The following is a 72,089-nucleotide window of genomic DNA, read 5'->3' on the forward strand; positions in this document are numbered from 1 at the left end:
GGAAAGAAACCAATGTATAGTTAGAGAATGACCACAAGAAAGACCCAACGGTGAAAACTTAACAAGGAAAGGCTCCACCGGGGAAAAGAAAGCATCAAAGGGGAAAACAACCCAACTCCACTAGGGGAGGAATATTACCTAACTATCAGCCAAGTGATAGCTTAACGATGGTAATAAGCTTGAATAGAATGATTACCAACTACTAGCCAAGTGGTAACTTAACAAAGGCAACCGATCAAAGGTAAGAGGAAATATTACCTACTATCATCCAAGTGATAGCATAACAAAGGTAATAAACTCAAACATAATGATTATCAACTACCAGCCAAGTGGTAACTTAACAAAGGCAATCAATCAAAGGTAAGAGGAACTATTACCTACTATCAGCCAAGTGATAACTTAATAAAGGTAATAAACTCAAACAAAATGATTACCAACTACCAGCCAAGTGGTAACTTAACAAAGGAAATCAATCAAAGCTAAGAGGAACTATTACCTACTATCAACCAAGTGATAACTCAACAAAGGTAATAAACTCAAAGGATGATTACCAACTACCAGCTAAGTGATAGCTTAACAAAGGTAACCAATCAAAGGGGGACCAAAGTTCAACCCAGGAATGAACTAGAGAGAAGAGGTCAAAGAGGACTTCATCCATTGAGGAAATAAACTCAATTAAGGATTAATTCCATCCAAACAATGAACTGGAAAGGGAAACAGAAGCAAAATCTTCCATGAGGATCAGACTCAGTGGGGAATTAGAAAGGATAAACTCTTTCTACTTAAGGTCGACACTCTATTGGAGAGATGACGCACACACTATGTGGGAGAAAAGTTCCAGAGAGCGGGGGGAGCACCGGGAAATGAAAAATGCACAAATAAACATCATGATGATATACACATGTGTATGATCATGCTGACAAAACAAGCACAAAGGATGTGAGACTAATAACACAATACAAACAGATACTCGACTAATCTCAACAAGATGGAGATGCTGGCAGAGATTCGTTGGGGATTCTATCACTCTTGCAATCTGATGTTGGGGAGACTGTTATACATGTAACAAAAGAAAATCTGACTTAGGGAAGTCATTGAATTCCATTCTTCAGGATCTTACAATCCTTGAGATTGCTATTAACGTTCCTCTTTTGTATTCACAAGTCGAGGAAAATACATATCTTTTTTTGGAAAAATTTCAAAAATATGATTGTTTAAATTATTTTTTGTTTAAAAAATTATCATAAAAAATAAATGAAATTTCGTAAACTGAAACAAATATAAGAAAAGCGAACAGATGGGCAAAAGGCTAAAATTTTATTGATAGAATGGTAGTCTACAAATGGCGTGACTCCAGGATCATTACGAAGTTGAAAAATGATAAGTACCTAGTGTAGCACCTCAAATTTTCCCTCCTCATTCATGCATTCATTTTTAGGTCATTTAACATTTCATATTGCATTTCATCATGGCAATCAGAGTTAGCTCCAAGAGTTTATCTTCCAAGAAGCTTGGATATCATCCAAGTCACTTGGTTTCATTTTCAGAGGTTTTTCTGTAAAGGATCAAGCTTAATGGGCTCAGTATAGTTCAAAACTTAACTGTGAAGTCAAAAGTCAACTGTTGGTCAACTGAGGGTCAAATGGCTAGGGGATGACTTGAGATACTTCCAACATGTTCAAATGAGGTCTATTCATCATTCAAAACGTTCATCCAAAAGAAACTTCCTGAATTGTCATGCTCGCTAGGCGAGCAATCTTTCGCTAGGCGAAACCCACGCTTCCTCCTTCGCTCCAACGAACCTTGACGATGTTGCTACTGGAATTGCTCGCTACCTGCTCGCTGGACGCTCGCCTAGCGAGTATGTGCTAGCTGTGTTTTTATCCAAGCCTGGGAGTGTTCGCTGGAGCCTCGCTGAGTGCTCGCCTAGCGAGCCCTTCGCTACTCCACTCGCCTAGCGAGCTTACTGATATACCAAAAAATCATGGACTTGGATTTCCGTCATTTGAACCCACCAAGCCACGAAAATCAGAGTATAAATTCTAAAAATTCATTGGAGCAAAACCCCAATTCGAGCAGCCTCCATACACAGTTTTCACTCAGACTCTCACACTTTTCACTCCGACTCTCACACTTTTCACTCTGACTCTCACACTTTTCACTCTGACTCACACACTTTTCACTTCCATCTCACACAAGCCCTAACCGTTACATTTCAAAATCGATCAACCTCTTCAATCAGGTTTGTTCTGTCTCCATTCTTTTATGCTTTCAATGTTGTAAATTCTGAATCATTAGGGTTGAATTTGGGAGGTTGGGTTTTTAGGTTTGCATGTATGTTTAGAACGATTCTTAGCATGTTTAATCACTTAATTTCCGAAATGGGTACCATGGGATTTAGGGTTTTATGAAATCGGACTGTTATCAAGGAAGAACACAAAACCCGTAGGCATTCGCTAGCACTTCGCTAAGCGAACCTGTAGTGAAGCTTCGCTAAGTCTTCGCTACGCGAAGGAGTAGCGATCGTGACAGTAGTTGGTTTTTTCTATTTGCTCTCTAATCTATTTCGTGTTTGTTATGACATACTTTCTATTGCATCCGTGCACTGTTTACCTGACACTGTTGTTGCTATGATTCTTCTGTTTGGTGCAACTCTTGATTGCACCCCCATCTTGTTATTCTAACTTGTTTGTTGAGTTTTTGTGAGGGCTCACATGACTCTTGAAGAGATAGCTTGCTTGGTATTCCATTTTATTTGTGGGAAACCATTTGGAGATTTGTTCTGATTGCTTTGCTGACTTGTTTTTTTTGATGGTGCTAGCCTGAGAGATCTATGGGTTTCTTGTTTCTTTAGTTGCTGTTACTTCGGATCTTTATCCATGTGGTAGATCTCTTGATCCCTTTTACATCTTGCAGCATTTTACCGCTTTCTTAGCTGGAAGACCTCGATAGGAGGCAATGTTTTTGTGTGTTTACTTTTGTGCCCAAAGACCTCCAAGAGGAGGCACCAGTGCTAAAGACCTCCATAAAGAGGCAATTGACGGATAAAAGGGATTAGTAGTCAATCCCCCGTTATTCAATGTGTCTTTCTTTATGCTCGCACTACGTGTCGATGCTTCAGAACAAAAGCCCAAGATCTTTTGTCCAGTTAGTCAGTGGAGAGGGTTCCATCTTTCTGAATCCCCACGTTTTGTCATGAGCTCACCCTGTCCAGGGTTAAGAGCTATGAGGTCTTATCCTCATTACCCTTTTTGATCTGCTCACCCTGACGTTCAATGTCAGTAGTTAAGAGTCCATTTGATTACCTTTCCATGGCTTGTTTGTCGAGGTTGATATGACCCCTCTTGACTAAAGCCCTACCCATGTATGCTTGAGCCCCCTTATTGGAGTGTTTACTTTATGCTATATGTTTTTGTGTAGTGTGATCGTCTCCCCATAGAATTGCTAGGCTTCGTACAGTCTCTCGCTTGCATGTCGATTAAGGTAGCACGGTTCCTTCGTCTAGGACTTCCTTTTTGCATGAGCATTCCTAAAACACAAACAAACTCTTTGATTTTATTTTCTTAAGAACACGTTAACTCCTTCTACTACAGGTGAGTAAGTCTCTAAAGGTTGAGCATCTGGTAGATTGTGTACTAACGTCGTTCATCTAAAAAACACAAAACAAATAAATAGGTTAGCCGAGCTACGATGCTCTGATTCTCAATCCTTCTTGAGATACGTATGCAGCAGGGTAGGGTCTGTACGAGCAATAACTCTTTCTTTTCCCTACTTTGATTTTCTCTCTTTCGCATTGCACATAGGACTTTTATACACACACTTTAGACATGAATAGTAAACGTGGATCCTGTGGAGTACCACAGACGCGAAGGGGTGCGATAACCTTCCCTTCACGTAACCGGCCCCCTTACTCAGTTTTCTTTGGTTCGAGACTTTGTTTTATCTGTTCCCTCTTGGTTATGCAGTACTACCTTTCCCTCCTCTTGGGATAAAAGTACATAGCTGGCGACTCTACTACTTTTTTTTACTCACCACCTCTTTTCGCGTTTGTACTTGGATTCGGGAAATCCGGGGTGCGACACCTAGAAAGGGATACAATAAAATACAATGATCATTATTCTCCCTAAAAACTTTGAGTTATGTTGTGTTATGAACTTCTGTCGAGGATGACTGAATAGGAACCTCTGATAAGCACTGTTACTTCAAATGATCAAGTCTGGCCTAATGCAGTTACTTGCCATAATCCCTAACTTTTGCCTAGATTTCCCTTTCGGGTTTAATCTACTGGGATGAATAATTTATGTTTATATCTCTGATTTTTTCCTGGACCTCCCTTTCGGGTTTTCAATCCACCGAGACACTCATTTTTGCCTAAGATGCCCTTTCGGGTTTTCAACTTAGCAAGATGTTCTTTTATTTTTTCTAGGTGAAGTATTTCTAAACTGCATCTGCATTCACAGGACAAGGGAGCTCTTCACCATCCATAGTTGTAAGAATCAATGCACCACTAGAGAAATCTCTCTTACTAATATATTGGCCTTCATAATTAGGAGTCCACTTGTCTCTAGAATCAATGTTAAAAGACAAGATTTTCTTGAGCACAAGGTCACCTTCTCTGAATACACGAGGTCAAATCTTCTTGTCAAATGTTTTCTTCATTCTCTTTTGATAAAATTGGCCATGACACAAAATCTTCAATTAAATTCAACTGATCATATATGTTCTGACACCACTCAGCCTCAGACAAATTTGCTTCCACCAAGACTCACATTGATGGGATATCCACCTCTACAGGGAGCACTGCTTCCATGCCATACACAAAATAGAAACGGTTTCCCCTGTTGAAGTGCGAACTGATGTAAGATATTTGTAACGCCCCCATACTACTTTCAGGATTACCGACTGACCCCACAAATCAACACGAGTCTTTTCAGCATGTTTTGTCCTCACTCACACGCTTTCCGGGAAACTTCCCAGAAGGTCACTCATCCAAATATTGCTCCAAGTCAGGCACGCTTAACTATGGAGTTCTTATCTGTTGGGCTACTGATCGGAAAAATAGAAAGTGTACTATTTTTGCCGATGTAGTAATAAGAGGGATATTTCCTAAAGATCAATCTCGAGGATTGCGTAACAATATAAACGTAAACAGTCAATCAATCGAACAAAAGTTATAGTTATGATTTTGAAGAATTCACTGTAAGAAAAAATATAACAAATAAATATTTTCACAAGTTAATATGATATGCCAAGGAAGGTGTGTAAACATCTCCTGTAATGACCCCTTGAGTGTATATCTCCTTAATACTGAATATTGTTTCAATTACCGGATCTTAAGATTATCTCCCCCTAAGACCTCGGAGGGAAACCTTTGGTATTCAATCTAATCTCTAAGTCCTTAGGTGATTAAGATGAAACCAAGCATTTTAAATTAACAAGAATAATCCGGTAACCATAGGGTATCCCTAGTCCTAGGTGATTTCTACCATGGTTTCACTGTATGAGAACCTTAACCATTGCAGTCTTGCTAATCGTTAACCATACATCAATCTTAATTTTTCCCAAAAAGAAAGCATTACGCACATCATACAATGAAATTGAAATCAAACATCATATATTAAGGGAAATCAAACATCAGAGTCATTACATGATCAATTCAGGGACACCCCCTGGCATTGGGGGGTTTAGCCTATCATATTATTCAAATCAGATACAAAGTAAAATTGAGACATTACAAAAAGGTCGGAATTCCGTTGATCTTCAATCGCGTCCGCTCTTGAAGGATCCCCGTTCTTCACTTCTTATCACTTCTTCAATCTTGATCGTTTCTAATTCTCTATCGTGTAAAAGTCCCTCTCTCCATATTCAAATCCACTGTAAATAGTTCCTGATGAAAATGCCCTCCGGGATAAGCCGTGCCAAAAACAACAAAAAATTGAAAATTCAAGTGTCCAAGCCAACACTGGCCGTGTCAGGCAACACGCCTGGTCGTGTTGGCTTCTGGGCTAACTTCAGCAATGACACGCCCTTCAGGGAGGCTGACACGGGCACCCGTGTCAGCTCCTTGTTTTCCATTTCTCAGCCTCTTCTCCTGACACGGCCCGTATTGGCCAACATGGGTGGCCATGTCAGGGCTACTGTAAGTCCATTTTTTCTTCCTATGTCGGGCCGGGAACGCCTGTTTTGCTTGTCTATCCCTCCGATGCACTTGTTTATACCTGAAACCAAAAGAACTACCACAAAAGGACATAAAATGGGATATTATAATGCATATAGCATGTACTCAACAAATAGAGACAACAATACTAAACATATATATAACTAAACAAGACAAAACAAAAGTGAACTAATGTGTTACCGATTTCTTACAAACGTGCCGAATGAGTGTTAGAAAACAAGGAGAATTGGTGACTGATCACAACCCCAAACTTATCTCATTACTTGTCCTCAAGTGATGCTCGAGACATCAGGACAGTTGCCCCCAAATGAATGCATCCACAATGCTACCGCGATCTTTCGCGTTCTCCTATTCACTTTTCAATCACAGTTTTACTCTTTCCCGATTTCCGACTTTAGCCACACTTTAACTTTGACACATCTTTTGGCCTGTAGCTTGTCACACTCTCACCAAATCTCTCGGGGTCAAAGTGTTTACACTCAGGAAAACAGAGTATGCAAAGCCAGCTCTTAGGTTTGAAATACAAATACCTTCATAACAAGCAACACACAACACACACTATTTGAGGACTTTTTCGGTTATAACGGGGCTAAGGTGTAAGGTGGGTCATAAAAACAAAAAGGGGAATACTAGGGGTTTAGGCTCAGATTTCGTGTTGTTACCCTTGTACCGTTGTTCAAATTTAAAACTCAGGGGTATTTCTTTTGGACACCGTTTTTTTTTGTTAAGGTTCATTGGCGCATATATTTTTTTATCGCTCTTTTGATGCAAGCTTTTTACCTACCCTAGTCTTTTTAGATAAGTGCTTCATGACTTCTCTTTTTTTTCTTTCTCTTCTTTTTCTCTGAATTTTTCTTTATCTTTTTTCACTTATCTAAGGTTTATCGGTGTCCCTAAATTTGGATGAAACCCCAAACTTAAGCTTTCCGGTAGCTTTAGGGTAAACAACACTTGTCTAAACAGGGTGTGGTAGTGTATGGGCTTATGGCTATATACAATGGTAAAAATAAAAACAAAGGGAAATATGGCTCAAAATTGGTGAACGACGGGTAATTATGATGGGTTGGCTTGAAATGCCCAAGGTTAAAATACAAAAACAATGCCTCAATGTGTATCGTGTGCTATGTAATTTCGGTATCTCTAATGCAAAACCAGAGAGACAAAGACATACCTGAACAACTCTCATGGTGATAAGTGTTTAGCTTTTTGTAGTTCTCACCATGTTTTGTCTAGCTTTCAGGCTTCCAAGATGTTTCTCAGTGTGGTGTAGTTTCGTCTTCTCTTCAGTTGCGGAGTATCACTACAAAATCCAATGACAGAGAGCCGCGTACGATTTTTTGAGTCGGTAGCATCAATCTTCGGGGGTTTCCAAAAGAGCAAGTAGAGGGGTGTGTCTTCCATCCAATCGTTCCAAGCTTTATCGTTCATCCGACACGAATGTCCTTTATCTGTAACACATAGAGTAACACACACTTAATTAAAACACAAATATTAAGAACAAAACAAACAACAAACCAAACAAACAAAAACAACAATAAATAATAACCCCCCCCCCCCCACTTGAACTAAACATTATCCACAATGTTTTCATCCAAGATAGAGAGGGACTCAAACCGGCTTACTATGGCGGCGGAAATTGCAACATCATCGCGTGCATCTCATCCATCAGAGTCCCTTGACGGGCCTGCTCTACACCTTGGCGTGCTTGCTCCGCTCGGAGATCGCCAATTTCTGTTTGCATCCATGACCATTGGTTCGGCGTCACATATGATGAACCGACACCGGGGTGCATGGATTCCTCTGGTGGGGCAGCAAATTGCTCCTGATCCTGCATCTCTTCCTATACTTCTTCCTCCCGTGAGTCACCTGCAACAAATGTATCAGCGTTGTGCTCGTCCATATCATCTTGGATGACACTATCATAAAGCCAATTGGCCGTGTTTGAGATGCTAATTCGTGCCGGATCAGATAAAGCCATAATAAACTGACCCGAACTCATTAAGGCATAATAATTAGAAACTTGTGAAATCATACCTTGCAGGACCAATGCGTTCATGTCCAGTTTTCTCTTACCTGCTACCGGTGTCTCATTAAGTGCAGCCGTGTCATATTCAAAATATTGGGCAATCTGCGTGATGATGCCTCCTATGGAGATTCCGCCTTGGGCTGCTCTCCCCACACGACCCAGATAATCTGCAGCAAATGCTGCAACACTCACAACAACCCGGTTTTCCATGGCAAACAAAAAGAACAACTCTCTCTGGGTGGCTACACCTATACTGTCACCCCTGCCAAAAAGTGTGAAGGCTAGCACCTTTTGGGCATACCTGAAACAGGGGTTTTGAATGCCCGACGCTTTTGCTCCTTTAGCCACATAGTCAGATCTTCCCGTAATGGCCAACCAGAACGTCTTAGCATCAAAGTTGTCTGGTATAGCTTATGGGCCATAAAGGGGTAGGCAAAGAATTTCCCCCAACTGCTCCACCGTCAACTCATGGTCGACATTGTACAACATGAAAAACATTGTTCCTCCAAAGTACATAGTTGTACTCGTCCAACCCTTTTTGAGCTTGAACTCAATTGTGCTCAGAAATTCTAATGTGATGCGCTCAAAGGTTGGCGCTTCACAATGGACAAACTCTAGCATTCCAAGCACATGAAACATCCTATCCAGTTCTTCAGACATGCCTAATTGAAAATGAGTATCGGAGCAAAGGTACCTGGTCGGAGTGATTTTCCGTTTGACATGAGATGTGTACCTCTGTTCATGCTCCGGGTTATCAAAAATCATGTCATGTGAATTTGGATAACGGATTGTCCGTTTCCTTGGACGGGATGATTCTGTGTCTGCTTGCTTCCCTTTGGAGATTCTTTTTGGCGGAATTTTTGTTTCCTGCGGAAAGAGATTATCGTAGCTTTGTAGAGGATGACGAGTAGAACAACTTTTGTGAAGGTTGCCGACACTTTGGACTATAAATGGCAGTAAAGTTTGGAGTTTTTTGTGAGTTAGGTAATGGAGGAATGTGGAGAAAGTGTGAGGAAGGAGAAAGATAATGAAGTAATGAAGGAGGGAGAGTAAGAAAAATCAGAATTTATTGGTGGATTGTGGATAAAATGTGTTTAAGTGGTAAAAACTTCGGTTGGGGCCCACAAAACACAAAAATCCAAAATTTGAAAAATATGGCCGTTGGGCCTGACACGGGCGGTCGTGCCAGGCCACTATAATTGAAGGCTTGGCTCAGTAAGGCTGACACGGGCCATGTCAGCTGACACGGGTGGCCGTGTTAGCCTACTGTAAAAATTGATTTTTCCTCCTTTTCTGACACGTTCCGTGTCAGGTGACACGGGCGCCCGTGTTAGGGCCCTGTTTTTTCAAAAAATTTCCGACTTTTTCTGTTTTCAGCTTTTTCCCTGATCTTCCGGTGTCCGACCATCTTAATCAACCTTTCTCTTCTAAACTGCTCGATGTAACCACAAACCTACGAGTGAACCTGTAAACACACCGAACATGAAAATAGTTAGATGAAAACCGCGTGGGTTGCCTCCCACGAAGCGTTGCGTTTAACGTCGCATGGCTCGACGGTTGTCTCCCTTATCCTTGGATACGAACATTCTCAATCAGACCACTTTCCTATCTGTGATAGTAGTGCTTCAACCGTTGTCCATTTACTTTGAAGGTGTCCCCATTATTTGGATTTGTCAGTTCGATCGCTCTATGGGGGAGCACTTTGTGAACCAAAAACGGACCCAACCACCTCGATTTCAACTTTCCTGGAAAAAGTTTTAATCTGGAGTTGAACACGAGCACTAGCTGTCCCTCGACAAACTCTTTTCTCTGTGGCCTGGTATTGTCAAGAACATGATATATAAGACCTGTGTCCAACAACTTCACCGCCTTTGCAGTAGCATGCCATTTTCCTTTAGAATCTAAAAACACATCTTTGAGGTTTTCCGGAAGTTTTTTCAATTCCTTTCCTTTCTTTGGTTCTTCACCCTCCTTATTAGAGTGATGTAGGTGTATATCCCCCCATCGGTGTGGTTGAGATCCTTTCCACGGGGTTTGCGTATCCAGCAAGGCTAGCACTTGGGGGTCCCCGTGTCGCAACCTGAAAAATACAGTGCGCAAAAAAAACAACCGGCGAAAGAAAAAGACAGAAGAGTCGCCACCGTGCGTTATTCATCCCAAAGGAGGGAAAGGAAACGCTCGAAGTAAACATGAAAAAGGAAAGGACAAGACGGGGTCTCGCAACCAAATCTTGGGTTCGGGAGTCGGTTATGCGAAGGGAAGGTATTACCACCCCTACGCATCTGTAGTACTCTACGGGATCCACTTTTGTAGTTTTCGTCTAAAGAGTGTGGGTTTATCTAATGTACTATTTACTAAAAAAAAAGGGTTAAATGAAAATGACTCGCGCGGATGTCGCATCCACTGCATACGTATCTCATCTGAATATGAGAATCAGAGTCTTCGTAGCTCGGCTGACCTATGGGTTGGGGGATGTGTGCTCGCTAAGACATCGCGTCTTATGCCTACGTATCTCATCTGGCCTGAGAATCAGAGCAAAACGTAGTTCGGCTAACTATGGGGTTATGGATTGGGTTTTGGACGAACGACGTCACTACGCAATCTACCGGATGCTCGACCTTTGGAGACTTACTCGCCTGTAGTAGAAGGAGTTAACGTGTTGCTTTGAGTTTTAGGGTTTGGGATGCTCAAGGGCAAAAAGGCAGTCCTTGACGAAGGAACCGCGCTACCTGCAGGGATACGAACACATACGAAACAAACATGTATAAAGTAAATGTACCAACAAGGGGCTCAGAAGTAAATAAACAAAAGAAAACAAATGCCTCCTATCGAGGTCTTCCAGCTAAGAAAGTGATAAAATGCGGAAAAGAGGTTAAAGTACCACGCGGATAAAGATCCGAAGTAACAGTAATTAGAGGAATGGGAAACCCTGAGCTCCTTCCAAGCTAACATCATCAAAGAAAGTGGGTCAGTACAGGTAATCGGAATGAACCTCCAGGGGTTATCCCACAAATAAAGTGGGAAACCACGCAAGTTATCCTGCAAAAGTCATGTGAGCCCTTACAAAAACTCAACAAAAGGGTTAGTGAAACACCATAAGCATTTTTTTCATGGATAACAGTATGGTTTCAGAAACCTCAAACCCTGTGGCATACACTTCAGAAATCATGTGATTAAACATTCAAGGCATAGGTTTCACCCATTCATAATACATCACACATTTAGAACATTCAAATTGAAGGCGTAAAATAATGGGAATAGGGCAAACCTGATTGGAGAGCTTGATTGAAATTGAGTTGCACCCGCGAGTTCTCTGTCAGGTTTCTCTTCAGGTTTTGTCCAGGGTTTTGTTCCAAGGAAACCTCAGAGTATTTTGCTTCTCTCCCTTTTTCTCAAGTGAAGCCTTGGTATTTATAGACTGAATTTCATGGTTTTGTGGGCTCAAATGAGAGAGACCCAAGTCCAAAATTTTTTATTATATTTTATTTATTTTTTTTATTATTATTTTTTTGTAAAAAATTATTTATTTATTTTTGTTTCGTTTTTTTTTTCGTTTTTTTTTTTTCGGATCTAATTCTGATTGACATGATGAAATGCAATATGAAATGCTAAATGAATGCATGAATGAGGAGGGCAAATTTTGGGGTGTTACAGTTGCCCCTATTCAATCATCAGCTAAACCGAGTAGGATGAAAGCGAACAGCTTATCAGACAAACGGGGTGAGCTGTGATTGAATACCAAAGATAGACCGAAAATTTGCGCTCCGAGAATACCACAAAAACGCAGAAATACAACACGCTGTTTATTTTTCTTCCGATCCTCTGGCTTAATCTGGAGTTTCGATCCTCTGGCTGAACCTATACTCAATTTAGTCCTCTGGTTGGATATTAATTTTGATCCTCGGGCTGGATACGATTTTGATCTTCTGGCTAGATCTTCTTCGATCTTCTGGCTAGATCTCCTCCGTTTCGATTTTCTGGCTGAATCTATTTCCTTTGATTCTCTGGATGAATCTACTTCGATCTTCTGGCTAGATCTCCTTTGTTTCGATTCTCTGGCTGAATCTATTTCCTTTGATTCTCTGGCTAAATCTACTTCGATCTTCTGGCTAGATCTGAATTGTTTCGATTCTCTGGCTGAATCTATTTCCGGTCTTCGGGCTAGACCTGACTCCGATCTTCTGGCTAGATCTTCTTCGATCTTCTGGCTAGATCTCCTTTGTTTCGATTCTCTGGTTGAATCTATTTCGATCTTCTGGCTAGATCTGGATTGTTTTGATGATAAATTCCCATCATTAGGATCCCGCATCTGAGGCATGCGCTGGTTGACCCTCTTTTGAAATCTACACCCATCCTTCATATTAGATATGCAGCTTCGAGCATATTCCACTTTTGGGCTTCGTACATATTCTTCGGGCTAGAACATGTTGTAACGACTCCTCAATTAGACTTGGGCTTGCTGGGGAAATAAAGCTTGTAGGCGACTTCACTGGGGAATCTTCAAATTGAGCCTTAGGCTGGCTTACTGGAACACGATTCTCAGGCTGAATCTTTGAAATGACCCTCAGGCTGGATCACTGGAACACGATTCTCAGGCTGAATCTTCAAAATGAACCTCAGGCCGGATCATTAGAAAACGATTCTCAGGCTGAATCTTCAAAACGACCCTCAGGCTGGATCACTCACGCTTGATCCTCTGGCTGGATCTCATGACCTTGGTTGTAAAGTAATTCTTCAGTCTGCTTGGAAGAACCTGTTTATCAGCTTATGTGTATGCTTGATATGATATGCATGCAAATGCAAATGTTATGCATGGTGTAAAAAGAAATCTGCTTGGGGAAGCAAACTCCGGTAGGGAACAGATCGCTGTATCAATCCTTGAATGCTCTATGGGGAATGATCCGTCTGCCGGGACCAATGAGCCACCAAAAATAAATTGGCTGCTTGAAAAGTTGACCTTGCGGGGGGAGTATCAACTATGGAAACTTTGTTCGGCGAGGCTCTGTGAGGAGATTTTGTGGGGAAAACACTTCCTGGGGAAATGTCATAGGAAACGGCCTTTGCTGGGGATATGAACTTGCTAATCGACCTCAAGCTGGGGATTAACAAATCTGTTAAAAATAATCTGTTGGGGAATGAGATGAACACTGGGAACGCCACCCTCTCATCTGTTGGTTATGCAACCACTCCGCTGTTGCTAGGAAGATACAGTCTGACACTATCAACTCCGCTGGGGATATATAGTCTGGATACTGTCAACTCTACTGGGGATAGACAGTCTGGATACTGTCAACTCTGTTGGGGAACATGCTCTGCTGAGGAAAGACTTTGTCAACCGCTTGGGGATGAGGATTCATGACTTGGCATCCGGTTCCTGTGACCTGCAACCAAAAATACACGTATGCCTCGGGGGAATTACTCGGTTTGAATTCACCGTTCGGGATTAAGCACATTCAAAGCAATTTTAAATGTTTTCCTGTGTAAATCATCTGCAACAGCCACCATTATGTTCATATGCAATATGTTTTATCAAAAATTCGGACATTTTTGCAAACAAACTGATAAATGAAAAATAAAGAGGCTCTTTAACTGAATTATTCGACTCTTAATGGGGAGAAAATTTGTGCCAGGAATAGGCGAGGGTATCAGGAAGCTGATCCCTGAAAAGAGGTGATCGCTATAAAAAGAGAACTATCCTAATGACAACGGGGATACGGGGTCCCACCGAGTTTCGACTCTGCTATGGCTCGTATGTCCTCAAGACGCTCTGCTCATCTTGCTTTTTGAAGTGGATGATTAGTCGATCTTTAACCTTCGAAGATTGCCGGATTGAATGAAACGGTGATATAACACTGATGAACTCAGATCACAGTCATTCGCTTATTCCCTAACTTTTGCCTGGATCGCCCCCTTTTCGGGTTTTCAATCCACCGGGATACCCATTTTTGCCTGAGCCGCCCTTTTGGGTTTTCGACTCACCGGGTGTACTCTTTTTTTATATCCCTAATTTTTGCCCGAACCTCTTTATTCTTTTTTTTGGTTCGTCGGGATGCCCTTTTTTGCCTGGACTATTCTTTTTATCGTCCAGCGGGTCTATTTTATGCGAAGTATTTTTTTTTAACTGCGTCTGAGTTAATAGGGGACGGGAATCCTTCACCATCCATGGTTGTTAGCATCAAAGCTCCGCCATAGAAAATCCTTTTAACCACGTACGGACCCTCATAGTTCAGTGTCCATTTGCCCTTGTGATCTGTGTTGGGAGGAAGAAATATTTTGAGTACCAATTCACCGACTTGATACCCCCGAGGGCGCACTTTCTGACCAAATGCTTTCTTCATTCGTCTCTGACCGAGATACGTCAATTCTGGGTACGTAGTTCCAACATAGCACCTTAATCATCGAAGACAAGGTAAACAAAGCATCAGCAAATTGGTTTTCTTCAAAAGAAAGTTAACAATCTTCTCATGTAGTCTCTGTAAGGAGCCAGATGAGGCTGAGGTGTATACCATTTCCCGTTGGTTTGATTGATGACCAAAGCTGAGTCCCCGTATACATCCAGGGTTTTAATCTGTATATTGACGGCTTCCTCAAGTCTTAGGATACAAGCTTCGTATTCGGCTTCATTGTTGGTGCAGGGAAAAGTTATTCTGGCACCAAATGGCATATGAACCCCCTTCCGGTGTGATCAACACTATACCAACTCCGCGACCATTGACGTGGACCGCCCCATCAAACATCATAACCCATTTGGATTCAGGGTCAGGCCCCTCCTCCGAGAGTGGTTCCTCTCAATCTTTCGATTTGAGAAACATGATGTCCTCATCAGGAAAGCCAAACCTCATAGGTTGGTAATCATCAATCGGTTGCTCTGCAAGATAGTCTGACAAGACACTTGCCTTGATGGATTTTTGTGAAGTGTATTGGATGTCATACTCTGTCAGTATCATTTGTCACCTAGTAACCTTTCCGGTAAGTGATGGCTTTTCAAAAATATACTTGACTGGATCCATTTTTGATATCAATAGAGTCGTGTGAGTCAACATATACTGTCTTAGTCGGCGAGCAGCCCATGACAAAGCGCGGCAAGTTTTCTCGAGCAATGAGTATCTTTGTTCACAGTCGGTAAACTTTTGCTAAGGTAGTATATTGCATGCTCTTTTCGACCTGACTCGTCATGCTGACCGAGCATACAACCCATTGACCTTTCTAACACAGTCAAGTACATGATCAACGGTCTTTCCTCTCGGCCTGTAGACTGGCCCCGATCTTGATCTCTTTCTTGTCGTCTTCGGTACCAACGTTGATGGTCTCAACCACCTCCTGATAAGGTGTAATAGCTCGGTCCTCCTGTTTCAAAAATCTGGCTAACCCTTCAGGCAATTCACAATCTTCCTCAGCCCCTTCTTCGGCTTGATAGATAGGATTGTCGAAGTCATACTTGGCCATAGCAGTGTCGTTAGCAATGAGATCCGAGTGGTCGGCTCTGCATGATGGAGGATCATGCTTTACCTTAGAATGAGAGATTTTTTTTTGGAAAGAAAGAAAAAACGAAAAAAGAAACATTGCCATTTTTTTTTGTAAAAGTAAAAAAAACCGAAAGAAAGAGAACACAAAATTGTTTGCAAAAGCCGTCCGTTATTGATGATAAAAATAATTGCGAAACGTAACTAAATGGATGGCCCTACAAATGAGCCGTTACACCTTGGGCAAAGTGTAAGACTTTATTATGCATGTAATAAAGGAAAACAATAAAAATCACTCTTTCAGTAGAGTAACCGGGACGGTTTTTTCAGACGACCAATTGTCGAGCTTTTCTCCCGGGACACACGGGCGAACCCAGCTATCTAAGTCACAGTCGCTGTCAGCCTTGTCTTCATCTGCAGCATTGACGATGTGGGGAGAAACCAAACCCCCGCTGGAGAGAGTACCGGTTTCATTCTTCTGAGATCCCGGAGCATACCCCAATCCAAACTTGTCTTCTTTGATGACTGGCTCCACAAATTTGCCCCAGCCTTGGGCATTACCAGCTTTAACCACTTCGACAGCTTGCTTGTATGAAGAGATAGAAGTCCTGACCTTCTCAAACTCAGGTGAAAAGACAGCTTCGGGCGCGACCTCATTGATGTTTGTAGTTTCGAAGCCCTGACACAGCATCTCGTGCATCTCGCCGTCCATCTCTACATACTTAAATGTAGACAGGTGGCTAACAAAAATATCCTCTTCACCACAGACAGTGACGACCTGACCTTCTAGTTCATATTTGAGCTTCTGGTGGAGGGTAGAAGTAAGAGCACCGACAGCATGAATCCAAGGCCGACCTAGCAGACAGTTGTAGGCAGGCTGGATATCCATCACATAAAAGGAGCTCTTGAACACCTGCGGTCCAATCTTAACTGGCAACTCAACTTCGCCAAAGACAACTCTCTTAGAGCCATCAAAAGCCCTCACAACTAAGTTACTTGGCCTCAGGATGGTGTCATCGCAATCCAACTTCATTAAGGATTTCTTTGGAAGAACATTCAGAGAAGAGCCTGTATCAACCAAAACATGGGAAATCATCACCCCTTTGCACTCCATTGTGATATGCAAGGCTTTTTTGTGATTCCTGCCCTCAGGTGTCAGGTCATTATCGGTGAAACCTAGCCCCCGGCTAGCGTTTACATTGGAAACTACCGACTCCAGCTGGTTAACAGTTATCTCCGGTGGAACATAGGCCATATTCAGTACTTTCAACAAGGCTGCTCTGTGCGCCTCAGAGCACAGCAATAGTGAGAGAATGGAGATCTTTGAGGGTGTCTGATTTAGCTGGTCGACTACCTTGTAGTCACTTTTCTTGATAATCCTCATAAACTCATCCACTTCCTTCTCGAATGCGGTCTTAGGAGGATCTTCCTCAGTAGTAACCTCTTCGGTGGATACCTGTTTCCCTTTAGCCTTGGCAGCTGCCTCGGCTTCAGTATTCGCGCGTAATGTTGATGGTGCAAATAGGCGTCCACTGCGAGTGAAGCCACCAACCCCTCCAACATTGTCTACAGCGGAGCTACCAATGTCAATGTCTTCTTCGTTAACTTTCTGCCCCTGGCAGTAGATATCAGCCCCATAGTGCCACGGGATAGCACTGTCTTTCTCATACGGAACGGGTCCTGGTATTGTGATGGTGATTGGACCAACCAAAGTCGGTTGAGGGCTGTCAGAGTAAATTGGGACTGGTGCTGAACTTTCGATGTTCACCGCTGCTGGTTCTGTACTTTCTGGGAAATATATTGTTGTCGGAGCGAGTCTCTCGGGAACATATATTTCTTTAGGAGTGAAATAAAACGTCACCGTCGATACATCATTCTTCACCGGACGGGCCTGATCGAACTGAAGACAACCTTCATCTATCAGCTGCTGAATACCCCTTCTCAAACTGTCACATCCGTTTTCGGCAGCTTGACAATTTCTGCATTCTTCCCCACAGCCCGGGAAAATCTGTCCTTTCAGAAGTCGGTCTTTAACCACTAATAGCGAAGTCTTCACCTTAGTCACATCAGAAACCAAATTCAAAGTTTCCCCACTATCAACAGCATTAATCCTCTGCCCGCCGTGAGCCGGCATCGGGTTCTGGATAACATTAGGCACCGGAGCAAAATTGATAGCCTGGGCATCTCTCAAATCTTGTACCTTTAACTGGAGAGCCTTGCAATTATCTGTAGTATGGCCAGGTGCGTTGGAGTGAAAAGCACATCTGGCGTTGACATCATAACCTCTAGGCAAATTATTGGGATCGATTGGTGGAGCCAGAGTTCTCAACGTAACCAGATTCATGTCAATCAGCTTGGGAAGTAATATTGAATAAGGCATTGGGATTGGCTCGATGACCCGATCCGTCTGCCTTGGACGTTGTTGATAGTGTCTCTGCTGACCCGGATTACCTCCTTGTTGTTGATTGTTGTACCTAGGTTGTTGTTGCGGATGATATTGCGGTTGAGGAACAGGTGTTGGAATAGTGACTGCGGCCACTTGATCTTGATAATAATTAGGGCGTCCTTTACTCCTGCCTCTGCCGGCATACACAACGCTTGCCTCGCCTTCTTTTCTTCGCTGACCGTTACCAGCAAACGGTCTCTTGGGACCTGATGAGTTGGAAGCACTATTGTCTTGAATTCGGCCCATCTTCAATAGACTCTCGATTCTTTCTCCAGCAATTACTATCTCTGCAAAGCTGATTGACGGGCAAGCAGCCAATCTCTCAATATAATTTCCTTGAAGAGTGATCATGAACATGTCCGCCATCTCCCTTTCGGACATAGGGGGTTGGACGGACGCAGCAATCTGTCTCCAACGCTGAGCATACTCTCTAAAGGTTTCCTTGGCAGTCTGAGACATACCTTGCAACAAGGTCCGATTTGAAGCCATGTCCAAGTTGTATTGATATTGCTTGACAAAAGCCTCTGCCAAGTCTTTCCAGCTCTTGATGGTAGTACGAGACAAATGAGAATACCATTCACGAGAAGCTCCAGTTAGACTGTCTTCAAAATAGTACATCCACAGCTTTTCATCTTCCGTGTGAGCTCCCAACCTTCCCAAATAAGATTGGAGATGAGTGCGTGGGCAAGAAGCCCCGTTGTATTTCTCAAAAGTAGAGGGTTTGGACTTGTGAGGAATCCTTACTCCCTGAACCAGACCAAGATTTGTGACATCAAAGCCTAAGGAATTTTGAGACTCCAAAGATTTGAGCTTCTCAGCAAGCTCATCCATACGGCGAGTGGTCTCGAGGGCCTCGTCGTGCAAAGAAAATTGATCGCACTGATAATCTTCAGTAACGGGGTGCCCGTTAATCCGAATTCCTTGATTCACGTTGTACCTTCCGCCAATACCATTTCCAACATTCCCTGTGTTGCCAACATTACCCGGGATTCCATCAGCATTTGCGTTACCCGCGTTACCAGTGTTCACAGGGTTATCAGCGTTCCCAGGGTTACCAGGGTTTCCCTCAGCATTTGGTATCTCCACCTCCGGATCGGGTCTCGGTTGCTCAACCAATTCCCTCAACTTCGCTTGGCCTTCTGCCATACCAGTCATCAATGTCATGAACTGATCCATCCTTTCACGCATATCAGCCAGCTCTTTCTGTACTTGGTCCATCGCTAGTCGTGGACGGTTTTCCTTTGTCGGGTATCTGTGAACTCGCTTGGGACCAATAACTGCCTGATACAGGGAACAAATATTAGACACTGCGGTGACACCTGCAAAACAGACAAGGGTTAATATGCATGGTATACGATGCTCTGCTTGTTCAGTTTTAAGGCACCCCCGTTTTGAAAGGGAATACCCTGCAAATGAATAAGCATGAGATGTTGGATGCAAATATGCAGATGATGTTATGCAATGCAAAGGCACGTCAATCAGAATTGATGGATCCGCTTGAACATCTGTCAGGTTGCACTGCCTGGAGAGAAATTCATTGAGGAATATAATACAAGACCAAAACTCTGCTCCAGAAAACCGGGTTGGTTGGAGGTTAAGGTTTCCTGAATTTAGCCCACCCCTCACTGGTAGGTTCTAAGAACAGAAGTTCGTCAGCTTCAGCCCTTCAGTCACGAATAATACGTTTACCACTGAAGGTTTGGCATTATTACGGGATAAAAGACCTCCACTGACTCCCCTCAACAGGACATCCTAAAGCAAGTTCCCAATCTCGGGGTCCTCGGATTGATCAGCGAGAATGCGCTCACCACAGCTAACATAATCACGTCTCGGAGGAGAGGCCTCGACTGAGTTCTCGGGAAATGGTCACCAGAGTCGACGATTTCTAAAGGAACACCATGTCGTTACGGAACATCCGTAGGACATAATATATCCAAAAGAAACCTCGTCTGGGTGTGGTTCTTCACGAACGACTTAACGTAGCAACATGCCACGCAAGCCTCATGATCATCCACTCTAAAACCTGTGTGTACACTCAAGCCTGGGTAATGGGCTTATCTCTCATAGAACATCTCATCCCAACAAACAAACAAACAGATCCAATAGATACAACAGATGCATGCAAGCAGATAAGCAAATAAATGTACAAAAGCATGAACACCCAATAAACAAGAAATCACACAAGCTAGGAGGGACTCGCTTAGGGAAGATGGACCAGCAAGAGGTCAACTTCTTAGTCCCCAGCAGAGTCGCCAGCTGTCGCAACCTGAAAAATACAGTGCGCAAAAAAAACAACCGGCGAAAGAAAAAGACAGAAGAGTCGCCACCGTGCGTTATTCATCCCAAAGGAGGGAAAGGAAACGCTCGAAGTAAACCTGAAAAAGGAAAGGACAAGACGGGGTCTCGCAACCAAATCTTGGGTTCGGGAGTCGGTTATGCGAAGGGAAGGTATTAGCACCCCTACGCATCTGTAGTACTCTACGGGATCCACTTTTGTAGTTTTCGTCTAAAGGGTGTGGGTTTATCTAATGTACTATTTACTAAAAAAAAGGTTAAATGAAAATGACTCGCGCGGATGTCGCATCCACTGCATACGTATCTCATCTGAATATGAGAATCAGAGTCTTCGTAGCTCGGCTGACCTATGGGTTGGGGGGATGTGTGCTCGCTAAGACATCGCGTCTTATGCCTACGTATCTCATCTGGCCTGAGAATCAGAGCAAAACGTAGTTCGGCTAACTATGGGGTTATGGATTTGGTTTTGGACGAACGACGTCACTACGCAATCTACCGGATGCTCGACCTTTGGAGACTTACTCGCCTGTAGTAGAAGGAGTTAACGTGGTGCTTTGGGTTTTAGGGTTTGGGATGCTCAAGGGCAAAAAGGCAGTCCTTGACGAAGGAACCGCACTACCTGCAGGGATACGAACACATACAAAACAAACATGTATAAAGTAAATGTGCCAACAAGGGGCTCAGAAGTAAATAAACAAAAGAAAACAAATGCCTCCTATCGAGGTCTTCCAGCTAAGAAAGTGATAAAATGCGGAAAAGAGGTAAAAGTACCACGCGGATAAAGATCCGAAGTAACAGCAATTAGAGGAATGGGAAACCCTGAGATCCTTCCAAGCTAACATCATCAAAGAAAGTGGGTCAGTACAGGTAATCGGAATGAACCTCCAGGGGTTATCCCACAAATAAAGTGGGAAACCACGCAAGTTATCCTGCAAAAGTCATGTGAGCCCTCACAAAAACTCAACAAAAGGGTTAGTGAAACACCATAAGCATTTTTTTCATGGATAACAGTATGGTTTCAGAAACCTCAAACCCTGTGGAATACACTTCAGAAATCATGTGATTAAACATTCAAGGCATAAGTTTCACCCATTCATAATACATCACACATTTAGAACATTCAAATTGAAGGCGTAAAATAATGGGAATAGGGCAAACCTGATTGGAGAGCTTGATTGAAATTGAGTTGCACCTCCGAGGCCCTTCAGGGTTTGGAGGCTGCTCTGAGTTCTCTGTCAGGTTTCTCTTCAGGTTTTGTCTAGGGTTTTGTTCCAAGGAAACCTCAGAGTATTTTGCTTCTCTCCCTTTTTCTCAAGTGAAGCCTTGGTATTTATAGACTGAATTTCATGGTTTTGTGGGCTCAAATGAGAGAGACCCAAGTCCAAAATTTTTTATTATATTTTATTTATTTTTTGATTATTATTATTATTTATTTATTTTTTTTGTAAAAAATTATTTTTTTTTTTCGTTTTTTTTTTCGGATCTAATTCTGATTGACATGATGAAATGCAATATGAAATGCTAAATGAATGCATGAATGAGGAGGGCAAATTTTGGGGTGTTACACCCCGTTGTCCTTTTCTTTATCACTGTCGGACTTGGACAAGCTCAACACTCTTTTCAAAGGTGATGGTGGTGTATTCAAAGGGCCATCGTATGTCTTCACCTGATTCAGAACCTCTATAGTGTGACTAGTGCAAATATCGTCTTTGTCTTTCATGGTGTTTCGAACATTGATTTTCACTTCCTCATCATAAACCTTCAACGTCATGGTTCCTTCTTCTATGTTGATTACACATCTTCACGTCTCCAAAAAGGGTCTACCAAGAATGAGAGGGATATCTTCATCTTCCTGCATCTCTAGAATTACAAAATCGACTGGAAATAGAAACTTGTCAATTTTCACCAGGACATCTTTAACAATACCATACGGTTTTTTGACCGAATGATCTGCGAATTGGAGTGTCATCCTGGTATCTTGCACCGCCCCTATACCAAGCTTCTTGTAAATGGATAATGGCATGAGACTCACACTAGCTCCCAGATCAATAAGAGCTTTGTTGAACGACCTATCTCCAATAGTACACGGGATGGTGACAGCTCCTCGATCTTCCTTCTTTATCGGAATCTTCATACCCTGCAAAATAGCACTACAAGTTTCGGTTAAAATGATCGGGTTAGTGTTGGTGGTACGCTTCTTCGAAGTGATGTCCTTCATGAACTTGGCATAAGTAGGCATTTGTTCAAGTGCCTCCAACAAAGGAATGTTAATCTCCAACTTCTTGAACAACTCTAAGAATTTTTCGAAATTTTTCTCATGTTGTCCTTTTTTTCTTATTTCTCGTGGGGAATGGGAGCTTAACAACTGGCTTGGGCTCAATGACCGTTTCTTTCACAACCGGTTTCGGTGCTACCACTTCTTCTCTAACAACTTAATTTTCTTTGATCTCAAGGTCCACTTCGATTAATTGGTCTTCCTCTTCATCCACTTCCTCAACAACTTCCTCAGATTTACCACTTCGCGTTGTCACAACGCTCACGTTATGATGCTCTCTAGGATTGGGCACAGTTGCACTAGGTAGAACACCTTGTGCTTGAGAACTTGATGCTATTTGCTGAGCGATTTGACCCATCTAGACTTCAAGATTTTTTATGGAAGTTGTGGTGTTTTTCTGATAGTTTTGGGTTTCTTCTTGAAATTGAACATGATGAGCTGCCATTCTTTCAATGGCAATCTCCCACTCAACTTTCTTAAGATCTATTGCTGCTGATGTTGCTGATATTGAGTTTGGTACTGACCATGTTGAGGGGCGGTCGCTTTTTGGTCTTTCCAGGAGAAGTTGGGATGATTCTTCCAACCCGGATTGTACGTGTTAGAATAAGGATTATTCTGCTTCAAAAATTTGATCTCCTCCACTTGTTGAGGAGTTGCAAAACAATATAGAGTTTGGTATGGACAGTTACAGATTTCACAACAGACAGTAGTGGTTGGTTGGACCTGTGCCACCTGTCGGGTACCTATATTCATCGCCTTCAGCTTTTTCTCAACTTCAGCAACTATAGTATCTTCAATACGGGTCTTCGTAGTTTCCAGCTTTAAATCTATCACCCCTTCTGGTTTGCTTTGACACCTATCGTACAACTCCATGTGCTCATTGCCAACAATAGCTTCAATGATCTTCTTAATATCGGTGGCTGTTGAAAAATTTGTGGAACCACCGACTGCAATATCAATAAGTTGTTTGGTCTTTATTTTAAGACCATTCACAAACATCTGCATTTGTTCAGTTGCATCCATATTATGAGTTGGGCAGGCTACCAGGACTCTCTTGAATCTCTTGTAGGTGTCTCCCAAAGTTTCCCCGTCCTTCTGCTTAAAATTCAGAATTTCATACCTCTTCCGCAGAAACACCGATGCTGGAAAATACTCATTCAGGAAAGCTTTTTCCATTTCTTCCCAAGTTGTGATGCTACCGGCAGGTAAAGAATAAAACCATTCTTCAGCTTCTTCCGCTAAGGTAAACGGAACATTCTTAACTTCTTGGCTTCTTTAGTGTGACCATTAATTTTTAGAGTGTTGGTCATGGTCAGAAACCTCTGCAAATGCTTGTTTGCATCTTCATTCACTTTTCCCGTAAAATGCTTCCTTTCAAGTTGATTAATGGTGCTCGGGTGCAGCTGGAAATTAGCCACGTTCACTGGTTGGTTGACAATAGTTAATCTGTCGGTTTGTGCATTTGCACCTCCGTAGTCTCCCAACAGTCTTTCTGCTGGCGGGGGAACATCAGCGATAGTTTCGATCTCTCTATCGGAACCTGAATCTTAGCTTGAATGGATGGAAAGTTGTTTTTCGTTTGATTCCAATCTGGCTAATCGAGCTTGTTTGAGTCTTGCCTACAAGGTTCTCTCGATTTCTGCGTCAAAAGGAAAATTAGATGAGGCCTTACCTCGCATACAAATATCAGACACAAATTAGTTGATATAATCGAAATAAAATATTCAAAATATGGTAAATAAATTTTAGTTGCAGAGCAACAAAATTTCAATTGAGATAATTTAAAAACTTATATTTGGCAATCCCCGGCAACGGCGCCAAAAACTTGATCGGAAAAATAGCAAGTGTACTATTTTCTCCGATGTAGTAATAAGAGGGATGTTTCCTAAAGATCGATCTCGAGGATTGCGCAGTAATATAAACGTAAACATTCAATCAATCGAACAAAAGTTATAGTTATGATTTTGAAGAATTCATTGTAAGGAAAAATATAACGAAGAAATATATTCACAAGTTAATATGATATGCCAAGGAAGGTGTGTAAACATCTCCTGTAATGACCCCTTGAGTGTATATCTCCTTAATATTGAATATTGTTTCAATTATCGGATCTTAAGATTATCTCCCCCTAAGACCTCGGAGGGAAACCTTTGGTATTCAATCTAACCTCTAAGTCCTTAGGTGATTATGATGAAACCAAGCATTTTAAATTAACAAGAATAATCCGGTAACCATAGGGTATCCCTAGTCCTAGGTGATTTCTACTATGGTTTCACTGTATGAGAACCTTAACCATTGCAGTCCTGCTAATCGTTAACCATACATCAATCTTAATTTTTGCCAAAAAGAAAGCATTACGCACATCATACAGTGAAATTGAAATCAAACATCATATATTAAGGGAAATCAAACATCAGAGTCATTACATAATCAATTCAGGGACACCCCTCTGGCATTGGGGGGTTTGGCCTATCATATTATTCAAATCAGATACAAAGTAAAATTGAGACATTACAAAAAGGTCGGAATTCCATTGATCTTCAATCGCGTCCGCTCTTGAAGGATCCTCGTTCTTCGCTTCTTATCACTTCTTCAATATTGATCGTTTCCAATTCTCTATCGTGTAAAAGTCCCTCTCTCCATATTCAAATCCACTGTAAATAGTTCCTGATGAAAATTTTCCTTGTGTAAAAGTCAAAAATGCCCTCCTGGATAAGCCGTGTCAAAAATAGCAAAAAATTGGAAATTCAAGTGTCCAAGCCAACACTAGTCGTGTCAGGCAACACGCCTGGCCATGTTGGCTTCTGGGCAAACTTCAGCAATGACACGCCCTTCAGGGAGGCTAACACGGGCCGTGTCAGCTGACACGGGCACCCGTGTTAGCTCCCTGTTTTCCATTTCTCAACCTCTTCTCCTAACACGGCCCGTGTTAGCCAACATGGGTGGCCGTGTCAGGGCTACTGTAAGTCCATTTTTTCTTCCTATGTCGGGCCCAGAACGCCTGTTTGCTTGTTTATCCCTCCGATGCACTTGTTTATACCTGAAACCAAAAGAACTACCATAAAAGGACATAAAATGGGATATGATAATGCATATAGCATGTACTCAACAAATAGAGACAACAATACTAAACATATAAATAACTAAACAAAACAAAACAAAAGTGAACTAATGTGTTACCGATTTCTTACAAATGTGTCGAATGAGTGTCAGAAAACAAGGAGAATTGGCGACTGATCCGCTATCGAAAAGAAGAGTCATCTTGTTGGTATAGGTAGTACCAATTAATCCTTATAAGCCTTCCTTCAACCATGCAGTCCCATACCTGCACAACCTTAGAACCCATCTCATTCTGGTGTGAATTTAGTTTTCCCCTAGAAGCTTCTAGGAGTGTCTCATTGTCATGCCTCGTGCACCAACAGCCTCGTGCACCAAAAACCACTCCGTCTCCCTCTTGTGTAACATGTAACCAATCTTTTGCCTCTCTGGCGTTACATGCCCACCAGCTTCCGCTTGGTTCGTCCTCGAACCACATTGTACTGGGAGAGGTTTGACTCTGATACCATTTGTAACGCCCCAGACTGCTTTCGAGATTATCGACTGACCCCACAAACCAACACATGTCTTTTCAGCATGTTTTGTCCTCACTCATATGCTTTCCGGGAAACTTCCCAGAAGGTCACCCATCCAAACACTACTCAAAGTCAAGCACGCTTAACCATGGAGTTCTTATCTGTTGGACTACTGAAAAGAAGAAGCATCTTGTTGGTATAGGTAATACCAAATAATCCTTATAAGCATTCCTTCAACCATGCAGTCCCATACCTGCATAGCCTTAGGATCCCTCTTATTCCAATGTGAATTTAGTTTTCCCCTAGAAGCTGCTAGGAGTGTCTCATTGTCATGCCTCGTGAACCGACAACCACTCCCTCACCCTCAGGTGTAACATGTAACCAATCTTTTTCCTCTCTACCGTTACAATATCCATGCAAAGCAAACGAGAGCATTGCATGTCAATCTTTATATGTCACAACCATCTTCTGGATAATTTTCTTAATATTCTTATTCACAACTTCAACATCCCCATTTATCTTAGGTCTATAAGGAAAAGAGTTACGAAGTTCAATCTTGAAGTCATCACAAAGCTCTTTCATCATTATATTATTCAATTTCGGCCCATTATCAGTAATGATCTTACTTAGAACACCATATCGGCAAATAATTTGATTCTTGATAAATCTGACCACGACCTGTTTGGTCATATTAGCATAAGATGTTACTTCCACCCATTTGGTGAAGTAATCAATGGCTACCAGAATGAAACGATGTCCGTTTGAAGCTTTCGGTTCAATCATACCAATTATATTGATCCCCCACATATAGAAAGGCCATGGGGATGAGATAACATTGAGAAGTTTCGGACGCACATGAATCTTATCAGCATAAACATGGCATTTATGGCACTTATTCACATATTTACAACAATTAGATTCCATTGTCAGCCAATAGTAACTTGCTCTTAACATCTTTTTAGCCATTGTGTGCCCATTGGCATGAGTATCAAAGGATCCTTCATGAACTTCTTGCATTAACATGTATGCTTCATGTTTATCCATGCATATGAGCAAAACCATGTCAAAGTTTCTCTTATACAACACATCTTCATTTAGAAAGAAATTGCCATCCAGTCTTCTCAAAGTCTTGTTATCTTTGTTGGACGCCTCAAGCGGGTACTCCTGACTTTGGAGGAAACACTTAATATCATAATACCATGGCTTATCATTTGTAATTTCTTCTGCCTCAAACATGTGAGTAGGTGTATCAAGGCACATAATTGTGATACTGGGTGCATCATTCCAACGATTTACTTTATACATAGAAGACAAAGTAGCCAACGCGTCTGCCATCTGATTCTCTTCACGAGGTATATGACGAAACTTTATTTTATTGAAGAAAGTTGACAACCTCCTTGCATAATCTTTGTAAGGAATTAAGCCAGGATGACGAGTCTCCCATTCTCCTTTAATCCGATTAACCACCAGGGCTGAATCCCCATACACATCAAGGATTTTAATTCTCAAATTGATGGCCTCTTCAAGACCCATGATACAAGCTTCATATTCTGCCATATTATTCGTACAATAAAACATCAATCTTGTAGTAAAAGGGATATGATAACCTTTAGGAGTAATCATGATTTCCCCAATTCCATTTTGTCATACCCCGATTTTGGCTCTGAAATAATTTTTTTTCCCATCAATCAGTCATTTGCATTTCTCTTCATGACCATTTCACGTTTAAATTCTTCACTTCTTATTGAGATATCTTTCATTCATTCATGTTTAATGATTTCTACGAAGTCATTCATCTAGAAAAACAAGGAAAAGTTGAAGAAGCCAGAAGGATATTCTCAAATGTCATTCACAAAAACCATGCCACATATAATTCCATGATAACCGTGTTCGCAAAAAATGGCAGAGTTATTGAGGCACAACAATTGTTTGATAAAACGTCTCACAGAAACATTATGTCATGGAACACCATGATAGCTGGGTATCTTCACAACAACACGGTTGAACAAGCCAATAAGTTGTTTGATGTAATGTCTGAAAAAGACAATTTGTTCGTGGGCTTCGATGATTACTTGCTATACACATCAAGGGAAGCCTGAAAAGGCTAGAAAGTTGCTTGAGTTGGTTCCTGATAAGTTGGACACCGCTTGTTGGAATGCGATGATTGTGGGTGATGCAAAGAAGAAATGGGAAAATGAGTTTGGCAATGCAGTTTTTCGAGAGGATGGTGGAGAGGAATGTTGTTTCCTAGAATTCTCTTACTACAGTGCATGTGTTAATCTTGCTGCTTTGCAAGTAGGCAAGCGACTCCATGAATTCATCCTGAAAAGTGGCTATATAAACGTTTGGTTTGTTAGCAATGCTCGGATTGCCATGTATGCAAAATGTGGAAGAGTAAAAAGTGTTGAACAAATGTTTAAAAATATTTCCCAAATGCATATAGCAGTTAGGCTTTCAAAGAAGAAACTGACGAATACGCATACTTTAGCAAGACAAAAGAATGGAGTCATTTATTTAGCAAAATACTCCAGTCAGCAAAATAATTATAATAATGGATCCAAAACAAAATCCAGCTAAAAAAAAGTATGAATCAGAGTATCTGCTCAGTTGCATTTGAAAGTCCAAGCCTCTACGTGACATCATAGTTTGTTGGATGGATCAACATGTGACGCATAAAGGGGAAGGCCTCAAGCGCTTGCGTATCTTTGTAGTGGAACCAATTCCTGCAGGCATCTTTAATCCGTGGCTTGTGTACAATCAGCTGTAGGAAACACTATTGGAGATTCATAGACTTTAAATACCATTTCTCATGCGGGCAGCGTTAATGTTAGACTTAATATGGCTGTGCCTCCATCAATGGATCGTTCAAAGGTGAATTCTCCTGCTATTAGTGTTTATTCTAACAATTCTGAATCTGCAAGGTACGGTGCATCTAATGCCCCTCCTTCCTCTTATCCTAAACCTGAGCCTGGAGTCAGTGTGAATTGACCACCACTAGTCAATGGCTCTTATGGTCAGCAGAATGCAAGTTTCCGCAATCCTTAACAACCATTGCACAATTCTAATGCTCGCCCTCCTCAACCTATGTACAGACAGCCAACTCCATATGCCAATAAAGGTCCTGTGGGGAGAAACAATGCTCTTCCAAGGATAATTCCAATATCTGCATTGAATCCATATCAAAATATGTGGAACTTTGTTGGCTTGGTGAGTTCTGGATTTTGGAAAGTATTCAGGAAGCTCCTGCTGAAGATGTTCTTAATGATCTTGCAGAGATGTGTCGTAGCACGCAGAACCCTGTTCGTGGACTCTTTCTAATAAATTATCTTCCTCAAATCTCAACCGTTTCTTATTTCAGCCAGAAAGAAAGGTTCAAGTTCCTTTGTCTTTCATCTGAAATATTGGAAGTGGAGGATGTGATTGATGGTGTTGCATCTTTGGATTATGCTTCGATTAAGATTTTCCTGAATAAAAACAGGAGTGAACCAAATAAGACAGCAGAATGTTGATGAAACTACAACGCTCACATGTGATGTAACTCATGTGCCGCACAACGATGTAAGCAAGGAATTTAAAGACCTGCATATATCTAAACCTTCAACTTCAGATGCACCAATTAAGTACGGTGTTTCGCCAACTAAAGTTGCTCAAGTTGAGAGAGACAGTTTCAACAGGAAGTGAGGAATCTTCTGACTCTAGCGATGAGGACCAAATGTCTGCTGAGAGAAGTCGTTCCCTACAAAGATCTGTAACACCCAGAAGATCTTATAGAGACGCTGCTGAAAATGGTTTTGAAGGGGAAGTATCAGAACAACCTTTTAAGAAGCCGGAAATTGAGGTAAGGAGGATAACTGTGCAAGATGCCATCAGTCTTTTTGAAAGTAAACAGAGGGATCAATCAGAAGATATTCAAAAGAAGAAGTCATTAACAGATGTGTCTCTTAGTACAAATAAATCTATCTTAAGATGGAGCTCAGGTATGGGGGAAACCTCTGTTCAAGGCCTGCAAGATCCTGTTCCATTGACTTCAAACGATGCGATATGTGATGAGATTCCTAAGAATTCTGAGTAAAACTGGCGTCTGAATAAATTCAGGATGGTTGTTATTTGCGACAAGTGGTCGTTAGGTTGGTGACACGTTTCATGGTGGATTCGAACTTCGGCCTGTTGTGAAAGCTTGAACCTTCAACAGTGAATTGACTGCTATGTCCAGAATTAGCGTGGCATCCTGTAGAGGAATTCAACTTCAATCTAGTATATTTTTTTTTGGATTAAGATGGTCACCATTACCTTGAGAACTTCCAGGTAAAGAGTTTCATGTAAGGGAAGGTCGAGTATCAGTTGAAAGCAACGAGTCCCTAACAAGGTCATCAGAAGCATTCCTTTCCGCTGGAGTCTCTGCATTTCTGGATGGGCCATTGTTCTTTAGCAACACAAGTTCAATACCAATAGCAAAAGGATCTAAACACCTGGAGAGATGATCATATGCAGCTTATGCGACAGATTCAGTGTGCACATTGCATGTGTTAAACCAGGTGAAGACACCTTTACTAAACAGCCTTGTATTTGGCGAGGGCGTTGTGAATGATGCTACTTCGTTGGTGCTTTTCGACGCAATCAAAAGTTTTGATTTTGAATGATTCGACCATGGCCCTGTCTTGCAATTTTTTGGCAACTTCTTGTATTTGTTTATAGCAAGCACCATGCTTGCAGTTTTGGGTGGTCTACTTAGTGCTTACATTATCAAAAAGCTCTATTTTGGAAGGCACTCAACTGATCGCGAGGTTGCTCTCATGATGTTAATGGCATACCTTACCTATATACTAGTTGAATTATGGTATCTGAGTGGCATTCTCACTGTGTTCTTCTGTGGAATTGTAATGTCTCATTATACATGGCATAATGTGACTGAGAGCTCAAGAATCACTACCAAACATTCATTTGCAACCTTGTCATTTGTTGCTGAGACGTTTCTCTTCCTTTATGTTAGTATGGATGCCTTGGACATGGAAAAATGGAGATTTGTTAGTGATAGACCTGGAACATTTGTTGTTGTGAGTTCAGTATTGTTAGCTGTTGGTTCTCATATTTAAGGATGACAGCCATGGAAGGGATGGAAGGCATGGATATCTTTGCAGTGATAAGGTTGGAACTCTAACGGCGGACATCATTGACTTATACTGATCAAGTGGGTAAAATTCATAGAGCGAGCAAAGGTGCACCAGAATAGATCCCAAATCTGGCGCACAATGAGACAGACGTTGAGTGTAAGAGTTCAAAACCAGAGCTACCCTGCATAAATGAAGAAAATACAAGCTTGAATGATAAGATGTTGGGATTTCCAACAGAAATAGAATGATATTTGTCAACAACTTCATCAAACAAGGTCTCCTCACATGATTCCGCAACGTCATGACATCATATTACGACGTCGTCGCATGAGCAAACCAAGCTAACTTTGTGAAATAGTCTATCCGCTAGCCGGCACACCAAGAAACCAATCAGCCTGCAGCATTCCATTGCCAAACCTACCAAATCAATCAAAGAAATAAAATGTCAAAATAAAATATTCAAACAAGGCATGCTTTTCCTGAATATCAAGCTACAAGTTCCAATTTGTGGTTAAGCTATTTTGCATTAACCTTTGAGGAGTAATGGATAAAAGAGGGGATGTTCGGTTATCTTCAGCTACTGCAGCAGAATCCCAAGGGCACCTAACCTCAAGAGCCTGAAGTTAAACCGTTCTGTGTCGGCATTGTCAACAAAGACGAAACTTCAAGAGCAACATTCACATTTTTAGCTCAAAACTCTCCTTGAATCTGTCACTAAAACACCATGGGAAACCGATAATCTGGATTTAGTTCGAGTTGAGTTGAAGAAAAATTTAAGGGATAGGAGATTTTTTCATTGTGTTGGATGACTTATGGAATGACAAATATTCTGATTGGGATGAACTTGTATCTCCGTTGATTAGTGGAAAATCTGGAAGCAGAGTGATCATCAGATGCTACACGCACATTTCCTATTTATGAATTATATCCTCTATCGGATGAAGACAGTTGGTCTTTACTCTCCAAACATGCATTTGGAAGTGGATACTTTTGTGAAACTCAATGCCAAACCTAGAGCACTTGTGGATCTTGATGCTGCTGTTTCATATACTTTGTTAATAAATGAACATCAATGGGTTGGTATTTTAGTCCGGCCATTAAATTACTCCCTCAAGGCTGCTGTCTTGCATATTGATACTGGTCCAGGATTGGAGATTGAAGAGACAAACATAGTTGAGATGGAAAGCTATGCTGGTGTATCAGAGAATGATGAGGACGATGCTTCTAACCTTACTGCGGAAACTCTCAAGAGAGCCTATGATGAGGTTCTGGCAACTGTAGTATTCTGCTAAGTCCCATGCCAAATCTATCCATTCGCAAACACTCCACTTCCCTTCAAAAACTTCCAAAGATCTCCTCGAGTTTTAGATGCCGACTCTAGTGCATGGTTAAGACGTTGTCTATTTATTCTTGTCATATCAGTAATGGTTTCGAGGACACTTCTTGATGTTTGATTTTTGCAGCATTGTTGTATTGTCTGTTCTTGTTAGAAATGGCTGAGAAGTGTTTTAAACATGCAATGGATTTGAGTGGATTGTTACCTCTATGTTTTTCTTTAGGACATACTGAAGGAGTATTAAAACTTGCAACTCGTGTTACACAGCAAGGGACTGTAATTACAAGGTTAATCCAAAAGCCGAACTCCAAATGCAGTGCAATGATAACGGCAGCATCCGATATTGTGAAACTAAACAACAGCACATTGAGATACCAGCGAACAACTTCGACAACAAATCATGTTGGTGGCGAATGCAATAGATGCCAATTACAGTCGAGTCACTGAGGCAGCTATGGCTTTCTTCAAAATCTTATTATAATCCAATCATTGAAGTATGTGGAGGAACGGAGCTTGCGTCCAGCTACATTGCAGGAAGCCCCCGACAGCCTCAAGCTTTTGGAGCATTCAGCACAACAACAACAACAACAGGACTAACTTTTAGAGGCTACTGAAAATTCATGACAGAATAGTGATGCTGTTGGAGATAACACCAAGGAGTCATCTGAAGCAACTCTTAAAGACACTGTTCGCAATTCAAATCCAACTTTCACAGAGCAAAACCGTGTTAAGCTGCCACAACAACACCATATAAAATCAGTTAATTCCAAAACAAATTTTTCATCTAAGTGAGTTACAGTGGTGAATTGTTTCTTACCAACAGTGAAGTCTTGGAAATGGAGAGAATTGAGGAAGAGGGACCACAAGTGGAATAAGGACAAAACTCCCCAGACATCCTCTGTACAAACAAACCTCTCCACTACACAGCAGAGGAAAGAGATGGGTCATATATAAAAGAGGGATTACTAAAAAAACCCTAATTTTTGGAGAGGAGCCGTTACTGCTCACTAAGAGAAAAAGGAGTCGACGGCAAGGAGAAAAGAAAACCATAGTTTTTCTTGGTGGTGAAGAGCGGACAAGAAGATCAAAAATCAGTTCAGACAGAATCTTACCTACATCCGTCGGTCAATCTCGCCGCAACCGGTTCCTTTTCGAGTTTCTATTTCCATTTCTCCATTTAGCTTCCTTGAAGCTGCCATTTGTGTGGTTATCTTGCCATTATATATTTGATGTTCAAAATGGAAAGAAACAGGATCTATGTGTGTTAAGATGAATTTGTTTGAGTTCTGCTACTGTTTTCAACTTTGTATTTTATTTAAAAGGGCTTGGTCCGTTAAAAGGGCTTGCTTCCAATCAGATCCTAAAGGGTTCCACTTAACAGATTTTAAGAGGATCTTCAGGTATATGAAAAGTACGATTAACCTTTGCTTGTGTTATATAAGATCTAAAGACTACAAGTTAGTGGGTCATTGTGATGCTAATTATGCCGGAGACAGACTTGAGAGGAAAAGCACTTCTTGAAGCTATCAGTTTTTGGGAGATAACTTGATCTCATAGTCCAACAAAAGGCAATCAACAATGGTACTTTCAACTGTTGAAGTTGAATACATTGCAACCTCTGGATGCAACACTTAGATGCTATGGATGGAAAGTCAGCTAGAATATTTCCAAATATATGAGAGTAACATTCTTATACTCTATGATAATAATTAATCCATTTGGTTATCTAAGAAACCCATTTTTCATTCTCGAGCAAAACATATTGAGATAAAACATCACTTTATACACGACTATGTTCAGAAGGGAAATTTAAATCTAAAATTTATTGATATAGACCATCAATGGGCTGATATCTTTATAAAGCCCCTTTCTGAAGATAGATTTGTTTTCATTCTGAAAATTTTGAAAATGGATTTATGTCCAGAATGAAAAAGATGTTTTTCTCAGAATGTTAATCTCTCTGAATTGAAAAATAAGACTATGAGATTTGTTGGTTGTTTTGAACGTGTGATTCTTATGAAGTGAGAAGGTTTCATAAGTTTAGGTGTATCCAGTCAGAATTTGTTTGGTTAAACAAATCTGCTTTATGGATACTTAACAGTTTCACATTAAATAGTTATCAATTATTCTCGATTAGTGAAACAGTTTTAAGACAATTGTCCTATAAAATTGATCAGTTTCTGATCTGATGATGTGACACGTTGGGTGAAAAAATCTTGGGATTAGGTAAAACCTTTCACGCTTTACTCCCTTGTCATAATTCTTTTCTCTCTAACCTATTTCATGAATGCAAAAACGTATATTTAAACCCACTTTACACACTTTCAATACTATCAAAACCTACACTTTCTCTCTTTGAGCTTAAGAAACTTTTAGCAAACACTAAAACCCTTTTCTTCATCAACAATGGCATCTTCACAACAATCTACTCAACAAAATCAAGAACAACAATAAGTTCAACAACAAAGTGTTGCTACAACTCAACGAACTGGATGTAGTTCTTCTTCATCGCAACCATAACATCAAATCCCTCAGCTGCTTCAGATAGCTTCATCAATATCTTCTTTAGGTTAATATGTGTTGGTGTAAGCCCTAGAGGCCAATACTTTTTGTACTTGTATCGAATTATTTATTAATAATAAAAGGCTTTTTCTTTATTATGTTTGTTTAATAAAGTCCCTAGAATAGCTAGTCCGTTTAATGTATCAAGTGTGACTTAATCATGAGATCCCATTAAACATAAGGATACTATTCTTAAAGTATCCGTAGTTGAGCTTTATTGTGAAATCGTATAACATTAAAGCATTAAGACTATTATGTATATAGACTGATGATCACATCTCATGGATCATGGATAAGGAGTTATCAAGTCTTAAACATAGTTATGAATATTAAGAGTAATATCTATACTGGATTGACCCGCTATGAGAATACTATACAGAATGTTATGAAAAGTGTCTTAAGTTATTCTCATGGTGATAATGGTGTATGCCACCCTTCGACCCGAAACCACTATGGACCCTAGATGTAGAGTCGAGTGCCTTATTGCTGATCAAACATTGTCCGTAACTGGATGATCATAAAGATAGTTGATGGGTACTCCGTGAAGCATGCTGAGGGACATGAGTGACCTTGATGGAATTTTCCCATCCTGCGTAACAGGATAAATGTCTACGGGCCCAATATTGAATCGGACATGGATGACACGGTCTATGCCTTGTGTTCAATATAGACATAAGGGCAAAAGGGTAATTGTACACATAAGTATTATAACAAAAAGATTTGTTAGATCACATGACATTTTCGTGTCTTGGGTAGCAGTGATGTGTTCCTAGATACCGCTTGAAGCTAGCGAAAATATACCCAAACGTATCGCACGCTCGAACATACAACAGAGTCGCCATCGAACTTTATTTATCCCCAAAGGGAAGGGAAAACATCGATAAAACCCGGGGGAAAGAGATATATTGGGTAAGGAAGTCGGTTATGCAAGGGGAAGGTCTTAGCACCCCAAACATCCATGGTACTCTATGGGAACCGTTTTGATTGTTCTCGCTCGAATAGGTATTAACTAAAGATTACTCGCAAAAGAATGGGAAAAGGAAATAAATAAATAAAGTGCTCGGTGAGGATTGGAGCCCTCATGCCTATGTATCCTCATAGTGCAATGAGGAATTCAGAGCTTCGTAGTTCAAGGAACTAGAGGCAGGAGGTGGAAAGAAGTGTGATAGAAGGTATGATATGAACTGAATGATTGTGTTGTTTGAACTCCAAAAAGGGGTGACGACGTGAACCCAAGAGTAAACAGGTATGAACCGACAAGAGAGGGCGTGGAGCACTTATATCACTGTACTGGAACAACCGAAAAAGAGAGGAATTAGGGTTTGGGTAAGGGCCAAATAACTCTTGGTTCACAAAGAGGTACAAGATGGAGCACAAAGATATAATGTATTTGGCTCAAAAATAACTGGTATATCACATGGAGTGAATGAAGGTAGAATACGAGTGTATCATGGGATGAACGGAATAAAGTGACCAAAGTCACAGAATAGAAGAACTTGGTAACAAGTGACTGAATAAGTATTGTTTGAAATTGAAAGGTGAAAGTATATTGAGTCCCATAAGAGAAATGAGATTTCTACCATAGAGGGAAACAACGTTAACCGATACGTGGACTAGTAGGCCGCCACTCTAGGGTTTTGGCTAAAAAAGGAAAAAATTAAATGTTTGCGATGAGAGCCAAACAACTCTATGTATGAAATGCAGACTATTCGTTAGGCGTCCTAAAAGGGTATGTATGGAATTCCAAAGAAAGTGTATTTCGATGTCAAAGAGACAGATATGTCACTGGGTGAACGGCTTATCATCGAAGGTAGGTAATGAATAGGAAAAGATATGAATGGTGCCCTATGGCGAAGGAGGAATAATTAGAAGTATGCTCGACAAGGATTAGCATCCTCGTGCCTACGTATTCTCATTATGCAATGAGAAAGTCAGAGCAATCATAGTTTGGAACTACGAGAATAGAGGGAGAGAGATGTTTGTCTAAGCAACAGGGACTCACAAGACAAACACCAAGTCAAGGAAGGATTGTAGTATTGGGATGCAAGGAGTAGTGTATCACTTGCTGGGGAATCAATAATTCAAGATCAAATCAAGATAGTATCTTAGATCCAAGAGAAGGATATACCCTTAATCGAAGAGCAAGGTAGGCATGTTAGCCGAGAAAGAATGAATTAAATGTTTGGGATGAGAGCCAAACAACTATCGATTATAGAGATGGACTGTCATCAAGACGTCCTAAAAGGTTATGCGAGGAGTCCAAGGAGAAATATGATTGATCTCAAAAGGATGGTATTGGTTGAGTGAATGGAGAGTGATCCATGGGATATAGAAGGTAGATTGATAAATAAGATAGCTCGCGAAGAAACTGGGTTCTTCTGCCTACGTACCCTTATAGTGCAATAAGAAAATCAGAGTTTTCGTAGTTCAGCCCACTAGGGTTGAAAACAAGATGATGGAGGCAAAAGAAATGAATGATTGATATTGAATTGATTAGAATGGAATGGAGAGTGAAGTGATGAGAGACTTGATAGTTGATTGATAGGAATCACACTAAAGTCTATGAATAAGGGCGAACGCTTTGAATATTTGGGGCATACGCCCCATACGCAAAGTCGCTCTAGACAAGGGTAGGAGAGACTCCCTCTCATCATTCCTCATTACTTAAGACTTGAAATGCATGATACTTCTCTTGACTGGCAAGTTTCTGGTGAAGAACCTTTGTTGTTGATCCTTGTATTGATGTTGAACTTGTATGAAGAAGACTTGGTAGTTTAATCGATTCGTATTATACTAAAGTCTATGAATAAGGGCGAATGCTTTGAATATTTGGGGCATACGCCCCATACGCAAAGTCGCTCTAGACAAGGGTAGGAGAGACTCCCTCTCATCATTCCTTATTACTTAAGGCTCGTTTCGTACAATTTGAATCGTATTTACCAAGTGTTGACCTTTGACTTGTCTTGTATATTCCGCTGCTTGGTGTGACTGAGGATGCCTTGATTGAAGATCTTGAGTTGAGGCCTTGTGCTCCGCAGCTTGAAAGAAAAGTCTTATTAAGTGACCAAGGGTCTTTTGGTCACTCAATTTAGACTGTGGAATTATACAAGTTCAAAGGATTTAATTAATCAAAATTGCTTTTGATCAATTTAATCATGGGTTTTGTTTTGTTTTTAGGGAACTAAGTTTGGATCTAATTGAAGTTAGTGATTGTTAGAAACTACCCTAAGGGATCAAGCAATTCTAGCACAAAAGTACAAAATTTGGTCCATAAGGGCAAAATGGTCAATTGCAAAATACATCAAATTCTAACCATGGTTTAAACTTAATTAAATCCTAAAGATTGAATTCTAATCCTAATGTTGAAAATGGGATGATTCTATATTCAATCAAAGACCAATTAAAATCTAATCAAGGTCCTAATTAAAATTCTAATAAAAAGTCCTAATTAAAATTCTAATAAAACCCTAATTAAAAGCTGAAATCCTAAAACTCAAGATTTTATTCCTAATTGTCAAAATTAACCTAATTGATCTAATATTATCCTAATTACATTGCAAAAATCAATTAAGAAAATAAAAGAAAAAAAGCAATTAAAATGGGGTATGACTTGAAAATGGGAGTGTAAAATAAAATTTGATTAATGGGTTGTAGGATGAGCCCAATGCAGTTTTTTGTTCAACAAGCAAATCAAAAAAAAATTGGGGGTGTGAATTAAAAGCCAGGTTAATGGGTTACCAGATAAGCCCATCGTTCGTTTTTGTTAGGTCAATCCAACTCCAAAAACAAAGGGGGTATACACAACAAAAGTGGAAATGGGCCATTTGAGCCGAAAACGCGTCCAAGCGCTCACAACAGGGAGGTGTATTAATGAAATGTGAGGTGAATTGGTAAAACAGCTAATGGGCCTGATAAAGCCCAAGCTTCATTTTCTTTCTTAAACCCTTGAGGGGTGCACTAACAGAAGTGGTGTATGAGAAGTAAACACCATGGGCCTCAATGATTGAGCCCACTTCCTCATCTTTGTTGACTTATCCAAGTCAACAGAGTTTGAAACTCACTCAAAGAGAGCTCCCTCAACACCGTCGGTCCACTATAGGTCACCGCACCGCCAGCCGTCGTCGGTGCTGGTAGTAGCTTACAACCACAATAACGCAACCATTGGATGCACAATGACATGCTAAGCACGAATATGGCAGCGAATTTGGGAAACAGTCACGAAATTGGTCGAGTCGAGCCTAAACGATGGAAGAATCCTAGGTCTCTAACCTTAAATTAAATGGAGTTTATCACGAATTGATCTCTAATATCATAGGGCTTTCACTCCCTTGCCTCAAAGCTATGCTCTATTACGCTAAATTCAAGAAAATATTACAGAAGATATATGGACGTACCGGAGAAGACGATCAGAAACTTCAACAGGTGAATTCTTGATCTCGTTTTGCACGTTCCTTCTTCCTCTTTCTTCTTCTACTGCTGAATTGAGAATGGTGAGCAATGCAGTGGTTAAGCTCAAGCTAAATTGAAGCTTCAATGGCTTTTGGAGAGAGAGAGAGAGAGATAGAGAGGAAGAGAGAGAGAGAGAGAGAGAGAGAGAGCTTTGGTGAGGGTGAGGAAAGAGATTGCAGAGAGAATTCACACAAATTTACACAAGGTTCCCAGGTCCTGAAAATGAGAGCTATGAATATCTTAAATAGAGCTGAGGTTTGGAATTAGGCTAGGCTAGGAATGAGGTTTGGAGTTAGTTAGAGAAGGCTTGGAATTAGTTAGTGCTGACTCATTGAGTTAATTGAGAACTCAGTTAGTTATGTTAGGGAAACTCAGTTAGTTAGTGACTTCATTTTTCCTTTGACTGCCTATTGCAGGTTGCCCCCTTAAGTTTGCTTTGAGTGGTGACCTATTGTAACAGGTATGCTTATACATTTGCTTGGTTCTGTTGAATCTCAATTGTGCCTATTGTTTGTGGTGAGTTTGATTGTACTTGGATTGGCTATGTTATGCATGAGATGAACTAGAACTAGTTGACATTATCTAACTGAAGTGGAATGCACTTAACTGGCACCAAACCAAGAGAATTGTAGCACTAAAGAATGAACTAGAACTAATTTTTCTTAGACTTGTTCATGATGCAATATGAATGCTCTTCGGCAGGACTTTGTTGGATGTTATGGTCATGACTGTTGCACCATTAGACTCGAGCTGCAGATAGCTTGCAAGTGAATGACTTTTGCAGGCAAGGTAATGTCAATGCTTATTGCTGCAGATGATTACTGTTGATGATGATGACCTGGTATGCCAATGCACTCCATGCTGGTTTATGTGTTCATCAATGCTATCTTTGTCATGCTGCCCACTATGTTGTTGTTTGCAGGTCTAGTATTTGCTTTGCACCTTGGTGTCATGGTGTAGCATTCATTGTGGATAACCCTCCATTTTGAACTCAATATGGTGTCACACCTTGATGTTGGTAAGGATTCTGTTAGGTTCAAATGTTTCAATGTTGGAGTGGTTTTGGTTGTGTATGCTACAACTAGATGTGACTTGCATATGGTTTTGATTTGTGTCATACTTTGGCTAGGTCTGAGCAAGCTGCTGACTTGACTCAATGTTTTTATGGTGCAAACTGTTATGCACTTTGCACGTATTGTTCTGTCTTGCAGCAGGGTGGCCATTTCCATTCTTAATTTGGTTCAGTGTTGGCTTAGGCAATGCTGTAATTTGCAGGTTCATAAGGTGCAGAACAACACATAAAATGACATTGATGTAGTACAAATCATGATTGGAGCCATGTTGAGGTACATCTCAAGGTAATCCTGGCTCTAAACTTGTTTGCTTGTGCAGGCTTGGTATTGCAGCAAGTTGGTACAGCATGGAAAATGGCTTTGAGTTGGCAATATGAATTTCAAATGAAGAATGGTGCTGATACCTCTCTTGCTTGGTGCAGGATTATGGTGTATAGTTGATTCAACCTTGGCTTGTGCATGATGGCATGGTAGAGAGAATATTGATATTATTGACTTGTGAGCATGTTCAGTTAGGTCTCAATGTTGCTGAACTCCCAAGATTTTATAGCAGTGTTTACATGTTGACTGTGTTGTAGCCTTGCATAGCAAAATGTACCACAGGTCTGATATCTTGGTTTGCCTTGGAAATGGTCTTGTTGGTACAGTTGCCTGCAATGCATTCTGCAGGTCCGAGCTTGTGTCACGGGGGCCTGTTGACCAATGTGTGGATGGTTGTGCAGCATTGCATCTTGGTAGCATGTAGTTGTCTTGGCTATCTCCCAACTTATTGCATTATAGCCTTGCAATTTTTGATTTTTGTGGGCTACTACCGGATGATGACAGGGTGCAAGTGTAAGGTGTATCATGGTGAGTTCAAAGCCAACTTCATACGCATTGCTTTGTCAAATTAACCAAGCATGTACCATATTTGATCATGTGTTTAGGATGTTTGGTCTTGTGGTGAATGCAAGGCCCGTGCAGTAGGGTGAAAGTTGGTTGTTAAGGCAAATAAATCCAAGTGTTCAAGTTATGACCAAGTTCAAAACATGTTGGCATCAAAGTGAAGAATCAAGTTCAAATGGTTAAATCAAGATCAACATGGACATGGAGAATGAAATGAGAGTTAGGACTAGTCATTTAGTGATCAGGGATGACCAAGGACCATAGGTTGACTTTGGTCAAAGTTGACCAAAAAGTCAACAATTCATTTTTCCTTGTATTTTTCAATGGATTGATGATCATGGTGAAATTTAGGATATTAGGGTCTTGGGTTGACTTTGGTCAAAGTTGACCAAAAAGTCAATTGTTGACCAAAGTCAACTATTGGTCAAGATGTCAAATTTTGTATTTTCTTGTGTGGAATCACATGTAATGGTTTAAAATGACATGGAATAGATTGAAATGGATTAACAAATAGTTTGAAGTTGGTTTCCAAATTGTTTTTTGTTTTATGACTTGGATGTTGGACTTTGGAAAAATAACTTGACTGATAATGTACATGAACAAGGCCATCCATTGAGACCATAGGGTTAGGGTTTTGACATAGTGTCCATGAACCAATGGCATGACCAAAAAGTGGCTTGAAACACAAGGGGTTAGGTTGTTCAGATGATCAGGACCAAAGGTGTATCCACAACCATATGAATAGAATCATTAACTTGGGACCAAGATCAATGTTCCAAGAAGGGTTAGGCCAAGCATATTGAAAAAGAGTAAAGATTGAGGGGTCATGAATACATAATGAAGTTACCAAGTTCATTTGACTCCCCATCTTCTGATTAGGGCTTTGGAGACCAAGATAAGGCATGGGGAAGCTCCATGAATTCGTGCCTTGAGGAATTAGGGCTTTGAAGGCCCTAGACTGTCTGGCCACACCTTTGTTGAAATCAAACCTTCACCACCCTCATTATGGTTTCACATCCCCCATGTTGATGATGTGATTAGACCATGCCATTGAGCTTTGATATCTATACAAACCCTAACTTTATGAGCCCAAGTTTCTTCTGAATCCATGATGAATGATGCATGTGGATGAATTAGGAATGTATACAAGTCATCTCCTGATCAAGTGATTGGATGCATAGGTGAGAGAGGGGAGGGAAAATTTTGGGGTACAACAGCTGCCCCTATTTAATCTTCTTGGACCTGAATGCAGGAATTGTGGAAGCTTTTCAGGTATTCAAGGAAGAAGAGGATTAAATACCTACGTGCCCGAAATTTTCCGGAACATGTGGTTGAAGTCCTATTACCGGTGTGGGGAAGATGCTTCATGTAGTGCATGATGTATGCTTATTTTTTATGATGCATGTTTTTTCTCTTGTTTGCCATAGGTAGAGGTGAGTCTTTATTGTGATGGGAACTCCGACTCATCATCGAGAATTAGAACATGATTGCCGAGAAGTTTGATGGGTGCCAACACTGCCTTTACGAAATTCTCTGCCTGTTAAGGAACACTGAAAGGCTAGAACCCCCACGGTGTCCCAGTTGACTGAATGTCGCAGGTATCCAAGTAACGCTACTGTTGAGTCACCGATCACCTATCAGGTTTATCGAGTTTCAACGGTCATGCAAAGTGTTTCTCTTTAGTGTAACTTTTTATTATACCCCGAAATTTTAAAGCGTTATGCGAGTAAAACAAGCCAATTATTTTGCATACAAAACATAGAATAACACGTGTGATGGAATAACTGAATTTTATTGTTATGGAATCTATACATATGGTGAGTACAAGGATGCAGACGCCCTTAATGAGGATGTTTCAAAAATTGAAAAAATAATTGAAATGGAAATGGGAAATATTTTTGTATGATTTTCTCCATTGATTATAACATTGGCCTTAGTCTACCATATAATCTAAATCCCAAGACCTTGCTTCGGCTAACGGTGATTGGATTGGTCCTTGACCCTATGATATCTAGCTTGTAGCGTGTGGACTCAAGGATCATAGTCAATGCCTTTATCCCTAACTTTTGCCTGGATCTTTCAATTCTTTTTGTCCATCGGGATGCTCCTTTTTGCCTAAGCCGCCCTTTCGGGTTTTTGACTTGGCGAGCTTCATATGTATTCCCTAACTTTTGCATGGACATATCATTTTTTGGTCCATCAGGATAGCCATTTTTGCTTAGATTAACCTTACAGAGGTTAACCTAACGGGCTTTCTTCATTTCTTTTTAGGCATAATATTTTTTGACTATGTCTGCATTCACTGGCGAAGGCAAATCTTCCCTATCCATTATTATGAGGATTAGAGACCCACCTGAGAAGGCCTTTTTGACTACGAAAGGTCCCTCATAGTTGGGAGTCCATTTGCCCCACGGGTCTGAATGAATGGTAGAATACCTCTTGAGCACGAGCTCTCCAGAGGTTGAACACATTCAGCTTCATTAAGATCAGCTTCCATGATGACCCTGAGTGAAGGAATCTCGACTTCGATCGGTAGGACGACCTCCGTTCCATAGACCAAAGAGTATGGAGTTGCCCTAGTAGATGTGCGGACCGAGGTTTTGTAACCATGTAAAGCGAAAGGTAACATCTCATGCCAGTTCCTTGTATGTCTTGACCATCTTCTGGATGATTCTCTTGATATTTTTGTTAGCTGCTTCTACGACGCCATTCATCTTGGGCCGGTATGGTGAAGAGTTGTGGTGCTCAATCTTAAATTCTTCGCACAACTCCCTCATCATAATGTTTTTTAGGTTACTGGCGTTGTTAGTGATGATCTTGCTAGGTATCCCATAGCGGCAGATTATCTCTTTCTTGATAAACCGAGTAACCACTTGTCGAGTGACATTGGCATACGAAGCAGCTTCGACCGATTTCGTGAAGTAATCAATAGCGACTAGGATGAATCAATGTCCATTAGAAGCTTTAGGCTCTATCATCCCAATCATATCGATGCCCCACATAGAAAAAGGGCCACAGATAAGTTAGAATATTCAACGGAGTTGGTGGTACAAAGATCTTATCACCATATATCTGGCATTTATGGCATCTTTTCACAAAATTGTAGCAATCAACCTCCATTGTCGTCCAATAATAACTAGCCTGGAGAATCTTCTTGGCCATAGCAGGACCTTTCGCATGTACACCCTTGCAGCCCTCGTGTATGGATTTTATGATTGTACTAGCTTCGTGTCTATCCATGCATCTGAGCAGTACGGAATAATAATTCCTCTTGTATAGTACATCACCGTTTAGGAAGAACTTGAAAGAGATTCTTCTTAGCGCTTTCTTATCGGTAATGGATATACCCTCGGGATATCGCTGTTTCTCCAGAAATGTTTTGATGTCATAGAACCAAGGCTTATCGTCAGGATCAGCCTCAATTGCTAGACAAGATGCTGGTTCATCTAAGTGGTCAATCTGGATGGATGGTGCTTCACTCTTCCATTTGACTTTAAAAATAGATGCCAACGTGGCTAGAGCGTCTGCTAACTAATTTTACTCCCTAGAAATATGGTGAAAGGAGATTTCATCAAAATAGGGTATCAGTTTTCTGATGTACTCTTTGTAGGGTATCAACTTGCTATCCCGAGTCTCCCAATCGCCTTTCACCTGACTGATTACCAAAGCTGAATCACCGAATACCTCAAGAATCTTGATTCTCAAGTCGATTGCCGCCTCTAAACCGTAGATACATGCTTCATATTTTGCCATATTGTTAGTGCAGTCAAAACATTATCTAGTGGTAAAAGGGAGGTGGAAACCAATTGGAGAAGTGATTACAACACCTATACCATGACCTCGGGCATTGGAAGCACCGTCGAACATGAGCTTCCATCGCGATCCTGGTTCGGGGCCTTCCTCGGGGCTTATCTCGAAGCCTGGCATAGTAAAGTCTCTGATAAACATGATGTCTTCATCTGGAAAGTCAAACCTCAACGGTTGATAACCTTCGACAAGCAGGTGAGCGAGATAGTCAGACAGAACACTCCCTTTTATCACTTTTTGGGTCACGTACTGTATATCATACTCGGTTAACAACATTTGTCACCGAGCGATTCTACCAGTAACAACAGGCTTTTCTAATATATACTTTATGGGATCCATCTTGGATATCAATAAAGTAGTGTGGCAGATCATATATTGTCTCAGGCGTCGAGCAGCCCAAGTCAAAGCGCAAGTCTTCTCTAAAAGTGAGTATCGGGTCTCACATTTAGTGAATTTCTTGCTGAGATAATAGATAACATGTTCTTTCTTGCCTGTGTCGTCGTGTTGACCCAAAATGCAACCCATGGATTCATCAAGCACTATGAGATACATAATGAGTGGCCTACCAGGAACCAGTGGTACCAAGATTGGTGGTTCTTGCAAGTACTTTTTTATTTTATCGAATGCCGCTTGGCAATCATTGTTCCGCACAATTGATTGATTTTTTCTCAACAATTTGAATATCGGTTCACAGGTAGCCTTCAGGTGAGATATGAATTTGGAGATGTAATTAAGTCGCCCAAGGAAGCCTCAGACTTATTTTTCTGTTCGGGGAGCTGGCATATCTTGGATGGCTCGAACTTTGTCGGGATCAACCTCGATACCCTTCTGACTGACTATGAAACCCCAGAGTTTACCTGATCGGACCCCAAAAGTACATTTAGTTGAATTCAGAAGCAATTTAAACTTTCGGAGTCTGACAAACAACTTTCTCAGATTTACCAGATGGTCTTCCTCAGTTCTGGATTTGGCAATCATATCGTCCACATAAACCTCAATCTCTTCATGAATCATGTCGTGAAAGAGTGTTACCATGGCGCACTGATATGTTGTCCCTGCATTCTTCAAGCCGAACGACATGACTTTGTAGCAGTAAGTTCCCCAAGGTGTGATAAAAGTTGTCTTCTCCATATCGTCTGGTGACAACTTTATCTAATTGTACCCGGAGAACCCATCCATGAAAGAAAAGACGGAGAATTGAGTTGTGTTGTCGACCAAAACATCAATATGAGGCAAAGGGAAGTCATCCTTTGGGCTGGCTCTATTGAGGTCTCGATAATCTACGCACATTCTGACTTTACCATCCTTCTTTGGAACTGGAACGATATTAGAAACCCACTACGGATACTCAGAAATGGCTAAGAAGCCAACATCTAGTTGCTTCTTAACCTCTTCCTTGATCTTGAGTGCCATATTAGGTCTGGTCCTTATGAGCTTCTGCTTGACTGGAGGATACTCGGGCTTGACTGGTAAGTGATGTTCAACAATGTTGGTGTCTAACCCTGGCATATCTTGATATGACAAAGCAAAGACGTCAACATATTCATGTTACAATTCTACAAACTCGGAGTGTACATGCTTGGCAAGAGATGCCCCCACTTTTACTTCTTTTTTGCCAGTTTCAGAACCCAAGTTAATAACATCCGTTGGTTCTTTGTATGGTTTAATCTCTTTCTCTTCGTGCTCAAGGAGTCGTGCTAGTTCAGCTGGTAATTCGCAATCTTCCTCACTGTCGTCTTCGGCTTGGTTGATTGGAAGTCCAGATTCATAGTTGATTTTAGTCATGTCGTAATCAATGGTTTTATTTGCTCTGCATATGATGAGCTTATTTTAGTATGCTTTATTTTTGAGAAAAAGTGGGAAAAAGAAAAAGAAATCTTTTGTCATTTCGTTGTTTTTAGTAAAAACGAAAAATAACTGAAAGAAAAGGGAACAAGAGATTTGTATGCAAAAAAGTACTTTTTATTTATTCACATAATACTTTTAAACATGAGGGTCCTTACAAGCTATCTTCTCGTCTCGGGCGAGGACGAGGGATGGAGAAAACAAAATGCATTACGTTTTTTCCGAGTACACCATAGGGATCACGGTGGTTGTCCAATTGGGAAGCTTGGATCCTTGAGGACATCTGCGAACGAGGCTGGGTGCCCCTGGCTTGTTACCACTGGGCTCTCCAATGACCGCTACAGTATGCTCACTTTGATAGTCGGCACTGCTGAACTTGACCGGGTTGAATTGCTTTTCCTTCGGGCTCACCTTGCGTGTTGCTGGGTGATAACCGATACCAAACCTGTTGCGCTTTTCTGCCACACTGACGACCTTACCCCAACCGGGAAGTGGGCCATTCTCTAATGTCTGCTTGGCACTCTTTGTTAAGGATAGGATGGTAGCGGATGATTGATTGCTATTGGCTGAGGCGGAACTGACATCTTCAAATTCTAGACAATAGAGCGGAACCTCGACGATCCCCTCATATGTTTCAACATATCTAAAGGAGGAGAGTTCACTGACCAACAAATCTTCTTCCCCACACACAATTACCAGTTTGTCATCTATCAAGTACTTTAGCTTTTGGGGAAAAGTGGAAGTGACTGCCCCAACGGCATAAATCCATGGTCTACCCAACAGACAACTGTAGGCTGGGTTGATGTCCATGACTTGGAATGTGATGTCGAACTGGTGGGGTCCAACACAGATAGGAAAATCGACCTCCCCAATTACCTGCCTTCGGGAAGTGTCGAAAGCTCTAACAATCAATGCACTAGTCCTCATTTTGGGCCCTTTAAACTGTAACTGGCTTAATGTAGACTTTGGCAGTACGTTAAGCGAGCTTCCAGTATCAACGAGGACTCGGGATAAGAGAGAGTCAGTACATGTGACCGAAATATGTAGCGCTTTATTGTGGGCCTTTCCCTTAGGAGGTAGCTCTGCTTCATTAAATATTAGATACCTACTGGCGGTGATGTTGGCAACCGCGTCATCAAATTGATCGACCATGATGTCTTGCATCACGTGAGCGGTATTTAGAACTTTCAGCAATGCTTTGCGATGAGCCTTAGAACTCAACAGCAAAGACAAAATTGATATTTTGGAGGGCGTTTGATTCAACTGGTCAATAATTTTGAAGTCACTCTTCTAGATCAGCTTGAGGAATTCCTGACTTTCCTCGAAGGTAATGCTCTTCTTGTGATCTTCAAAGTGTTCTTTCTCAACCATCATGAAGGAGAATTTCCATCCAAGGCGCAGCGGAATTTAAAAATTACTCCATTTAGTGATCCTTACGAATGGGCATGATCAGTGATAGAATCGTTACCTCTTGTGGCGATCACGAACGTTGAACGATGACAACGTCTCTACTCAGTCCACACGAACGGATTCCTTCAATCTTAGTGCTAGCTGCTACGAATGAAGGCTTTGATTGAGAGAGAGAAACGGAATGCAAGAGTGACAATGCTTCTACCCAAGGGTTCTATTTATAGAACCACTTGTGTGGGCTTCAAGCTAAAAATCCCACTTAAGTGTATTTTGGCCCATATCTTATAATATGCCCAAAATCACTTAAGCGTGTGGTACCTTACCATATTTCGTATTTCACTTAAGTGCACCGTACCTTATGGTGTTCCTTAGTTACTCTATTTCTCATCAATCCGTCCTTTGTGTGTGACCCTGTAGGTTTTCGCGACGTTGGCAATTATATTAAATCACGCATTTAACATAATAAACAGTGAGAGGTATCTAGCAACACATCACTACTACCCAAGACACGAAAATGTCATGTGATTTGACAAATCCTTCTGTGATAATAACTATGTGTATAATTACCCTTTTGCCCTTATGTCTATATTGAACACAAGGCATAGACCGTGTCATCCTTGTCCAGTTCAATATTGGGCCCATAGACATTTATCCTGTTACGCAGGATGGGTAAATTCCATCTAGGTCACTCATGTCCCTTAGCATGCTTCGTGGAGTACCCATCAACTGTCTTTATGGTTATCCAGTTACGGACAACGTTGGATCAGCAATAAAGCACTCGACTCTACATCTAGGGTCCATAGTGGTTTCAGGTAGAAGAGTGGTATACACCATTATCACCATGAGAATAACTTATGACACTTTGCATAACATTCTATATAGTATTCTCATAGCGGGTCAATCTAGTATGAATATTACTCTTAATATTCATACATATGTTTAAGACTTGATAACTCTTTATCCATGATCCATGAGACGTGATAATCAGTCTACAAACATAATAGTCTTCATGCTTTAATGTTATCCCACTTCACAATAAAGCTTGACTACGGATACTTTAAGAATAGTGTCCTTATGTTTAATGTGATCTCATGATTAAGTCATACTTGATACATTAAACGGACTATCTATTCCAGGGACTTTATTAAACAAACATAATAAAGAAAAATGCCTTTTATTATTAATAAATAATTCGATACAAGTACCAAAAGTATTGGCCTCTAGGGCTTACACCAACAATCTCCCACTAGCACTAGAGCCAATCAGGCATATCCCTAATGCCCATAGATCTAGTATGGCCATCATGCTTCTGCTGCGCAAGAGGCTTTGTCAGTGGGTCAGCAATATTGTCGAGTGTAGGTACTCTACATATTTTCACATCTTCTATATATATTATCTCTCGAATGAGGTGATAACGCCTAAGTATGTGTTTGGATCGTTGGTGAGATCTAGGCTCCTTAGCTTATGCGATAGCACCATTGTTATCACAATAGAGACCAATGGGATCCACAATTCTAGGAACTATGTCAAGTTCACTAATGAACTTTTTTATCCAAACAGCTTCCTTTGCTGCACTTGAGGCAGCAATATACTTGGCCTTGGTTGTAGAATCAGCAATTGTATCTTGCTTTGAACTTTTCCAGCTCACAGCGCCACCGTTTAAACAAAACACGTAACCAGATTGCAATCTAAAGTCATTCTTATCTGTCTGGAAGCTAGCATTGGTGTATCCAAATACAGCCAACTCTTCCTGACCTCCATATATCAAGAATGAGTCCTTAGTCCTTCTCAAGTACTTAAGGATATTCTTGACATCTACCCAATGGGCATCACCAGGATCAGATTGGTACTTACTCGTTGCACTTAAAGCATACGAGACATCTGATCGAGTACATAACATGGCATACATGATAGATCCTATTGCAGATGCATATGGAATCTTATTCATGCGATCCCTTTCTTCCTCAGTTGAAGGGGATTGTGTTTTTGATAGACACAGGCCATGTTGCATAGGTATGAATCCTTTCTTGGAATCATGCATATTAAAGCGTCTCAGCACTTTGTCTATGTACGTACTCTGACTTAGGCCAAGCAATTTTTGTGATCTATCTCTATAGATTCTGATTCCTAATATATAGGCTGCTTCACCTAGGTCCTTCATAGAAAAGCATTTCCCCAACCAAGACTTTACTTGTTGCAGGGTAGGGATATCGTTTCCAATGAGTAATATGTCATCTACATATAATACCAGGAAAACGATCATGCTCCCACTAACCTTCTTGTAGACACAAGGCTCGTCTTCGTTCTTGATGAATCCATATTGTTTTACTGTTTCATCAAAATGAAGATTCCAGCTTCTAGAAGCTTTCTTCAATCCATAGATTGACCTTTGTAACTTACATATCTTTTGGGCTTCTTCTGGTATGTCAAATCCTTCAGGTTGTGTCATGTACACATCCTCAAGAAGATTCCTATTAAGGAAAGTGGTTTTGACATCCATCTGCCATATTTCATAATCATGATATGCAGCGATAGCATGTAAAATCCGAACAGATTTAAGCATTGCAACTGGTGAAAAGGTTTCATCATAGTCAACCCCATGAATTTGTTTATATCCTTTTGCAACCAATCTTGCCTTATAGGTATGTACCTTACCATCCATGTCAGTCTTCTTTTTGAAGACCCACTTGCATCCTATAGGGTTGACTCCTACAGGAGGCTCTACCAAGGTCCAAACTTGGTTTATGTACATGGAATCCATTTCAGATTTCATGGCTTCTAGCCACTTCTCAGACTCGGGACCAGTTATGGCCTCTTGGTAGGTCACAGGCTCATCTTGATCCATGAGTAATACATCAGCTTGATCTGTTATGAGATATCCATATCTCTCAGGTAGGTGACGTATCCTGCTTGACCTACGTTGGTCTTGTTCTACTTGAGCAGGTTGCTCTTCCACAACTACTTGTGTTTCCTGCTCTAATTCCTCCATAGGTGTATCGATGCTTTGTGATTCTTGAATTTCTTCAAGCTCTACTTTCCTCCCACTGATTCCTTTAGGAAATAAAATCCTTTTCTAGGAAAGCTCCAGTTCGAGCGACAAACACTTTTCCCTCTGAAGGATTGTAGAAGTAATACCCTCTTGTTTCATTAGGATACCCCACAAATAAGCATTTGTCAGATTTGGGCTCAAGCTTAGTTGAAATTTGTCGTTTCACATAAACTTCGCAACCCCAAATCTTCATGTAAGACATATGTGGTTTCTTACCACTCCATATCTCATATGGTGTCTTCTCAACCTTTTTGGATGGAACACGGTTAAGTGTGTAAGCTGCTGTCAATAGTGCATGTCCCCAAAAGGAGTTTGGAAGATCGGCGTGACTCATCATGGATCGGACCATGTCTAACAGGGTTTGATTTCTTCTCTCAGATACACCATTCCATTGGGGTGTTCCAGGAGGAGTAAGTTGGGATAGGATCCCACACTCTTTCATATGGTCATCAAACTCTAGGCTTAAATACTCACCACCTCGATCTGATCGAAGAGTTTTAATATTCTTACCTAGTTGGTTTTGTACTTCATTCTTGAATTCCTTGAACTTTTCAAAGGACTCTGATTTGTGTTTCATTAAATACACATAACCATATCTACTGAAATCATCAGTAAATGTGATGAAGTACTGAAAACCTCCTCTGGATGGTATATTCAGTGGTCCACATACATCAGTATGTATGAGGGCTAAAAGATCATTAGCTCTTTCACCTTGTCCTGTGAATGGAGACTTTGTCATCTTTCCAATTAAACAAGATCTGCATGTCTCATATGATTCATAATCAAAAGAGTCCAACAGTCCATCTTTATGAAGTTTGGAAATGCGTTTCTCATTTATGTGGCCTAATCGACAATGCCAAAGGTAAGTTGGATTTAACTCATTAAGTTTCATCCTTTTAGTATTAATGTTATAAATAGGCATTTAAAGATCAAGGACATATAGTCCATTGTTCATTTGTGCAGAAGCATAGAATATATCATTCAAATAAATTGAGCAACAATTGTTCTTTATTATAAATGAAAAACCAAACTTGTCCAAACAAGAAACAGAAATAATATTCCTGCTAATTGCAGGTACATAATAACAGTTCTCTAACTGAATTATTAAATCACTAGGTAAAGTCAATACATAAGTTCCTACGGCTAAAGCAACAACCTTTGCTTCATTGCCAACTCATAGGTCGACTTCACCTTTTGCCAAATCTCTACTCCTTTTTAGTCCCTGCACATTTGTACAAATGTGAGAATCGCATCCAATATCTAATACCCATGATGCTGAAGTAGATAAATTAATTTCAATAACAAAAATACCTGAAGTTGAAGTCTCTACTACATTCTTCTTATCTTCCAGGTACTTTGGGCAGTTTCTCTTCCAGTGTCCGTTCTTACCGCAATGGAAGCAGGTGCCTTCTTTTACTATGCCTCCACTAGGCTTTAAAGCAGCAACGGTGGGTTTGGGTTTGGCAACTTCCTTGCCTTTCCCTTTGTCACCCTGCTTAGTGGGCCTTTTGTTTTGTCTCTTTCCATCTCCGATCATCAGAATGGACTTCCCTTTTGACTTCAGATTCTGCTCAGCAGTTCATAACATGGCGAGCAGTTCAGGAAGAGATTTGTCCATATTATTCATATTGAAATTTAGGACAAATTGACTGAATCTATCTGGCAACGATTGCAAGATCAAATCAGTCGCAAGTTCCTTTCCGAGGGGAAAACCCAATCTCTCAAGGTTTTCCACATACCCAATCATCTTGAGCACATGGGGACCTACAGGGGCTCCCTCAGCTAACTTGCCTTGAAAAAGGGCTTTTGAAACTTCAAACCTCTCATGCCTCGCTTGCTCTTGATAGAGCATCTTCAGGTGTTCGATCATATCAAACGCTGCCATGTTCTCATGTTGCTTTTGCAATTCTGAGTTCATGGTAGCTAGCATGAGACAAGCAGTTTCATTGGCATCATCGACATGCTTCTTATAAGTATCTCTTTCTGCCTTAGGTGCAGAACTAGGAGGTTCCTCTTCAGGAACAGGTTTCTCCAAGACATACAGCTTTTTATCATGTTTGAGGATAATCCTCGGGTTTCGATGCCAATCCAGAAAATTTGTCCCAGACAATTTTTCTTTGTCAAGGATTGATCGCAAGATGTTGTTAGAGGTGTTTGTTGTCATTGTAATCTACATAAGAATTAATGAAAATATAAGTATCATTGACATATTTAATTAGGCCTTTAATTAAATATGCTCCCACTATTTTACTCAAAACAAATGACCCTCATCATTTGATTCGGAAAATCCCGTTGGAAGATTTTCTAGTGGGTCGAGATCCATATTTCACTTCGTTCTAAGTCATCGTAGGCGGATTACACAAAACTAGGTTATTTAGGTAGGAACTCCTTCCAATTGTATCTAATACAACTCTCGAATATTTTAGTTGGGTGAATAACTCCTTATTCCAATCCATCACATGGATAATTCCCAACTCTTGCTTCTAAATATATATAATCTTATTATAATTTGTTTAGTCAAGTTTGACCCATTGTTTTAACAACTGGATATTACAATTATCCCATCGCACCTTACTAATATAGAACATGCACCTCGCGTAGGCGAAACCTACATTATTTGATACTAGTCTTGATGAGTGTTAAAACTTGGAAAGCATAAACTTAATATTTAATTTGAGGGAATTTGCAATTATTCTGATCTCACCGGCTTATTTATCATATAAGTCGTCTCTCACATGCATCAACATACATACACATGCATCAACGTACATATATAATGAAACAGTTATGGCCCCTAGCGCAATTGTTCTCCCAAGCCAATGAGAGAACCTAAGCTAACCTAATAACGATCTAAGCTTCTCCAAGCAAGACCTTCAAGGTTGTCCTCCTTTGGCACTGACTTCTTTGCTTTCTTCATAACATTACATTACATAAAGAAACTCGTTTTACATACGAGGGAGTGAGATGAGAAAAGAAGTTACATTGAGAGATTAAAAGAGAGGCACGACACGCAGGTCGTATTTTAAAACCCAAAACAAAATAAAGGAAAATTAAGGCCATAACCGATCACCACAAGACAATAATAAACACATTATTATTATTATTAATTCTTTTAATTAATTAAAACCAAATTAAATCTCGACGATCGATCACATTACGCAGAGTTAGCCGAACGGGTGAATTTTGCCTTGCGTTATTCGGTTAACCATATGCGTTAACCGGTTAACACTGTTTGAAAATCTGTTCATAATTTGTATTCTGTTTTGCGTTAACCGGTTAACCAAATACGTTAACCGGTTAACACTGTTGAAAAACTGTTAGAAAGTTGTATTCCGTTTCGCGTTAACCGGTTAACCATATACGTTAACCGGTTAACACTGTTTGAAAATCTTTTAGAAAACAGTATTTCGTCTTGCATTAATCGGTTAACCATATGCGTTAACCGGTTAACACTGTACGAAAATTTGTTAGAAAGCACAACTCTTGTGCAGTCACAACCCCAATCGCATAACTCTCTGACAACACAACCCATGTGCCGTCACTAACCCTGATGCACCAATTTCAGACCGTCAAACACATCTCGATTGTTGATTCAGTATGATTGATCAACATGTCATTGCTTCACCATACTAATGTTGGATCAAGAAGCAAACGACCATTGATCGCTCAAAGGGAAACAACCATTGAGTGTTTGAATGAACGAAACAAGAACACTATATCATATATAATGTATTTTGCATCAGGATTACTTATATCATATATATAATTTGATCGATCTCAATTTAATCTTTGATTCATTCTGTTTTAATCGTATTAATACAGAAAAATAAACAGTTATCAGATTCTTGGTTTCGTAAGTGGCTCTGATACAACTGAAGGAGAATTGCCATCCAAGGCACAGCGGAATTTAAAAATTTCTCCATTTAGTGATCCTTACAAATGGGCATGATCAGTGATAGAATCGTTACCTCTTGTGGCGATCACAAACGTTGAACGATGACAATGTCTCTACTCAGTCCACACGAACGGATTCCTTCAATCGCAGTGCTAGCTGCTACGAATGACGGCTTTGATTGAGAGAGAGAGAGAGAGAGAGAAACGGAATGCAAGAGTGACAATGCTTCTACCCAAGGGTTCTATTTATAGAACCACTTGTGTGGGCTTCAAGCTAAAAAGCCCACTTAAGTGTATTTTGGCCCATATCTTATAATATGCCCAAAATCACTTAAGCGTGTGGTACCTTACCATATTTCGTATTCCACTTAAGTGCACCGTACCTTACGGTGTGTCACAACCTACCTGCAAAAAAAACAACCGGAGAAAAAGGAAAGACAAAAGAGTCGTCACCGTGCGTTATTTATCCCAAAGGAGGGAAAGGAAACGCTCGAAGTAAACCTAGAAAAAGGAAAGGAAAAGACAAGGTCTCGCAACCAAATCTTGGGTTCGGGAGTCGGTTATGCAAAGGGAAGGTATTAGCACCCCTACGCATCCGTCGTACTCTACGGGATCCACTCTTGTAGTTCTTGTCTAAAGGGTGTGGGTTATCTAATGTACTATTTACTAAAAAAAAGGGTCAAAAGGAAATGACTCGCACGGATGTCGCATCCACTGCATACGTATCCCATCTGAATATGAGAATCAGAGTCTTCGTAGCTCGGCTACCTATGGGTTAGGGGGGAGTGTGTGCTCGCTAAGACGTCGCGTCTTATGCCTACGTATCTCATCTGGAATGAGAATCAGAGCAAGCCGTAGTTCGGCTAACTACGGGGTAAGGGTTGGGATGAACGACGTTACTACGCAATCTATCGGATGCTCGAACTTTGGAGACTTACTCGCCTGTAGTAGAAGGAGATAACGTGTTCTTAGGAGAAGAAAAATTAATGGGTTGTTGGTATTGAGGAACGCTCATGCAAAAGGGCTAATGAGGATAAGACCTCATAGCTCTTAACCCTGGACAGGGTGAGCTAATGACAAAAAGTAGGGGTTCAGAAAGGTGGAACCCTCTCCACTGACTGACCGGACAAAAAATCTGGGGTTTTTATTCTGAAGCGTCGACACGTAGTGTGATCTTAAAGAACGACGCACTGAATAACGGGGGATCGACTATTGATCCCTTTTATCCGCCAATTGCCTCTGCATGGAGGTCTTTGGGCAAAAAAGTAGTAAAATGCGGGAAAGATAAAGGGGGTTAAGAGATCTACCACACGGATAAAGATCCGAAGCAACAGCAAATAAAGAGATAAGAAACCCAGAGATCTCTCAAGCTAGCACCATCAAAGAAAGCGAGTCAGTACAGGTAATCGGAATAAACCACCAGATGGTATCCCACAAATGAAGTGGAACACCAGGCAAGCCATCTCTGCAAGAGTCATATGAGCCCTCACAAAACAAAACTCAACAAACAGGTTAGAGAAACAAGATAGGGTAATCAAGAGTTGCCCCCAAATCAAAATGTAACCACATGAATCATGCCATTAAAATTCACAAAAAGCAACCAAGGGTAGGAGGCTTAAACCTCTTGTCAAACACATGCGTCAAAAGGGTACCAAATTCACCCATAATACCTCATATATTCAGAGCATTCAAATTAAAAGCATAAAGTAATGGGAATAAGGAAAACCTGACTGGAGAGATCGAATGAAATTGAATTGCCCGGTTGGGTTTGCAAAGCAATCTGAGGGTTTATATGAGATGGAATTGGTTCTTTGCAGATGAGTTCCCTTCAGTCTCTGGAGGTTGCTCTGAACTCTGTTAGCTCTTCTCTCACTATCTTTTTCCCAGCCAGGGTAATAGGAATAGAATGGCCTTTTGTTTCATTGAAACTCTGAATTTATAACCTGATTTTTGTGGACCTGTGGGATCAAATGAGAGAGGCCCAAGTCCAAAAAAATTCTGTTATATTTTTTTTTTAATTTATTATTATTATTTTTTTCTTTTTTTTTCTTTATTTTTAAAACACGTGGGCTTCGCCTAGCGAGCATGACAGTTCAAGAAATTCCTCTGAGCGTAGGTGATTATGGTGGCTTTTCTTGGGACTCACTAGGCGACCCATTATGCTCGCCTAGCGAGCATGACAGCTCATGAACAAACTTTTGCTCCTTCAAGATTAACGTTTTGACTGATGAATAGACCCCATTTGAACATGTTGGAAGTATCTCAAGCCATTCCCTTGTGTTGACTGATCACCCAGATAGGACCCACAAAGTGTCCTAGATGATGTTCAAGCTTCTTAGAGCTAATCCCGATTGACATGATGAAATGCAATGTATCTAATTCTGATTGATAATGATGAAATGCAATGTGAAATGTTAAATGACCTAAAAATGAATGCATGAATGAGGAGGGCAAATTTTGGGGTGTTACAGCTGCCCCTATTCAGTCATCAACTAACCCGAGCAGGATGAAAGCGAACAGCTTTTCAGACAAACAGGGTGAGCTGTGATTGAATACCAAAGACAGCCCGAAAATTTGCGCTCTGAGAACACCATAAAAATGTTGAAATACACCGCACTGTTTATTTCTCTTCCAATCCTCTGGCTGAATCTGAATCAGTCTTCTGACTTAATCTGGAGTTTTGATCCTCTGGCTGAATCTATACTCAATTTAGTCCTCTGGTTGGATATTAATTTTGATCCTCGGGCTGGATACGATTTTGATCCTCGGGCTGGATACGATTTTGATCTTCTGGATAGATCTACTTCGATCTTCTGGCTAGATCTCATTTTGATCCTCGGGCTGGATACGATTCGATCTTCTGGCTAGATCTGATTTCTTCGATTCTCTGGCTGAATCTACTCTCTTTGATTCTCTGGCTGGATCTATTTCGATCTTCTGGCTAGATCTACTTCGATCTTCTGGCTAGATCTTCTTCGATCTTCTGGCTAGATCTTCTTCGATCTTCTGGCTAGATCTACTTTGTTTCGATTCTCTGGCTGAATCTATTCTCTTTGATTCTCTGGCTGAATCTATTTCCGGTCTTCAGGCTAGACCTGACTTCGATCTTCTGGCTAGATCTACTTCGTTTTGATGATAAATTCCCATCATCAGGATCTCGCATCTGAGGCATGCGCTGGTTGACCCTCTTTCGAAATCTACACCCAACCTTCATGTTAGATATGCAGCTCCGAGAATACTCCACTTTTGGGCTTCGTACATATTCTTCAGGCTAGAACATGTTGTAACGACTCTTCAATTAGACTTTTGTTTTTAAATTGCGATCCGCGGGCTGGACCCTCTTGTAGATTGATTTTCTGTTGAACTGTCAATCTACTCCTCTAGCTGGTTTGCTGGGGAAATAACGCTTGTAGGTGATTCTCTGGCTGAATCTTCAAATTGAACCTCAGGCTGGCTCATTGGAAAACAATTCTCAGGCTGAATCTTCGAAATGACTCTCATGCTGGATCACACACACTTGATCCTCTGGCTGAATCTCATGACTTTGGTTGTAAAGCAATTCTTCGGTCTGCTTTGAAGAACCTGTTTATCAGCTTATGTGTATGCTTGATATGCATGCAAATGCAAATGTTATGCATGGTGTAAAAAGAAATCTGCTTGAGGAAGCAAGCTCCGGTAGGGAACGGATCGTTGTATCAATCCTTGAATGCGCTGTGGGGAACGATCCGTCTGCCGGGACCGGGGAGCCACTGAAAATAAATCGGCTTTTTTCTGGAAAGTTGACCTTGCTGGGGAAGTATCAACTATGGAAACTTTGTTTAGCGAGGCTCTGTAAGGAGAGTCTGTGGGGAAAGCACTTCCTGGGGAAATGTCGTAGGAATCGACCTTTGCTGGGGATATGAACTTGCTAATCGTCCTCAGGCGGAGGATCAAAAATAATCTGCTGGGGAATGAGATGAACCCTGGGAACGCCACCCTCTTGTCTGTTGGGGATGCGACCACTCCGCTGTTGCTGGGGATACAAGGTGCAACTCTACTAGGGGACATGCTCTGCTGAGGAGAGACTTTGTCAACCGCTTGGGGATGAGGATTCATGACTTGGCATCCGGTTCCTGTGACCTGCAAACACACACGTATGTCCCGGGGGAATTGCTCGGTTTGAATTCACCGTCCGGGATTAAGCACATTCAAAGCAATTTTAAGTGTTTTCTTGTGCAAATCATCTGCAAAAGCCGCCATTATGTTCAGATGCAATATGTTTCATCAAGAATTCAGACATCTTTTGCAAACAAACTGATAAATGAAAAATAAAGAGGCTCTTTAGCTGAATTATTCGACTTTTATTGGTTGAAAAATTTGTGCCAGGAATAGGCGAGTACATCAGGAAGCTGATCCCTGAAAAGAGGCGATCGCTATAAATTGAACAAAAGAAAACTATCCTAATGGCAATGTGGATACGGGGTCCCACTGAGTTTCGACTCTGCTATGGCTCGTATGACCTCAAGACGCTCTGCTCATCTTGCTTTCTGAAGTGGATGATTAGTCGATCTTTAACCTTCGAAGATTGCCAGATTGAATGAAACGTTGATATAACACAGGTGAACTCAGATTGCAATCATTCGCTTATTCCCTAACTTTTTCCTGGATCTCCCTTTTGGGTTTTCAATCCACCGGGATTCCCATTTTTGCCTGAGCCACCCTTTCGGGTTTTCGACTCACCAGGTGTACTTTTTTTTTTATATCCCTAATTTTTGCCCGAACCTCTTTATTTATTTTTTGGTTCGTCGGGATGCCCTTTTTTGCCTGGACTCTTTTTCTTTTGTCCAGTAGGTCAATCATGCGAAGTATTTTTTAACTGCGTCTGAGTTGACAGGGGATGGGAAGTTTTCGCCATCCATGGTTGTTAGCATCAAAGCTCCTCCAGAGAAAACTCTTTTAACCATGTATGGACCCTCATAGTTCGGTGTCCATTTGCCCCTATGATCTATGTTGGGAGGAAGAATTCTTTTGAGTACCAATTCACCGACTTGATACTCCCGAGGGCGCACTTTCTGATCAAATGCTCTCTTCATCCGTCTCTGATATAGTTGGCCATGGCATATAGCTACCAGTCTCTTTTCCTTAACTAGGTTTAGCTGATTGTATCGGGAACGGACACATTCTGCTTCGTCCAGCTTAACATCCAGGGTTTTAATCCGTAGGTTGATGGCTTCCTCAAGTCCTAGGATACAAGCTTCGTATTCGGCTTCATTGTTGGTGTAGGGAAAAGTTATTTTGGCACAAAATGGCATATGAACCCCCTCCGGCGTGATCAACGTTGCACCAACTCCGCGACCATTGACGTTGACTGCCCCATCAAACATCATAATCCATTTGGATTCGGGGTCAGGCCCCTCCTCCGGGAGTGGTTCCTCGCAATCTTTCGATTTGAGAAACATGATGTCTTCATCAGGAAAGTCGAACCTCATAGGTTGGTAATCATCAATCGGTTGCTCTGCAAGATAGTCTGACAAGACACTTCCTTTGATGGCTTTTTGTGAAGTGTATTGGATGTCATACTCCGTCAGTATCATTTGCCACCTAGAAACCTTTCCGGTAAGCGCCGGCTTTTCAAAAATATACTTGACTGGACCCATCTTTGATATCAATAGAGTCGTGTGAGTCAACATATACTGTCTTAGTCGGCAAGCAGCCCATGCCAAAGCGCAGCAAGTTTTCTCGAGCAGTGAGTATCTTTGTTCACAGTCGGTAAACTTTTTGCTAAGGTAGTATATTGCATGCTCTTTTCGACCTGACTCGTCATGCTGACCAAGCACACAACCCATTGACCTTTCTAACACAGTCAAGTACATGATCCTTTATCTTTCCCGTATTTTACCGCTTTCTTTGATTTTCATCGCCATGTCAAGATGAGTTCGGCGTAACTTCTGCTTCACCGGCGGCATATCTTCATCCAACGGTAACCTGTGCACAACGATGTTTGTATCCAAACTTGGCATATCTTGATAGGACCAAGCAAAGATGTCGACGTGCTCACGAAGCATACTGATCAACTGTTCTTTCACCTCGGCCTGTAGACTGGCCCCGATCTTGATCTCTTTCTTGTCGTCTTCGGTGCCAATGTTGACGGTCTCAATCACCTCGTGATAAGGTGTAATAGCTCGGTCCTCCTGTTTCAACAACCTGGCTAACTCTTCAGGCAATTCACAATCTTCCTCAACCCCTTCTTCGGCTTGATAGATAGGATTGTCGAAGTCATACTTGGCCATAGCAGTGTCGTTAGCAGTGAGATCCGGGTGATCATCTCTGCATGATGGAGGATCATGTTTTACCTTAGAACGAGAGATTTTTGGAAGGAAGAACGAAAGAGAAACATTTCCATTTTTTGTAAAAGTAAAATAGTTGAAAGAAAGAGAACACAAAATTGTTTGCAAAAGTTGTCCTTTATTGATGATGAAAATAATTGCGAAATGTAACTAAATGGATGGCCCTACAGATGAGTCATTACACCTTGGGCAAAGTGTAAGACTTTATTATGCATGTAATAAAAGGAAAACAATAAAAATTACTCCTTCAGTAGAGTAACCCGGACGACTTTTTCGGACGACCAATTGTAGAGCTTTTCTCCCGGGACACACGGGCGAATCCAGCTATCTAAGTCACAGTCGCTGTCAGCCTTGTCTTCATCTGCAGCATTGAAGATGTGGGGAGAAACCAAACCCCCGCTGGAGAAAGTATCGGCTTCATTCTTATGAGACTCCGGAGTAAACCCCAATCCAAACTTGTCTTCTTTGATGACTGGATCCACAAATTTTCCCCAACCTTAGGCATTACCAGCTTTAACCACTTCAACAGCTTGCTTGTATGAAGAGATAGAAGTCCCGACCTTCTCAATCTTAGGTGAAAAAATAGCTTTGGGCGCGACCTCACTGATGTTTATGGCTTTGAAGCCCTGACACAGCATCTCATGCATCTCGCCATCCATCTCCACATACTTAAATGTAGACAGGTGGCTAACAAAAATATCCTCTTCACCACAGACAGTGACGACCTGACCCTCTAGTTCATATTTGAGCTTCTGGTGGAAGGTAGAAGTAACAGCACCGGAAGCATGAATCCAGGGCCGACCTAGCAGACATCTATAGGCAGGCTGGATATCCATCACATAAAAGGTGCTCTTGAACACCTGCGGTCCAATCTTAACTGGCAACTCAACTTCGCAAAAAATAGCTCTCTTAGAGCCATCAAAAGCCTGCACAACTAAGTTACTTGGCCTCAGGATGATGCCATCGCAATCCAACTTCATTAAGGCTTTCTTTGGAAGAACATTCAGAGAAGCGCCAGTATCAACCAAAACATGGGAAAGCACCACCCCTTTGCATTCCATTGTGATATGCAAGGCTTTATTGTGATTCCTGCCCTCAGATGTCAGGTCATAGTCGGTGAAACCTAGCCCATGGCCAGCGTTTATATTTGAAACTACCGACTCCAGCTGGTTAACAGTTATCTCTGGTGGAACATAGGCCATATTCAATACTTTCAACAAGGCCGCTCTGTGCGCCTCAGAGCACATCAATAATGAGATAATAGAGATCTTTGAGGGTGTCTGATTTAGCTGGTCGACTACCTTGTAGTCACTTTTCTTGATAATCCTCATAAACTCATCCATTTCCTTCTCGAATGCGGTCTTAGGAGGAGCTTCCTCAGTAGTAACCTCTTTGGTGGCTACCTGTTTTCCTTTAGCCTTGGCGGCTGCCTCAGCTTCAGTATTCATGTGCAATGTTGATGGTGCAAATAGGCGTCCACTGCGGGTGAAGCCACCAACCCCTCCAACATTGTCTACAGCGGAGCTACCAATGTCAATGTCTTCATCGTTAACTTTCCGCCCCTGGAGGTAGATATCAGCCCCATAGTGCCACGGGATAGCACTGTCTTTCTCATACGGAACAGGTCCTGGTACCGTGATGGTGGCCGGACTAACCAAAGCCGGTTGAGGGCTGTCAGAGTAAACTGTAACTGGTGTTGGACTTTTGACGTTCACCGTTGCTGGTTCTGTACTTTCTGGGAAATATACTGTTATCGGAGCGGGTCTCTCGGGAACATATATTTCTTCAGGAGTGAAATAAATCGTCACTGTCGACACATCATTCTTCACTGGACGGGTCTGGTCAAACTGAAGACAACCTTCATCTATTAGTTGCTGGATACCCCTTCTCAAACTGTCACATCCGTTCTCGGCAGCTTGACAATCTCTGCACTTTTCACCACAGCCCGGGAAAATCTGTCCTTTCAAGAGTCGGTCTTTGACCACCGATAGCGAAGTCTTCACTTTAGTCATATCAAAAACCAAATTCAAAGTTTCCCCACCATCAACAGCGTTAATCCTCTGCCCGCCGTGGGCTGGCATCGGGTTTTGGATAATATTAGGCACCAGATAAAAATTGATAGCCTTGGCATCTCTCAAATCTTGCACCTTTAGCTGGAGAGCCTTGCAATTATCTGTAGTATGGCCAGGTGCGTTGGAGTGAAAAACACATCTGGCGTTGACATCATAACCTCTAGGAAAATTATTGGGATCGATTGGTGGGGCCAGAGTTCTTAACGTAACAAGATTCAGGTCAATCAGCCTGGGGAGTAATATAGAATAAGGCATTGGGATTGGCTCAATGACCCGGTCAGTCTGCCTTGGACGTTGTTGATAGTGTCTCTGTTGACCCGGATTACCTCCTTGTTGTTGATTGTTGTACCTGGGTTGCTGTTGCGGATGATATTGCGGTTGCTGTTGAGGAGCAGGTGTAGGAATAGTGACTGCGGCCACTTAATCTTGATAATAATTAGGGCGTCCTCTGCCCCTGCCTCTGTCGGCATACACAGCGCTTGTCTCGCCTTCTCTTCTTCGCTGACCGTTACCAGCAAACGGTTTCTTGGGAGCACTATTGTCTTGAATTCAGCCCATCTTCAACAGACTCTCGATTCTTTCTCCAGCAACTACTATCTCTGCAAAGTTGATTGACGGGCAAGCAGCCAATCTCTCAATATAATTGCCTTGAAGAGTGTTCATGAACATGTCCGCCATCTCCCTTTCAGACATAGGGGGTTGGACGGACGCAGCAATTTATCTCCAACGTTGAGCATATTCTCTAAAGGTCTCCTTGGCATTCTGAGACATTCCTTGCAACAAGGTCCGATTTGGAGCCATGTCCAAGTTGTATTGATATTGCTTGACAAAATCCTCTGCCAAGTCTTTCCAGCTCTTGATGGTAGTACGGGACAAATGAGAATACCATTCACGAGAAGCTCCAGTTAGATTGTCTTCAAAATAGTACATCCACAGCTTTTCATCTTCCGTGTGAGCTCCCAACCTTCCCAAATAAGATTGGAGATGAGTGCGTGGGCAAGAAGCCCTGTTGTATTTCTAAAAAGTAGGGGGTTTAAACTTGTGAGGAATCCTTACTCCCTGAACCAGACCAAGATTTGTAACATCAAAACCTAAGGAATTTTGAGACTCCAAAGATTTGAGCTTCTCAGCAAGCTCATCCATACGGCGAGTGGTCTCGTGAGTTTCGTCGTGCACAGAGAATTGATCATACTGATAATCTTCAGTAACGGGGCGTCCGTTAATCCGAATTCCTTGATTCACATCGTACCTTCCGCCAATACCATTTCCAACATTCCCCGTGTTGCCAACATTACCCGGGTTTCCATCAGCATTTGCGTTACCCGCATTACCAGCGTTCACAGGGTTATCAGCGTTCCCAAGGTTACCAGGGTTCCCCTCAGCATTTGGTATCTCTACCTCTGGATTGGGCCTCGGTTGCTCAACCAACTCCCTCAGCTTTTCCTGGCCTTCTGCCATACCAGTCATCAATGTCATGAACTGATCCATCCTTTCACGCATATCAGCCAGCTCTTTCTGTACCTGGTCCATCACTAGTTGCGGACGATTTTCCTTTGTCGGATACCTGTGGACTCGCTTGGGACCAATAATGCCTGAAACAGGGAACAAACTTTAGACACTGCGGTGACACCTGCAAAACAGACAAGGGTTAATATGCATGGTATGCGATGCGCTGCTTATTCAATTTTAAGGCGCCCCCCCTTTGAAAGGGAATACCCTGCAAATGAATAAGCATGAGATGTTGGATGCAAATATGCAGATGATGTTATGCAATGCAAAGGAATGTCAATCAGGATTGCTGTATCTGCTTGAACATCTGTCGGGTTGCACTGTCTGAAGAGAAACCCACTGAGGAATATAATACAAGATCACAACTCTGCTCCAGAAAACCGGGTTGGTTGGAGGTTAAAGTTTCCTGAATTTATCCCACCCCTCACTGGTAGGTTCTAAGAACAGAAGTTTGTCAAATTTGGCCCTTCAGTCGAGAATAATACGTTTACCACTGAAGGTTTGGCATTATTACGGGATAAAAGACCTCCACTGACTCCCCTCAACAGTACATCCTAATAGCAAGTTCCCAGTCTCAGGGTCCTCGGATTGATCATCGAGAATGCGCCCACCAGAGCTAACATAATCACGTCTCGGAGGAGAGGCCTCGACTGAGTTCTCGGGAAATGGTCACCAGAGTCGACGATTTCTAGAGGAACATCATGTCCTTACGGAACACCCGTAGGACAGAACATATCCAAAAGAAACCTCGTCTGGGTGTGGGTTTTCATGAACGACTTAACGTAGCAACATGCCACGCAAGCCTCATGACTATCCACTCTAAAACCTGTGTGTACACTCAAGCCTGGGTAATGGGCTTATCTCTCATAGAACATCCCATCCCAAAAACAGAACCAACAGATATAGCAATCATATGTACACAATGCAATAAGATAAGGCAGGTACATAAATAACTGTACAAAAGCATGAACACCCAATAAACAAACAACCTACAAAAGCTAGGAGGGACTCGCTTAGGGAAACCGGTTCCCCAGCAGAGTCGCCAGCTGTCGCAACCTACCTGTGAAAAAAACAACCGGCGAAAAAGGAAAGACAGAAGAGTCACCACCGTGCGTTATTTATCCCAAAGGAGGGAAAGGAAACGCTCGAAGTAAACCTGGAAATAGGAAAGGAAAAGACAAGGTCTCGCAACCAAATCTTGGGTTCGGGAGTCGGTTATGCGAAGGGAAGGTATTAGCACCCCTACGCATCCGTAGTACTCTACGGGATCCACTCTTGTAGTTCTTGTCTAAAGGGTGTGGGTTATCTAATGTACTATTTACTAAAAAAAGGGTCAAAAGGAAATGACTCGCACGGATGTCGCATCCACTGCAACGTATCCCATCTGAATATGAGAATCAGAGTCTTCGTAGCTCGGCTGCCTATGGGTTATGGGGGAGTGTATGCTCGCTAAGACGTCGCGTCTTATGCCTACGTATCTCATCTGGAATGAGAATCAGAGCAATCTGTAGTTCGGCTAACTACGGGGTAAGGGTTGGGATGAACGACGTTACTACGCAATCTATCGGATGCTCGACCTTTGGAGACTTACTCGCCTGTAGTAGAAGGAGATAACGTGTTCTTAGGAGAAGAAAAATCAATGAGTTGTTGGTGTTGAGGAACGCTCATGAAAAAGGGGTAATGAGGATAAGACCTCATAGCTCTTAACCCTGGACAGGGTGAGCTCATGACAAAAAGTGGGGGTTCAGAAAGGTGAAACCCTCTCCACTGACTGACCGGACAAAAAATCTGGGGTTTTTGTTCTGAAGCGTCGACACGTAGTGTGATCTTAAAGAACGATGCACTGAATAACGGGGGATCTTATCCGCCAATTGCCTTTGCATGGAGGTCTTTGGGCAAAAAAGTAGTAAAATACGGGAAAGATAAAGGGGGTTAAGAGATCTACCACACGGATAAAGATCTGAAGCAACAGCAAATAAAGAGATAAGAAACCCAGAGATCTCTCAAGCTAGCACCATCAAAGAAAGCGAGTCAGTACAGGTAATCGGAATAAACCTCCAGGTCGTATCCCACAAATAAAGTGGAACACCAGGCAAGCCATCTCTGCAAGAGTCATATGAGCCCGCACAAAACAAAACTCAACAAACAGGTTAGAGAAACAAGATAGGGTAATCAAGAGTTGCCCCTAAATCAAAATGTAACCACATGAATCATGCCATTAAAATTCACAAAAAGCTCAAAAAAAGCAACCAAGGGTAGGAGGCCTAAACCTCTTGTCAAACACATGCATCAAAATGGTATCAAATTCACCCATAATACCTCATACATTCAGAGCATTCAAATTAAAAGCATAAAGTAATGGGAATAAGGCAAACCTGACTGGAGAGATCAAATGAAATTGAATTGCCCGGTTGAGTTTGCAAAGCAATCTGAGGGTTTATATGAGATGGAATTGGTTCTTTGCAGATGAGTTCCCTTCAGTCTCTGGAGGTTGCTCTGAACTCTGTTAGCTCTTCTCTCACTATCTTTTTCCCAGCCAGGGTAATAGAAATAGAATGGCCTTTTGTTTCACTGAAACTCTGAATTTATAACCTGATTTTTGTGGACCTGTGGGATCAAATGAGAGAGGCCCAAGTCCAAAAAATTTCTGTTATATTTTATTTATTTATTTATTTATTATTATTAATATTTTTTCTTTTTTTTTCTTTTTTTTTCTTTTTTTTCTTTTCTTATCTTTTTTTTTCTTTTTTTTTTAAAACACGTGGGCTTCGCCTAGCGAGCATGAGAGTTCAAGAAATTCCTCTAAGCGTAGGTGATTCTGGTGGCTTTTCTTGGGACTCACTAGGCGACCCATTCTGCTCGCCTAGCGAGCATGACAGCTCATGAACAAACTTTTGCTCCTTTAAGATTAACATTTTGACTGATGAATAGACCCCATTTGAACATGTTGGAAGTATCTCAAGCCATTCCCTTGTGTTGACTGATCACCCAGATAGGACCCACAAAGTATCCTAGATGATGTTCAAGCTTCTTGGAGCTAATCCCGATTGACATGATGAAATGCAATGTATCTAATTCTGATTGATAATGATGAAATGCAATGTGAAATGTTAAATGATCTAAAAATGAATGCATGAATGAGGAGGGCAAATTTTGGGGTGTTACACGGTGTTCCTTAGTTACTCTATTTCTCATCAATCTGTCCTTTGTGTGTGACCCTGTAGGTTTTCGCGACGTTGGCAATTATATTAAATCACGCATTTAACATAATAAACAGTGAGCGGTGTCTAGCAACACATCACTGCTACCCAAGACACGAAAATGTCATGTGGTCTGACAAATCCTTCTGTGATAATAATTATGTGTATAATTACCCTTTTGCCCTTATGTCTATATTGAGCACAAGGCATAGACCGTGTCATCCTTGTCCAGTTCAATATTGGGCCCATAGACATTTATCATGTTACGCAGGATGGGCAAATTCCATCTAGGTCACTCATGTCCCTTAGCATGCTTCGTGGAGTACCCATCAAATGTCTTTATGGTTATCTAGTTACGGACAATGTTGGATCAGCAATAAAGCACTCGACTCTACATCTAGGGTCCATAGTGGTTTCAGGTCGAAGAGTGGTATACACCATTATCACCATGAGAATAACTTATGACACTTTGCATAACATTCTATATAGTATTCTCATAGCGGGTCAATCCAGTATGAATATTACTCTTAATATTCATACATATGTTTAAGACTTGATAACTCTTTATCCATGATCCATGAGACGTGATAATCAGTCTACAAACATAATAGTCTTCATGCTTTAATGTTATCCCACTACACAATAAAGCTTGACTACGGATACTTTAAGAATAGTGTCCTTATGTTTAATGTGATCTCATGATTAAGTCATACTTGATACATTAAACGGACTATCTATTCCAGGGACTTTATTAAACAAACATAATAAAGAAAAATGTCTTTTATTATTAATAAATAATTCGATACAAGTACCAAAAGTATTGGCCTCTAGGGCTTACACCAACAATCGGCCCTTCACCCTTGGATGCTTCGGCCTCGGCAGCCTTATTATTGTCAATAACCTTCGTCAACCCAGGAGCAGTTGTCATGGTCGGAGTGGCGAGTACAGTTACCCCTACTTGCAGAGTCCGCATAAGAGTTACCTTCTCTTTAGGTGAGATAATTGTGGGTGCTGGAGACACCCTAGGAGTGTATTTAGGAGCGAATACATGGCCACTTTGAGTCATGCCTCCCGTTCCAGCAATGTTGATGATTTATGTGTCAGGAATGAGGATTTCTTTTCCTCCCAAATACGTTGTGGTCTTATAATTCCAAGGCACTGCCTTAGTATTCTGATACGGAAACGGAGTTGGAACACAAAAATGAATCGGTTGAATCCTCCTGGGGGGAGCTTCAACATTCTTTTTCCTGTATACTATTGTTATTGGTTTGATTACTGCCACCTCTTCTGCCGCTTGAGATTTGGAGAAATATATTAACCCTTGATCCATCAGCCCTTGCACACACCTTTTCAACTGCTCGCAATTATCTGGATCGAACCCACATATTGTGCAATCATCATGTACCCCTTCTAGAAACCCAAACTGTTCAAGCCTCTGTAATATAATAGAGATCAGAGTCTTTACCTCTTTAACCCTCAGTATAACTTTGGTATTTTCCTCTTCAATCATGGCGTGGACTGCCGCACCGTCATAATTTGGCAAAGGATTTGTCTTTACGTTCAGTTTTTCTTTGGAAAATGACAGAATCCCTTGGTCAATTAACTCTTGGATCCTCTTTTTGAGGGTCCAACAGTCCTCGGTGGAATGTCCTATATACCCTGTGTGGTAAGTGCATGTGGCATTAGGATTGTGGCGCCAATTGAAAGGAGGAGAAGTTGTCGGCAATTCCCTTGGTACAATAGCTCCCACATGTATTAGATACGGTACTAATTCTGCATATGGCACCGGGATCTTATTAAACTAGGGACAGTTACCAAAGTTGCCTCTGTTATTCTGACCTCGGTTTTGCCCTCTGTTATCGCTATTATATTGTTGATTTGGATTTTTCTGAGCAGGTGTTGATTGTTGACTGTCTTTCTGCGGTTGATACTGGAAGGGAGGTTGCTGGTATTAAGCTGCGGCGACGTACAGATACGGTTAATATGGCATAGGGGCTGTCGGAAATTGATATCGGGGGCGAGCCCTCGCCGTTATAGCATTTTCTTCCCCCTCCTTCTTTTTAGCGAAGCCCCCATGCGGTCTCTTGTTGGTTGTCTGTTGTGCGGTCGTGTCTGTTATTTTCCCAGATTTCAGCCAACTTTCAACATGTTCCCCAATGGTTACCTTGTCAGTAAAATTTGTCGATGAACTGCCAATCATCTTTTCAAAATACAACCCTTGCAGCATACCCATGAAGATGTCCACCAATTCGTTGTCAGATAATGCTGGCCGAACCCTAGACGCCATTTCGCGCCAACGTTGAGCATATTCCTTGAAGGTTTCATTAGATCTTTGCGACTGATTCTGTAATTGAAGCCTTGTTGGAGCCATGTCAAGGTTGTACTTATATTGTTTTAAGAATGCCTCGGAGAGTTCCCTCCACGACGGGATCTTTGAACGCTCCAAACTCATGTACCAATCCAAGGAGGCCCCAGCCAGGCTATCTTGGAAGCAATGAATCAAGAGGTTTTTGTCATCAATGTGTGAAGCCATCTTCATGCAGTACATGGTGAGGTGACTGCGGGGACAACTAAGGCCTTTGTATTTGGGAAGGTCGGGCACCTTGAATTTCTGAGGTAGCACCATATTCGGGACCAGGCAAAGGTCTTGAGCATCTATGCCAAAGGAAGAGAAACCCTCAATGACCCTTATTATGTCGTCCAAGAGCTGGTAATCCGCAGGTCTAGCCGGTCAAGAAGCTTCGGGAGCGATCGGTGCAGGCACGTTTAGGGTGAACCACATCTGAGGCGGGTAGGAGAAACCCGGTGGCACGGTCTGAGCAACATTAGCAGGCTAAAGATATTGCATTCCAGGCTGAGCATTAGGGGCCTGAGGTGCCCTTGTCTACACGTACTGGGATGCAGGGTACGTCATCATGGGCATGGAGTTTTCCCCTGGGTAACCAAAGGGGAAAGCTGGGACCTGACCAGTGCTCGCAGCTTGAGCGGTCGAATTGGGAAGCTGAAAGTGAAGGTGCGGGCCTCAATAGTTCTCTTCATCATTGGGGAGGTCGTCAAGAGCCTGACCTTGGTTGTTATCCGGATCAACGGCATCAACCGGAGTAGTTTGGAGAGTGGGAAGGGCCCACGGGAAACCAGCGTTCCCAGCAGCAGCAGTGGCAGCAAGAGTCGAGTAAGGGAAGAAAGCTCCCCCACTAGCGAGACTAGTAGCTAGATGTGGGGGCGTTCCCCATGGGTAGGCAGCAGCAAGCCTAGAAGAGTCCATGGGGACCATCTGATGGTTCCCAAAGTTAGGCACAACAGTTT

The 72,089-nt window shown here is 41.5% G+C and overlaps 2 long non-coding RNA genes across 4 annotated transcripts; one reads left to right on the forward strand and one right to left on the reverse strand.

The window, feature by feature from the left end:
* Window positions 1-25,054: 25,054 nt before the first annotated feature.
* LOC127097539 (uncharacterized) lies at window positions 25,055-40,041 on the reverse strand. Its single transcript, XR_007793064.1, has 2 exons — window positions 39,659-40,041; window positions 25,055-25,723 (listed from the first exon to the last, which is right to left on the reverse strand). It is a non-coding gene; the product is annotated as an uncharacterized LOC127097539 (long non-coding RNA).
* Window positions 39,338-42,169, forward strand: LOC127097538 (uncharacterized). Of its 3 annotated transcripts, XR_007793063.1 has the most exons (6): window positions 39,338-39,686; window positions 40,130-40,173; window positions 40,416-40,554; window positions 40,636-40,731; window positions 40,843-41,071; window positions 41,209-42,169. It is a non-coding gene; the product is annotated as an uncharacterized LOC127097538 (long non-coding RNA). The 3 variants fall into 3 exon arrangements; XR_007793062.1 differs by having other exon boundaries at window positions 40,636-41,071; XR_007793061.1 differs by having other exon boundaries at window positions 40,416-41,071.
* The last annotated feature ends 29,920 nt before the right edge of the window (window positions 42,170-72,089 follow it).

The sequence above is a fragment of the Lathyrus oleraceus genome, chromosome 6, assembly GCF_024323335.1.
Source record: "Lathyrus oleraceus cultivar Zhongwan6 chromosome 6, CAAS_Psat_ZW6_1.0, whole genome shotgun sequence".
NCBI classification, from domain to species: domain Eukaryota; kingdom Viridiplantae; phylum Streptophyta; class Magnoliopsida; order Fabales; family Fabaceae; genus Lathyrus; species Lathyrus oleraceus.